The sequence below is a fragment of the Calonectris borealis genome, chromosome 10 (genome assembly GCF_964195595.1).
Source record: "Calonectris borealis chromosome 10, bCalBor7.hap1.2, whole genome shotgun sequence".
Taxonomy (NCBI): domain Eukaryota; kingdom Metazoa; phylum Chordata; class Aves; order Procellariiformes; family Procellariidae; genus Calonectris; species Calonectris borealis.
In genome coordinates, this window is record NC_134321.1 from 23,757,573 (window position 1) to 23,823,140 (window position 65,568).

The 65,568-nt window shown below is 44.3% G+C and overlaps 1 protein-coding gene across 1 annotated transcript; it reads right to left on the reverse strand.

Moving 5' to 3' along the window:
- Positions 1-12,623: 12,623 nt before the first annotated feature.
- WNT7A (Wnt family member 7A) lies at positions 12,624-52,135 on the reverse strand. The gene is made up of 4 exons (XM_075159434.1): positions 51,921-52,135; positions 50,724-50,950; positions 38,654-38,925; positions 12,624-17,070 (listed from the first exon to the last, which is right to left on the reverse strand). The coding sequence occupies exons 1-4, from the start codon at positions 51,989-51,991 to the stop codon at positions 16,591-16,593; spliced, it is 1,050 nt and encodes a 349-aa protein (XP_075015535.1). The 5' UTR covers positions 51,992-52,135; the 3' UTR covers positions 12,624-16,590.
- Positions 52,136-65,568: the final 13,433 nt, after the last annotated feature.

The following is a 65,568-nucleotide window of genomic DNA, read 5'->3' on the forward strand; positions in this document are numbered from 1 at the left end:
GATGAAGAAATTATGATTTGTTTTTCTTGTGAAAACAATGTATTGTTGATTAAGGTAGATCTGCTTGGGATAATAGGAGATAGTTTTCTGGGACTAGTACTGAGGAACGGTGTGTCCTAGGCTTTTACAGTGGAAAGTATTGCAAGTTTTGGTTTGGTCATCCATGTGTCCAGTATCCAGAAAAAAGTGTGGTATATTTGGTTCTGCGGTCTATTAAAATACACTAATGGGACATGGCTTTCTTTCCAGTAACCCAAACTCTGCACCCTCATTGCTTTCTTATTATTTGATTAGATTAATATAAAAAGATCAGGTTTTATTCAATAAGACAGGAAATTATATTCCTCGATAGAGGGAAGTGTGTTGGCTTTAAGAGTGGAAGAGCTACCAAAGAACCCTGTCCAAGTCTTTCCAGAAAGGTTAGGAGTTTGTTGGCTCTGTTGCTGCTTCTAGACTCTCAGGCAGTTTGGTCTGCAGCTTTCCCCAGGAGCTGAAATGCTGACTGTCACCACCTTGTGACAGGCCTCAGGGAGGCTTCGTCACCGCTAGGCATTCATTGTCCCCTCGAACCAACACAGAAGTAATGCATATAAATGCGCTTCCTGACACACGGTCGCTGGTTACTGCTCCATGAGGTGGGTTCCCAAGGGTGTTATTGCGGAGAGCTCCTGCGAGCTCCACTCACGGCTAGGAGCAGCTAGCGCGTTCATGCTAATGATTGATAGCAACGAGTTTTCAAGGGTTGTGGCAAAGGTTTCTTGGCGTCAGGCACTGAATGTGTGTACGTGCGTGTGAGAAAATTGGATTCTGACTACAAAACGCAACACTACTCACTCCCCCAAAATACAAGAGGGGCTGCGTTTCACAGATTTTCTCAGTGAGGTAGCTGTGTCTCATGTTCTTGAAGACAAAACTCATGCCCCCAGTCCCATTCTCTTGTTAGTGGTCTTTATTTATCCAATAGTCCCACTGGATGTGGTGAGCCAGACCAGATTTTATGTGGTGATTCTGTCCACAAATCCTTTCAGAGGATTTGAAAGTGATAGCAGCAATAACAGTTACTACAGAGTGCACCTAATTTTGAAGCATTTTGCCAGAATACCTGTCCTAATGTAGTGTTAATGTCTTCATTGCTGCTGGTGTTTCAGAGCATTTGTAATGCACGGCCTGGCTAAAACAGAAGCTCAGTGCAGAAAACTGCTCACAAGAAAGAGCTTGTTGGCGAGATTTCCCTGCAAGAAACTCCAAGGTGCCCTTGTAACGTAACCTTTATTAATGATAGAAATTGAGTCAAAGGAAAGTATTGCAAGCCACTGAGGTTAACCAATGTGCCACTTAAATATAACTGTAGTTTGTGTTATCTGTAACTGAAGAAGGTCATGGGATCTATCGTTTGCAGTGGGAGTCTGCAGTGCCAACAAATTAGCATCAAAAGCTCCGGCTTGGCATACAGAACAGGGCGATAACTACAGCCTCCGAAAACTTCTCAAGAGAGCTGCGAACGGAGAGGAACGAGCTCCCTCGAGCTTGTGATCTTACTGTCATTTATTACAACTGCCCCACTCTTGTCGCCAGCCTCGATGTGCTTGAGAAACCGTCAGCTGAGCCGCAGAAAGCGAACGGCAGGGCTGGCAATGCCAAGGCGGCCAGCGGGAACCCGACCCCAGGTGAAGCGCGCATCTCGGTGGAGCCGCTGGCGGGGCGGCTGCGGCTCTGGGGGCGAGCAGACATCTCGCCTCTTTTTGCTTTAAGGATGAAGAAGGCAACAATGGGATAAGCCCGGAAGCAAAAGGACTTCTGAGAGGGTAGAAAAGAAAACCAATTTACTTTGAGAGCAATGAATTTAAGTGCTTTTGCCCTTTCTTAACAAGACTGGCTAAGAAGGAGAAAAAAGGGAGAAAGCAAAGTCTCCTTCTTCCTCCCCTCCTCCTTGCAAAATCCTACATGCCCTTTTGGCAGAGATCCATCATTCACTTAATGTGTCCTGCTGAAATCAATTCAAGTGTCAGGATTTGGAGGGCTAGACCAAAATTTGTTTGCTGATCCCATCCACAGATCACTCAAGAGGATTCATAAAGGTTAGCAAAAAGAAAAAAAAAAAAACAACCCACATTCAATTTACTATGTAATGTAATGCATTAGAAAATGACAGATTCCAATAGGGAGAAAGTCTGATTGTACAAACCGGCTGGCTCAAAGTCCACGAGCACCTTCAAGCACATGCAATTACACGAAAGGGGATTTGCCTCCTTTGGCAATTGAAAAAGCTGCCCTCTTTATAGTGAAACACTGTGCACTGCCGAGCAAGAAGGTCGGGGCTGGAGGAGACCCCCCCCCGCGGGCAGCTCGGCGGGTGCTCGGGGCCCGCAGAGGAGCTGCCCGGCACCGGGGCTGGACGGAGAGCGTGAGATGGAGCACACATCAGCAGGACAGGAGCGGTTCCCTCGGCCACCGGGCCGGGCTGTGCTCTGAGCCAAAGCCAGCTCCATCTCCCTGTTGTCTGCGGGGTTTGGAGCGCTCCTATCTCCAGATTTCTTCTGGGGCGTGTGTGGAGGAAGTGCCCCATTGCAAACCCCCACCAGGGCAGGTGGGGAATTTTGTCCTCCAGCTGCCTGTCTTCACAGACCTTAGGCAACCTACGAAATTACTCCGGTTTTAGGATTCCCTGGTGTCTGTCTGCACTGAGACCTTCAACTAATGCAAAACATACCAGGATAAAACTAACCTTCTGTGTTGTAAAACTTGAAGGGGGATGTGTGGTAAAGAGAGAAACGAAGCTTCAGTCCAAGTGTCCGTAACTATCTGCTAATGAGAAGTTCTCAGGATACAGGCATGAGCTGACTTGGCCACAGCATGCTATTTTGTCTGCTGATGTGCTGAGAGGGTTCACTTTGTGCTGTTGCAACAGATACAAGTAGGACCTTGCTTTTTTAAATTATTCTTAATTAAAATACAATTAAATGCATTAAATAGAAAGCGGCTTTCTCTAATCCCACATTTGAATAAAAGGGATTGCTGTAAATGTTAGTCAGCGAGTGCTCAGGAATGTGTAAGCTCGACCAACACCACCCTTCTTGCTTTCCTAGGTTCACACAGTTGCAGCTTCGTACAGAATATTGGATTGGGAGAGTAGAATTATACTCATTCTAGCTGAAGATCACACCAACTACATTCACCTACTCATGGACCGATGAGCTATTTTATAGCCTCACTGTATGTAGTTGCTGTGGTAAATAGTGTGGGGCATGATGTCACACTTGCTTAAAGCAATTTGTTGAGTTGTAAATATCACTAATCAATTCCTGTGACTGAATCCTGTGACCTTGGGTGTAATCCACGACAGCGCTGACTTTAATGTATTTTCTAGCCTTAGCAGAAGTACTTTTAGCTGCCCTTTCCCATTAACTTCCCATCTCACTAATAAAATACTAAGAGAATTATATTCACCACTTCTGCCAATTTTAACCGGAAACGATTCTGACTAAGGAATATTAAATGTTGCACATTGACAAATTTGATCTCCTGCTAGCCCTTGCTAGGATTGGCAGCCACCTCCTCGGCCTTTTCTTAAAGCCAGACATACTTTGCAGCCCAGGGTCATTTGACCACAGTTTCAAACTTAAATTTAAGGGGCTTTTTATTTATGCCCAAAGCAGCACAGGGTACATGATCGCTGTCTGTGTGAAAGGTTTTACTGTGAGGCTCCTCCAACTTGAAAACTTCCTTCTTTGAGCCCGGAGTCTCCTTCCTGCCTCTCCTCCCCTCCACCAAACTTTCATGCAGGCACTTTTGAAAATTATTAATATTTGTTTCCACTTGATTGTCTCCTAAAGCAGGAAAAATATTTTACAGAGTGATTTTTTTTTATATAGGTTTTTGAAGGGTAGTTTTGGGGAGGATGATTGAGGACAGGACACAACTATCTGACAGGAAGGATATGTGCACTCAGAAAATTTTTTCCTAGCATCTGAGACGATTCCAGTGATACAGGCCCACATCCTATTAACTGAATTGTCTTCACGATAGATCATGGGTCAAAAATCTGTGCAGAGCAGCTGACCTGGCCAGGCTTCTCTGACTCAGGACTGCTGAGCTCTGACGCTATTGCAATGCTACGTACGTGCGCCCTGTGTTTGAAGTAAGGGCGAGAGCTCAGGAGCAGAATGTGATCTGCCAAAATCTGTCTTGCTGTCTTTCTGTAATGACAGGAGAAATCTCTGCATATTTGGTTTTTCTTCTAGACCTGTGATAGGAGCATAGGCGTAGTCAGTACCAGGTACAGCCTTGTGGGACTCTAGATCTCTGTAGTCCCCAGGGAGATTTTACACTGGTAATTCTCAGTTCTGGGCTTTAACGGTCTTGCTGGCTACAGCAAAACTCCTCATTGCTTCACAACATCTTGGTGAGAACTCGATGTTGCAAACTTGTCTTTCATCTTTCCCTGTACTGCTGGAGTGCCTTCAGCATCTCCAGGCCTCCCAGCAGTTTAATTTCACGTGTCTTGGCACTGCAGGTTTCAGCAGATGCATCAGGCTCGTTTTTGTGTTGTGAACGTGGTGGGCAAATCTGCAGCTCCGAGGCTCGCTGTGCTGAGTGAGGTGGGCGTGTGGGTGGCAAGGAACTGCGAGCAACGGCTGACAAAGTTGTTGGAAAGTTTGTTCCTTAGAATCTGAACTTCAGATAAATAGTACATGCTGGCTGTAATTTAAATTCAATCAATATTCAGTTAAAAAATAAATAGAAAGCTTTTTAGATCGGTAATGTAAGGGAATGTTCGTTCAAGGAAGTAATTACATATTATGTAGAAAAAGTCAATTTAAGTTCTCAATAATTTACTTAAGTGATTTACTTGACTGATGTGTTGTCTTGACCCAGTAGGGCAGAGTAACAGACACTAAGTTATGGCATAGTTCCAGCAAAAACAGCCGTTGTTACTGTCCGACATAAATCATTAGCTACTGTCTTGTTCCAGGTGTACACAGGTGCTATTTAAAAAAAAAAAAAAGTGATAAATTTTATGTTTGTAAACATAACTCTGTCAAAACTAATCCTGTTTCTGGCAGATGAAGATGTTATCCATACCTCTTGGTAAGGCAATATACATTTTCAGGAAATAAAGTTCCTAGTATATAATTAGCTTAAAGCGGCGGTCCATAGGGCAGTAGGGATATGTGCTGGTTTTGAGCTGGAGAGCTGTGAAAGAAACTGCCCTCTTTGCCAATACTGCAGATAAACACGGGGGACAGCGGAAAGAATGGCTGTTGGGGTGGGCCGGCGGCGGCCGCGTGAGAGGGGCACCCGCCAGCGCTGCTTCGCCGAGCAGATCGGCTCCGGGGCTGAGCCGGCGCGACCGCCTCCGCTTCGCACTCCAGGCTCTGGGCTGCGATCAGATGTTAGTGGCTTTTTAAGGATGCTCTTTGGACTTTTCCCAGATTACATACTGTACATGTGGAAGAGAGAGATTTCAATTTGTAGTCATGACAACGATGCTGGCGAATACTGCCTTTCTCTTTGCTTGCCGTACCTGTGATACACAGAGTCCTTTTAAAAATTACCTTTTGTCCTGTGCTCTTTCTTTAAAGTTGAGAGTGAACTTTAGCCTCTGAAAGGATGAAACCCCAAGCGAATCAATGGTGCGTTGGGTAGATGTGCTGAGCTGCTGAAATTAGTCTTGACCTGCATTAAGTCTAAAAGAACAGCACCGGGTCCCATATGCTCATTCCAGGCACATGTGAGACCAACCAAGGTCTGAATTTAATCTACGGCTCAGTTACACTAGAATATCTGCTGGTATTCCTGGGTAGAGTTGGGAAGGTATGATCCAACATGTTAAAAAGCTTCAAGCAACCCATGAGTGACCTGTTTTATACTTACTCTCTTGAGTGCTTCTCGCAGCAGTGCTAGGGCTATGTCTCCTCTCACGCTTCGGAATGCCTTCCCTGGGCGACGGGGACAGGCAGCCCCCAGAGAAGCAGGCTCAGATGTGTGCATCAGGTATGGCTTCCTGCAGCCACCAGTTTCTGAACACGGTTTTCCACTGGCACTTCTGAAGCTCTGACTATACTATGAACCAAAACAAAAAAAAAACCCAAATGCCAAAAAAACCCAACCAAAAAAAGAAAAACCAAAACCCACTTCCCAGTTGTACTCCTTTGAAAATTAACATTGCATTGGAATATAATTCAACTAGTGCGAATTCTGCATTAGCGCTAGTATTCGTGGTCTCCCTTGAATTTCCACGGACTGAAGATCAGCAGCTGTAGAAAGAATCTCTGGAAGAAGCAGAAAGCTCAGGACCGAGGAGGAAAAACAGATATACGGTAGTTGGACAGGATGGCGGTGAGCAGCAAAATATAAGCGCGTTCTTCATTTAAAAATATGGGTTTGCAATCATAATGTGAAAATGCCTATTAAAAGTAATCAGACTGGGGGCACACATGACCCAGTAAGCCAGTTTGGGGAGGGAATTATAACCAGTGTTTAGAATGTAGCAAAAATGGCTACTGATGATTTTCCACACTGATTCTCGTAATCAGTAGCTTAAAACTTCTTGAGCTTGGTTATGTAACTAGATCATTAGATTAATATTTGGGATCTATTTACTGTGGCACAAAACCAATACACCTATGACCTATCACGGCCTGGTTTTAGATTTCAAACTCCAACGGTAAATGTGGTTGGTAAACTTGCAGTTAAATTAACATGATAGCCCTGAAATAGTAGTAGTATTTTGTGTTTTACAGATAAGAATAGGTGTTGAAATTAGTTCTCAAGGAATTAACCTGAACTTCAGTCCTTTCAGGTCTTCAGTCTCTTCACAAAGCTATAAATACCACAGACAGGGCTTATGTCATTAGTCTCTTAATGTTATAAACATTTAATGAAGTTAAATTTGAAGTACAACACATTGTAAAATCGATCTGATCTTGCTGAGGAGACAAAGGGAAGAAAATTGTTTGAGTCATTTGGAAAACAAATTAAGAATTATATTCACTTAACTTTGAGGTGGATGAAAAATTGTGATCAAGACAGATAGACCCATTCTATTTCAAAAGAAAGCAGGGATCGGGAGCAGGGGAAACCTCTCTCTGTTAGATGCCGGCCGCCATATATTAACACCACCATCAGTGGCAGGCAGCCCAACATGAATCACCTGGGAGACGACAAGCAGCGCTTTCCTAGAAATCGGAGGAATTTCACTCCAAACATTGCAGCTCGGACGCATCTTCCCCAAAGTAGCTACTTCAGCAGCTGGAGATTTCAGCGCTGTTGACCATGTGTCTTCACTATGCCATCCACAGTGAACTTCCCGGGGGGACCTTCACCTGCTCCCAGCCTTGCTCCCGCTTCCTCAGGCACGGCATGCCCTGTTTGGCTCTCAAAGACGACGCTGCGTCCCTTGGCTGCAGGACAAAGCTATTCCTCCTACGAATGCCTGCGAACGCTTTCCTGTAATTGGCTTTCTAAGGAAGATGTTGGAGTGTGAGGTTCTCTCACCTTCTACTGAAGTGGGAGCAAGGGACTTTACTGGCAGCCAGATCGGTTTCCTAGCAGGGTTTAACAGCACCTAGTGTCTCCTTAAAGTGCTAAATGGGAAGAAAAGAAATAAATAAAAATAAATAAAACCCTATTAGCAAAGGATTACTGTGTAAAAATCTAAGACAATGAACAGGAAAAGTGAAGGGGCAACGGACATATTAAAATGCTGCAGACAACAAGCTGCTCAGAGGAAAGTGTATTTGTTCTTTCTTTTTAAAACTCGTTATTTATTTTCTCTATTCTTCAGGCCTAATGTCTCACTAATGAATTCCAGGGGGATTTTTTGAATCATGGTGATATCATGGGTTAAACCCCTTCTCTACTTTTTGAATGTAAATTCTTTTTGACATTCTTACTTATTGCGGAGCATTGACTTCTTTCCTACAACAAAACCAAACGCTATTTGGTTTTGCATAGTTAACATTTTGCTAATGGGTAGCCAAGATTCTCTCAGCAGCTCAACAACATTTTCTAAAGCACAGTGGCGTTGTTGTAGCAACTGGTGGCTGATCTGTGAATAAAGCAGATGTCATTGTGGCAGGATAAAGGGAGAATAATCTATCACCCAGCCACTACCACTCCTGCCCAAACAAGTCATCAAAATGACAACTTTGGTGTGTAGTCATTAATTAAGGTCTGTGTATCACCTCACCTCATCTTGTTGTTATATAAACCTGTGTTATGTTATAAATGCTAAGAATTTCTCAGCCCCTCACCGTGGCCTTTCTCATGGAGGAAGCGCAGCTAGGATGTGCTGAGGCACTGACAGTTTGCCAGCTTCCTTTTAGGCTTTGATTGATTTTGCACTTTCGTCCAAGATGGTTTGGCCTAAATAAACACAATATATATTCTGGGAAGTTTTTTTTCTTTACTGTTTAATCTGAATTCAGCTCATGTGGCTTGCAACTAAAGATGGGCAAGCATCAAAATATTCTGACTGGTACCCAAGCTCAGTACAAAAGGAGAGACAGAAGCAGATAAATTGCCTTTCTAACTTCTCAGAAAGGCTTTAATCCATTTATTATTTTTTTAGCTTCTTTTCTAACTCTCACAATTTGTACTTGGTCGGTGCAACTCATTGACCCGAGTGAGTCACCTCACATCCCCCTCTTTTGGTGGCAGAAAATACGGTGCGGTTTAGCATTGTCCTGTTAAACGCTTTCCATTAGAATATTTGTTAACTTTTTTATATGCTTGCAGTGATGAAGCATCACAGCAACTTGTCCCTGCTTTATGGAGCCCCTCAGACTTTGCATTGAGTTTCGGCTTCCCAGAGGCTATTTGCTCTCCCTGCGGAACTGCTGTCCACATCTTCTGACTTAAAAAGCCTACGCTCTGCTACCTCTTTTACCTCACATCTTTGTTAATCATTTGACTTAAGGAGACAAAACATGAGAGCAGGTTTCTATGATTTCCCTAATGCATGACTCATACTTAATGTGGAGGCTATATTAATTACTGCGTGCTTAGCATTTAATGAGGTTGAGAAGAAGGAGTCTCCTGACGTCAGCTATACACAACACGCAGTGAACCTACTACATGCAGTGAATACATTTCCGAAACACTAAAATCCAGATATGTATTTTATAAATGGAAGCAAATCAGTCATTGCCCGAATTCCTGAAAACAGGATGGCAAAAGCTGAGAAATCTGGGCCGTAGTCCTAACTCCTTCACAGACTTCCTTTGTGCCCACTGGTCAACCCTCGTGTGCTTTCTGTGTCCTGGTTTCCCGGCTGTTTGTGGGGATAATAGTGGCTGATTGAGGCCAGGCTCAGTGCAGAACATTTCTACAACTTGACACCACAGCATTATAGAAGGCCAAAAGGAATTCTCCTGATCTTTTTTTTTTAAATATATGAAAAAACTTTTTTTTTTTGGTCATAAATTATATATCTTCCAGTCCTGTGTGATGGCATTATGGTCTAACACTACTACCTGTACTGTATCTTCCCTGTCCTTCTTCATTAACTTCTTTCTCGAGGTGCCAGATATTTAATATCCTCTGTAGTTTAAAACAGTTCAGATCAAATTTAAATCATTTCAAAAATAAGCTATATGTGGACAGATGTGATGCCTGTAGTGCATATTTCTGTGGGCCCACGTGCAAAAGAAAAGTTGCTAGGAAAGAAATTAAGCGCGAGAAACAACTCACAAAACAGGTTTCTTGCTGATTCAATGGAATAGATGTTTGGATTTGGCTTGAGCCAAATGAAATTGCACTATGAGCTGCGTACCAATGAGGCAGCCTTAGCTTGGGCTAAAATCTGTCCACTTAGCCAAGTCCTTTCTGTGTTCCCTGGTAGACGCAGTAGTGTGCCTTCCATGCATTGAATGCTTCAGGGATTTTCCTCCTTATGTGTTTTTTCCTCTGTTTTCCAAAGCATTTCGGGGCTGCACCCTATCTGTGATAGGCCATTACTTTCTTTATCTTTCAAGTTTCTTTATCTGTCTCCTAGCTAGACTAGTTCTTGTCTGATGAACTGCTTTTCTCTGACCACACTAAAAAGCAGTCTGATGGAGTTTGGTAGAAATTACTTTTCTTCAAGATACTGTTGCCATCACTGGGAGAATCTCTGTGCTCCACTGCTGAGAATGAGTCAAAGTATGTGATAGTAAAATGTAACCCGTGGGACAATACCAGAAAACTTTCTAATGGATTTTGATTTAATTTATTCTGTAAGTTCTACAGGGCCAAAAATAAATTTTGGGGGTTTTTGTCATTGAAGTGCTAAGAGTGTTATGGCATTTATGGCCTCTTATTGTGGGAATAATAAAAGGATTTCGGAATAAAAGGAGAAATGGCATAAAGGATCCAGGAGGAATCTGCAAAACTAATTTGTAAAATCTTAATAGTTACAGCAGTGTTTGCTGACATCGTGTGAGTGAAGCAAGCTCAATAACATTGAGAGAATAAGAAAAAATAGTGACTGGAAAAGTGTTGTGAACAATGGGTAAATATGATTAACCAATAATATTAAGCACTATCTATGGTACAGTTCATGTGAAGCCCCATTTAGATTGATGAGTCTGCCTGATAAAGAACAAAGCTCAGCACTGTCTCTTTACACTTTTTGCTGCAATTTCTTATACAAGTTTAGCTGATTAGAAAACACTTCTTCTGGTCCACTCTCTTTAACTTTGTTTTAAATAACCATGAGTGCAGCTTTCTCAATACTATTGAAAAGGTGAGTTAGGAGGATGTGGTGTATTACATGGCTGGAGTAATTCCATGTTTCTTGTAGTGGTCTGAAAAATTAAAGGTACGCTGTGAGAGGATGAATGTTTTTTCGTGTTGAGTGTCCTCCTCCTTTACTGTATCGTAGCCCCACGCACAGATCGAAAATCAAGACACACAAGCCGTCAGTGACTGGGAACGGATCGGAGAGCTTATAAACACTCTACAGAGAGCTAAAGCTCCAAGTGCTGGGAGGGAATAAAATAACAAGCACGTACATGCTGCAGGCAGGTGTGCTGGTGAAAATGGGAAAGCGAAGCACTGCAGTAACAGAAAGTTGTGCATAATGTGTTGTTCCCAAGAAAAACTTCTGTGCATTCTTATAAATTAGAGGTGCACAGGGCTTTCTATGCTGGTAGTATCGGGCTTGTGATGTACTGCTAGTGAACTGTTTGTATCAGCACCACAACATCAGCTGCGCATCTGGTATGATACATACAACGTGTATTTTGGGGGTATAGGGAAAGGATGCAAGCTAGCATAGGAAACACAAAAACTAGGGTTTTCTGTGCTAAGAGAGTTTGGCTATGTGTTAATAATCATAGATAAGTGGTGCAATTTTGATATCTTTTGATCCTCTTTACCTCATTTCTGTTTTTTTTGTGTGCACACAATCCTGGAAACATTCCTCTAAGGTAGATATAATCTCATCTTCTCCCAGAGATATCTGGAATCTTCTCCTGCTCTTTAAAAAGCAGGCATCTTTCCTAACAAGAGTCTGATGCAGTGACTTTGCTAACAAAAATACAAGATCAAGGTAAGGAATTATATGAGCCTTAGTAGTAAATGATTATATGAACTACTAGTAAATATATTGTGCTACACTTAGAAGTGAGATTTCTCTGGGACTTGTTTCTGACCCCCCAGTTGCAAATTACATGATACGTGCTATTGATGAATCTATGAATATATAATAACAACAAAATGGAAAAATCAGTAATTTCATAAAACTCCAAAGCCTTTAGGGTTTTAGAGCTTCACCTCTGGACAAGAGAATCACAAAGTTCTGGTATCCTTCTTCAAACACCTGGAGTCCTTTAGATCCAGGTACATCTCTTCGTCATTTTGATTTAATCATATGTTATTAATTATTTGTTTCCAGAGGAAGGATTCCCTTAATTTTTGTTCAAGATTAAAATGCCCGCCTTTGAGGAATTATTGGTATGCTTTTGGCCAGAAGAACATGAATTGGGTTAGCAAATTAGGTCACTTGCCAGGGTGGCAACTATCTGAGATAACCATGAATTAAGGGAGAATGTTTTGGAATCTAGATGAGCTTTCTCATCTGAAGTTCTGCTGTGTGATAAAATTCCTGTACTTGGTTCAATTTTGGACAGTTTTGGAACATTCAAGCCTGACTCGGACTGTACGCCTGTCGGTTGACAGCAGCAGTATCAGTCAGATTGGACCAGCCCTGTCCAGGCATGTCAGTCACCGCGTCTGCAGTTCAGTCCTTCCACCAAGAGCGGAGTTGGAGAGCTTCTTGTTCAGCTGACTTCTTGGGGTTACAAGTTGGGGGCAGGGGACTGTATTAGTTAATACACTCATTTTGGACATTCACAGTGCATATTTCCTGATACCTGTTATAACGATAAATGTAAAACTGTTGTCGGAAATACTTATGCTGAATCTTCATTTGAATGTGTGCACCCTGACTGCAGTCCGTGATGTTTCTGTATTCAACAAATTGATTTTTAAGTGTGGTCAGTTAAAAACAGTTTTGTAATCCACAAGATAATTCATTAAGAGCCTTGTGTAATACGGTACGTGTCCATTATTTTCCTTTTCTAAGTAACCGCGTACCCTTACAATAACTTTACCAAATGAGCCACTTAAGAGTACGTTTTAAGGATGTTTTCAGTTTAATTATCACTGTTGAAAGACATATCTCCATTAGGTTTGTGCATACATGGCAAAGAAAACTTAATCATTGACTGATTTAGGTTTTATGTAGGTACTTCGAGTATTCAAGCTATTTGTATTCAGGTTAGTTGTCCTTTTGAAAAGCCCGAGAAGTAAAATCCTTAAAACTTGCTTAGGAATCCCAAGGCAGAACTGCTTCATTTCCATGAATCAGGGTTCTGCTATCAAGTGAGGAAGAGAGATTTCATAAATAATAGCTTTCCAACTTGCAGTTAGGCTTGTTCTCTTACGCTTCCTACTCCTCTTACTCTTCCTGCTTCTTGAATATATGTTTTCTTTAAAAGCCTCAGCTAGGTTATTAATGTGGACAGCAATCCAGCGCTTCCCTTGGTTAGTAGACATGAAAAGATGTATTTTCTTTTGAGAGCTGTATTGTTCTGCAGTTGTGTGCATTTCAGTCCCATTGTGTGGTTCTTCACCAAATAAAAACAGAGCTCTTCTATCCCTGAGGACAAAGAACAAACTGTTGTCGAGGGGAGGAATATCTACAAAATCGTAAATCTTTCTCCTCCGCCTGTTTATTCTTCATGCCATTCAAGCCCATTTAGAGAATGACCAATTAACTCCAGACTCATGGCAGATTCTGATGGGCCAGATTTCTCCTATCTAAGATGACACAGCCAAATTTCCAAATACTTTCTAGTTGAATGCAGCGTTTGGTTTTCCTTGCTCTTTAATTCATAGTTCCCAAACTGATATTCCAGTTACCAAACAAATCAACATTTTCTCTAATTAATGCACTGATCACCAGCAATATTGTAAAATATAGGGAAAATGTGTACCAGATTCATTTCGTTGCGCATCCAGTTCTTTATTATTGTGAGTAAAACTGTTTAAAGATATTTGTCCTTCAATAATTAAACTGCTAGCTGTACATTGCACATCACTGCATACTGAAATATACAGGAAGCAGGAGTTTTACAGATTACTTTTCTATGGTAAAAACATGCTGCAAAAGTAATAATTTGTAAAATAACTCTAATCAGTGAAGAAAACACACTTTTGACTATGATATGGTATCCTCTAAGTAAAAAAACAATACAAACTGGGGGGGAGGGGGGAGCGGAGATTCCAAAATTAAATGTTAGATCTGAATTATTTAACCATAGTAAAGTGTTGTAATTAACATCCGTACTGTAGGTACTTCATTGCATTTTATGTCTTATCAATTCTTGATGTGTGGAATATAGAAGAACTAAAAGCAGTGACTCAATTACCCCCAAAAATTGCTTTTATATTGCTTTATATTGACAAGTCATAAGTTTGAAAGAAAATTATGTTAATCATTTTACTTTGATATCCCATGCTGGTGTCTGAATTGCATAAAAATTCTATTTTGTGTTAAGTGGCAGGTCTGCAAAGAAACTGTATATTTAATCCTAATTATACACTGCTAGGATCAGGCAGTGCATGGGCTTGTGTTCTTACATAAATAACCCATATACAAGAAGTGAGTTGAAAAAAAACCACCATGCCACATTCAGACAAGTTCTAAAAAGGTTAGGTTGTTATAGCGAAACTTTGCAATATCTTTTGTGATATTTCTGTTTACTTTCTCAGAAAACTTTCTCTGTTTTCGCAGTCTTAGGTGGGAGTTTTGCCTCAGAGAGATCAAGGGACACAAGACGTATCTGTATCTACTCCTTGTAGCACTTGCTGTTACCAACAGGAACCAGTGAAATGCACTGCGTGCTGGATGGTGGTTTGTTTCCTTTACTGGTGCCCCTCTTAGCCTCATGAAAGGCGTGAGATCCTGTAGTCTGGAAGTAGGGAAGAATCCGGTCTGTCCCAGACAGAACATGCAATATCATCGGTAGCACTGAGCCATGTTTCTTACCCAATGAAAAACAACGTTAAAATTAGATTATTTTTTTATCGGTCACAAATGAGTCAAGCAGGAGGAACAGAACGATTCTAAAAACAGAGAAGTATTTACCACTCAAATATCTGAAGAAATTAGCAGTGATGGAAAGGAAATACCGTAAAGAGAATGCAAAATGGCTTAGCTGGGCTCTGAAAAACAAGTGAGTAGTCTTTAAATTTGCCTAGATGTTTTTCTGGATTTTTGAGCTCTGGCCTTTTGGAGGGAAAGAATAATGTAAATGCCAAAAAGAGTTGGACAAAAAGTAAGCTTTGTATCCTATCTATGAGAATCAGACGATGTGTGTCATGCTAGTTTTTACAGTCATAGTCTACAGTCTTCCACTGATTAAAATCAAATTTGACAGTAACACAATATAGAGGTTTAACCGACAGCACACACAGCACATTTGCTAGTCATAATGCCACAGTTTAATGACTGACGCATGTGGGAAGCTAATTCGGATTTTTTTTCTTGAATGGGATAAATGAGCATCCAGTTAATACCAATCATGAATTCAAGCCATGTGACAAAATTGATGCTACATACCCTGTTCTTGTTTTGCATATTCTGCAAATTGAGCTGCAGGAAAAGAGCCAGTTTGTACACACATCCGGAGAGAAAGTTCATCCTGCTTTCTGACACATCCACCAATTGCAGCTGAATGTATCCAGCTTGCTGCTGTTGTGTCCACAAACTAATTACCCTTTCTCTGTTAAATAGCCTAAGAATTACAAATTGTATGCCTGTTTTGAGAAAAAGTACAGGTTGAACAAGCAGACGTAGTATAAATAAAATATTTATATAAAAATAGTCTCTTACAAAATATACTCTCTTATCCTATGGTTGATTTTTCCAAAAGATGGAAATTTGTCTGGATTTTCTTATTTTTAGGCATATTCCAAACAGGATTTTATTAATGCTTCTTTCTTTAATTGAAGAAAAAAAAAATGGTAAAGATTTGTAACCCCTACCGCTTGACTTTTGTTCCAGACAACTAGCAGCAAACAGGAAAAAAAACAAAACAAAACAAAACAAAAAACAAAAACAAAAACCAAAAAACCCCCAAAACAACAGTGTGTGTTTGTGTATGTACATATATATAAAGATGCCAGCTTTTGCACTTAAACATCTAGTACTGTAGAACATATCCTGCAAGTCCAACTAATAGAAATATCCTAGTTAAGAATAATATATACAGCTCCAGTTTTTCCTTGCTGTTTCTACAAAATTATTCCACAAAGAAAGCCAGCTATCTACTTTAATTGCAGAATAGTTCCAAAAATGTTGGTAGAGTTCTTTTTAATTAAATAAATTAATATTAGTTTTATCTGAATAAATTGTTAAATATTGCTATTATTATGCCCAAGTGTCCCAAATCCCTGTGCTAAAATCTGCAGCACACACACACAAAATAGGCAGATAAAGCAGTGTCTACAGAAAACTTCAACAGTTCTACTCGCTGTAGCAAATGGTATGAAGTGGAAAGATGGGCAAGACCAGCGGAAGCTTTTCACAAGTGTAGAAGCCTAAATCCGTGTCATCCGCACACTCACATGGGCAATTCACGGCGGGGCACTGTCCGTCCCATCCTGTGCAAAGCCCTTTCTGAGGATTGCTCCCCTACCCCTCCCTGCTCCTTATACACTGAAGTTTTTGACCGTCTTTTTTCCAAACCAAGAGTTAGTCGCCACGCTCAGAGATTTTTCTCTGACTGGTGTCTCTTCACAAGACAGTCAATGCTTCTTGCTTTAGAGGTGCAGATTAACTGAGATGACCTTTTTCTCTCTGTTTTGTGTGTCAGGTGGCTTGGGGTGGGGTTGGTTTGTTTCTGTTTCTTGGCTGACTTTCGCAAGAGTCTGAGATGTGTATCCACATAAGCAATGAAACATGAGAAGAAAAGAGAGGGCTCCATTCATCAGCATTTCTTCTGGGAGAGCAGGTCTTCCCTACAGTCTTGTGTAGGTACGTTGAGTGCATGTGCAAATGTATTCATGGCCAGGGACACGTCAGCCTGCCCAGCCACGTTCTCACTTACAGGTATATACTTCTGTTCTTTCACTGCATGTGTTGCATTTAACATAGCAGCACCAATGAAATTTGCAGTTGCACTGCCACACTCTTGAGTACTGGTGTGTATTGTAACCTCGACCGCAGCACATCAGATCGCAGCCATTGGACTGCTGGGCTGTCTTGTTGCACATCCTTCCCTGCGTTCCCACGCTGCCGGTGACAGGGTCTTCTTCACAATAATTGGGAGATTTTTCTATGTACACCAAATCTGTATCCATGGGTTTGCGATAGGAAAGTGGCTTCTTTATTTTGAGGAAGGTTGGACGCTTGTTACGACTTGCCCTCACTGGTTCGACTTGAACGGCTTCGTTGTATTTGTCCTTAAGGATGTAGCCCAGCTCCCGGAATTTAGGCAGAGTTGTCCAGCATGTTTTAGTGGTACAGGATCCCGAGACCCCATGGCACTTGCACTCTAACTTCATGTTTTCTTCCAGAATCTGTATTTGGAGGAACAAAGAATGATGCATTAATACAAGCTAGAGTCTCTTCAAAATAGCAGGGTTATTTGATTGAATGACAGTCACGGATGCTCTCCAGCTTAAGTTGCCACCAGCCACAGGCCAGGCTCCCACCAGAGCTGTGGGTTCTGCTTGCCTGTGACTCTGTTGTCCCAGGTGGCAAATGCTCACCAGTGTCAACTGAGTCCTGCCTGCAAAGCTGATTCCCCATTTGCATTTCAAGTTAAGCGGGGAAGATAACTTTGCCTAATTTCATAGCCCGTGGACCAAAGGTAAAATGGGACCCTCCTTAACCACAACTTTTCTTCACTTTCATTTGCAGTACGATCATACATTGCTTCAGATTTGTCTGTTGTTGCAATTTTTGGCATACGGCAGTGAAATTAGGAACTGGCAGAAAATCACACCTTTACATGAAATGCCACATGCACAATGCTTTGAAAGTTCAACGATAGGTACTAGAACTTGATTTTTGTAAACAGAGGTTCAAAAATAAACTGCGTTTCAGTTCTTGCACCTGAGAATGACATAAGCTGGTGCAAGATGTGAACAAGCCGATAAACTCTATCAGTGCTTATCCTCCTGTTGGTCTCATATTAATCAACAGTGCAGGGCAGATGATCATTTATTCATACAGGCATCATCTGTTCTAAATGTTGCAAGTTAATGCTCCAATTTGGAAATCTAAGTATTATTCTGATATACCATAGTCTTAAGTTCTTTGCACTTCCTGGAGGGTTTGAAGTGTTTCGTCTCCTCTCACGTGGATAATGGAGCATACAAAATGCCCCAGCTACTTTGCAGGAAAACTAGGTCTGTCTTAGAGCATAAAGGGTAAGAGTAAAGATGAGGAATTCGTTTCATGTTTTGTCATCAATACTTGTGAAAAATTTTCTACCTCCTCAACACTGTAAAAGCGTCTCAACCACTTAAACAACAACAGGCTCCACCCTGTCTCATGTTCTCTTCTTTGTAGGGGTCTCTCATGCTTATGTCTGGGTTGTCACTACTTTCCTTTTGAAGATAACAAGCTTCATCTTCCCTTCAACCTTCGCATCCCTTGAAACTTTATCCTTGTATCTTCTCCCCCTTGCTGTTTGTTTACCAACCCAGTCTTTGCCAAATAAAACTGGAGACCAGCTTAGTCCCCGCTGTCTGTCCTGAGCCCTGTAACTGACCTCACCTAGCAGCTACACTGGGCTAATGCTAGAAGACATACCTAATTCCAGCAATTAATTTCCCACTGGTCTTTGCTTGAAGAGAACATAATAATTTTGATGATTAAATTCTGCCTAACCTGGCAGATAGCAGCAGTGGAAAGCCCAGCCAGAGGCATTATCGGGGTCCAGGGAGTGGCCACATGATTTTTCCCCTGAGAATCCCCAGCTGATCTGTGCATCCCCAAACCTAGGCAGCCTAGAGGGCTGGAGGGAGGTCAGTGATATGCAAATTTGAATTAACCCCCCCACTTCAGTTTTGGGCATTTGGAAAACTTACCAAGCAGACACTGTCTGCCTTTCTGCCGGCTGCTGCTGAAAATGGCAGCCTGCACCGAAGGAGCCAAGTCCGGCTTGAAGGCTAGACACGTGTGCTGGGACTTCAAGTCTAAAATCTCAGCATAAACTGGGGGTGGCAAGGAGAAAGAGCACGTCTTAAGTTGTGCAGCCAGCAGATCATAAGCAGTGCACGAACACTGGCGAACGTAGCTCCGTCCTGTTCTTGGCAGCCTTGAAACAAGTAATTTAAAGACTGCACGTAGTAGCTTATTATTCTCATACCTTTTGGTCTTGAGGCTGTTCCCGTGTCACCTAGGCACAGTAATTGCTACTGCCTAACCTTAGGGTAGTTTGTAGCTGCTGCTTTACTCATTATTCTTCCTCTGCCCCTTTTCAATGAAGATTGGGATTTCAAAGGCATTAAAATAGCTTTATTTTTATTTTAGTCTACGAGTGAAGTGTCAGCACGTGTGGTCTGAAGACTGGATTAAAACCCCTAGAAAGTATAGATCCGAGATTTTGACAGATGTGAGCTTTGCATATATTAGGTCACATTTTGTGCTACTGTTTTTAAATCAGTTTTTCATGCAAACTATCTAATGACTGCCCTAAAACTCAGCTGTGAGAAACTTTTATATTCAGATCTACATCTTAACTTGCAGTTCTGCTCAAGCTTTGGCTTACATTTTGCATTATCTTGTTATCTTGAGTTTCTCTCTCAGCCACTGCATACTTCTTTTATTGCTCACTCATTCATAAGGTAGTACCCTTAGAAGATAGATGAGGAGACAGAAAAGGAGTTATAGCACAGAAACCGGAAAAATAACATAAATTCTTTTAGCCTCATTTGTACCTTTTAAAAAGCTCTCTTTTTTTAATTTGAAACTAGCCAGGGATACATTTCTCAGCCCTAATTCAATCACTGCTCGTGTTCAAGTGGCTGGCCTTATATCCTGGTACGATGTTCAAACTTGCAACAAAATATTTCTAACTCGCCCTCCATCAGGATCCGCCAAATTGACTTGAAACATTAATACAAAATACATCATGGCTTAGTGTCATCTATCCAGGTAGGGCTTTTTTCCTGAAGTGTAGTTAAATAGCTTAAATTGCCTTTCGGTTTATTTCATTAACATCCCATTTACAGCCAGCAATCTCTGAGAGAATGAGTAGTTCCACTGCAAAGAGCTGAGCAAGCGGCTGGAGCAGTTCAGCAACCGGGAGGCCTCGTGTCACGTGTTGGTCTCCTGCTCCGGGTGACACGATGCCAGCCAGAACGAGCTTCTGCTTTTCTGGTCTCGGCTAAGGCTGGGCACGAGCGGTTAGGATAAAAAGGTCTGGGTTTGTCTGAACATGAGAAGTTTGAGCAATACGGGTTGAGCCCAAGTACTAGGGGTCCTTCTTAGGTGACTTGGAGGGGGCAGAGGGATGAGAGTTTTGTCTTTTAAAACTGTGCCACGTTTATTGTTCTCTTTTCTTCTGTAGAGAGCACTTCCTAAGATTTACTGGCTAACCCTCCCTTTTCTCTTCACACTTGTTGGGGTGCATTTCCAATACACTGTGTGAAAATTGCTCAAAAACCCCTGCCTAATTTGGATCCACTGAACTCTGCAATTGAACTTTCCCTTCCAGTTCTGCCTTTTCTAACCCAGCTGCTCTACCTTTTGCTCACAAACCCTTTTGTTGGTTCTGTTCTTGTATATATATCCTCCTCGCTGCTGCTGTCTTTCAATGTGGTGTTTTGCAAATTCAGCCAGAGATGAATTGTCTCTATAGCCTTTAGAAAATAGGCTACATGTAATTTGAACTGTCTATCCTCAGCAAAAGCAAAAGCAAAAGCTTGCAATGGTGATTTGATAGTTTTATTGTACTGTGATATCAGGTGCTTGGACTATTTGTTTTGCATTAAAATATGTGGACGGTGATATTACATTATTCTAGCAGCCTCTGATAAATCAGTGCCTTTATAAATTCAAGACGAGAGTTGAAAAGAGAAGGAAGAAAATAAAATAGGGGATTCTTTGGGTAGGGACAGGAGTCCTCGGTCTTTCCCTTGGATTCTGTGAGCCAAAAGAAGCACTCTACCCCTTAAAAACTTGGTCTGTGTTAAAAACAGAAAGCGTTCTTCACCTTTCTTTGAAGGTATTAGTCAGCAGCTCACACTTTTTACATTAGATCAAAACTTTATATATGTTATAGACTGACTTTTCCTAAAATGTAAGAGCCTGAAGGGCACAAAATTTAAATCCTAGATCCTCTGTTTCTTACCAAATGACCATATCCAGCTCCGTCAGCCATGGAAAGTAAATCTGTATGCACCAGTGAATGCTCTGAACTGGATTAAATGCGAACAAAGAGCTGGAGTTCTTTTAGCTTTGTCCACTTTTTCTTTGAGCTCCTACAGTAAACTGTCAGTACTTGTTTTTCTCTCTCTCTCTCCCCCTTGCCATTAGCCTCTGGGAAATAGTTTGTGTGAAGAGAACTTGCGCTGGCTCTCTCTGTTGATGTTATCTTCAGATATAGTACCTTTGGGCACTGCCATTAGGAACTTAACATGTTTTTTCTTTGCCTTTAGTTTTGCAGAGAATGCGTAGGGTGCGTCATGTGAGGGTGGCAAGCCGTAGCTCTGGAGAACCCTGCAGCCCAGGAGCTGCATGGGCTGGCACCGGCACTGTGGTCCTGCAGTGGGCAGCGACGAGCAGGGCTGTCTGGTAGCGGTACCCTGGCTGGGCGCTGGCTGAGCCAACGGTCCTGGTTTCCAGTGACACCAGCAGAAAGCTGCTGCGACTTGGTGCTGGAGTGGCATTTGCTTACGAGTGTTGCTGCCGCCGCCCTGCAGCCCCGTCGGAGGTGTGCCCTCCGGGCGGCGGGACGGGTGCTGCGGGTGCTCGGGTTGGGGCAAGCGGGGAGGTTGTTATGTGGCTGGTGTGCTCAGAAACTGGTCACCCTCGTGCAGCGGGTGTTCTCAGCTCCGTGCCTCTGTTACCCGAGTTAGTCAGTGGTCTGTACCTCCCCGGGTTTCCAGCATCTAAAGCCAGCTGACTTTCCACACGCATCTGCCAGGGCACTCTGTGACCCCACATGCCCACTCGCGTGGGGTCAGGCACTGCACAGCCCTGGGTTTGGTCACCAGAATGCTAAAGCACTCGATGCCAAAGCTGTCCTGAAGGACTTACAGCGTGCAACCCAGTGACCATCACACCTCCAGTGCATTCTCCTTCACCAACAGGCTTTCCCACATGAACTAAATCCTGCCTCGCAGTCAGTACCCTGCCAGTACCAGAGTGCCTGAGGCCAGGGACCCTTCACTGCTTCGTCAGAAATAACCCAGACTCCAGTCTACATGTGAGGCTGATGTAATTAGTGAGATAACAGACACTGATTCCTGTCCCACCAAGGCCATAATCTTTCCTAATTTTGTCTGACATCAGATCATCTGGGTCAGGAAATACCCGTCGCCTACAAGTGCCTGCACACATACCTTTACTATAGGTCAAAGAAAACACAACTATTGGCAAAACAAGAGTGAATTTTTCACTCTGGAGAAGAACATGGCAGGGCTTGGAGAGCGGTCACGACATTTCTGTGGGCTGGAGAGGCCAACGGACAGATGCAAACCCACCCCTTTCAGCTTGTGCCAGATGAGGACTTACGATTTACGTTACTTTCAGGGGCAATTGTAGCTATAAGACAAAGCTCCTCAAACTTCAGGAATGAGGTTAGAGATATGGTTTTTGCTTTTGAAAAAGGATTCGTTGAGTAAAAATATTGTTTTAAGCTAATACAATAAAGCCATGTCATGTTTAGTCTTTCCACAAATTAACTTATTTGAGAACCAAATCATATCTAGAGCAACTGGCAGTGAGGTCTAGAGTGAGACTAGGCATTGAAAAGGGCAGCGGATGTATACGTAAGATTGATTTGACAAGCAGTAAAAGGACTATGTCTAATTAAAATGACTAGGAAATTACTCTGCCACCTGTTTTATTCAAGTGTGACAGTAATCTCAGAAGGATGCTACTGTTTAAGTAACTTGTAGGACTGTGTTAACACCAGAGTTCTGAAACTTGAGGAAAGTAGAAATAATACTTTGTGCTTTTTTATTGGAAAACAAAAATGAACATGAGAGAGCATAAAAGAAGAAACACTGCCGTTAAAGACAAACCCTATGAAATCTTTAAGAAATGTGAGAAACAGCGTAATAAAAAAGTACCCAAATGTAAGTTAGCAAAGGCATATCAAAACAGAAAAGATTATTTCCCTTCAGTGGATGTTGTAAAATGCGTTCTGTAGAAACAGAACAGATTTTGCATTGACATGCTATGGCAAACCAACTGTGGATGAGTTTGGAATTGATTGTGTCCCATATTAAGAGTGATTCATTCCAGACAGTCTTTCGTATTTCAGTTGAACATATTATGAAGACCTTATTAAGCACAGCCAAAAGATTTTTTTTCTCATGTTTTTGATTGGTAAAACTGTGCAAAAGAATAATATCTGAAGTCAGTATCAAACAAATTCGATACACTGAACACTGTGAACCGTGACTATCCCAGAAATACTACTGCCCCTGGCAGGTTGAACCATTTTTCTCATTACAAGAAATTTTTTGTTTCAAATAAAAAACGGCTGGGAAATCACCACAGAATGTGACCTACATCAATCAAATCACCATTGCACTTTCCTCGGAATAGATGTCTGAAGACCAGGCGACATGCTGGTCTAAGGACTAATTATGAAGACAGCCAAGAGAATGCTGATAAATGACACAATGCTAGAAACATCACAGATGGGTGGTATTTCCCAATACCACCATCTACCTTCAATAATGGATATCCTCTTTTACAGAGCAGAAACACTTTTTCCAGATTCTAACTCATGATATCCTTAAAAATGAAGACTTCAGAAATTCGGCGCTCTCATAAGTTTAACCTTTTGTGTACTATTTCTGACTTTTCTCTATGCCACCACAAAGCAGGAGGTTCCTTACATTTCTTATATGCACTTTATAGAGTTTCATAATTACTTTTATACTTTCTGCCCTGGAATATTAGTTGCCCTTCCCTTCAGCTTTATAAAAAAAGTTGCAGCATGTGCAGCAATTATTTTCTAAATGCAGCTTCTATTTCCACCATATATCAAATGAGTAAAGAAAAAAATATTAGTTAGTCTTTCGGTATGGTCACAGTGCTCATGCACTGTTGTCAGCACATGCAAACTGAATGAGATGTTCTTCTCTTTCCCTGGGTAAGTTGAATTGTTTAAATTAGAGGACAGAAGACCTAGTACCCTTCATTCAATGACTAGCGCTGTGCAGAATAGCAAATGAACGCAGAAGTCTGAGAGCAAGGCCAGTAAAAGCTGAACGGAATGCAGCAAAAAATATTTTCTCCTACATATTTTTCTTATACTTCTGATAACCTTCATGACTTGCCATGTACTAAATCAATTTATCACCACTTCTGGGACTAAAAAACAAAAGAGCAGTAGAAAATAAATGTCATGGGATGCTTTCATAATTGTTATTTTTGAAAAATAGTTGGACTTAGGATAAAAAGGACCTCGCTGTTTTTAAAAAAAGAGATTTAATGAGTCAGATTCTCACTCAACCTAATAATGCTCTTCTCAAATTAAACCATAAGGCATGGCCCTTGTCTTTCTTCAAACTGTAGGAACTGCTATGTGGAATAAAACAAGGTGTCATAATACTTCAGCTTTCTGTCACTGAGGGGTCCATCTAGGAGAACAGCTTATATCCCCCCGTAGCTGCTCCTAGGATAAAGTTCTGCCAAAACCCTCTCAGTTTTGCAAAAGTGGATTCCATGTAAGTGGCTCAGAGTCTGTATCTAGCTTGCTCATTCCTCAATATTTTTCTCTGACAGCTCTGCAAATCTAATCATGGCCCGTGAAAGTCAAATAAGGTTCTTAAGTTTTTATTTATCTTCATCAAGATACTGCTTGCAGAGATAGTGGGCATGATGTGGCAACACCTGATGTTAATAGCTCAGCAAAATCTGATACGGATTTGAGAGGAATGATACACGCAGAAATCCACACTGCCACGTCAGACGGTCCCTCCTCGGAGCAGGTCTCATGCCAGGTATTCTCTTCTCCCTCGCCCCCTCCCTCTTCCATCATATCTGATAACAGCTGCAAGCTAGTCTGTGGGATTCCTTGCCTTTTTACGTCTCTCATGAACACATTCCAGTTTTCCCCAGAGAGAAAGTACCTGCACCCTCGTCTCTCTCTGGTCATCAAAATGTAAATCGAAACCATTAATTCATGAGCTGGAGCTGTGAGCTTCAGGTTGAGTTTCGCATACTCTCAAGGGACAAAGTTTTCTGTGTAATATCAAATACAAAACCTTCTTACCCACCCTTCCTCCTGTTGGCAGGAAGTCCTGTTTGAAAAGTTTTTCTCAACTACGAATTACCAAACTAATGCTTAGGTAAGTTTTATATCAGGAAATAGCCTGAAAGTAGTACGTTCCTACTGTCTGTTGGCAAATAGGCTGTGAGGTGGGGGTTCCTGGTGTGGGACTTCTTGTTTTCTGAATTGCTAATGACAAAAGCTCAGTAGTTGAAAGTTGGCTTGACAGTTTATTGAGGGGTTTCTGCTGCGATGGCTTCTTGGTACATCTGTCTGCAAGACTGGTCTGACTTGCATTTTGGTTTTGTGGATTTTTCTATTCAAGAGCAAGGCAAATATTTTAACAGAAAAAATGGAAATAATTTGAAAACATAACTGTCAATGTGTTTGATAAACTACTTGTTTTTAAAAAATAACTCTTGGGAGACCCATTATCACCTAGATTAGACTGGATCGATGCAGTGCCAAGTAAGTGTCATCATGTAGGAAGTTTAAAGATCAGTCATAAAAAAGAGATTGGAAAAAATAGTTCTGAAAAAAATCTGGTTTGTTTTAATGTGCTTTCACCCACTATTACTGGAATACAGCTGAATTGTCTTAAAGCCATTCAACATGTTATTTTATATTCTATATTTGTTCAAGTGAAAGTGTGATTTCCTAGCCCCTTACTGAAATGGGAGTGTGAGATTAAGGGAAAATTTATCTAGGATCGTTATTTGCTGCTGTCCTAGCAAAACTGACACTGTGGATATGATGGATTTTAGCTTGTGAAATACTGAATAGTCTTGCTGTCTGGCCTACCTGGGCACTTTGTACAATGAAGCTGAAACAGACTGGAAAGGGGGATGGTGTTATGGAATTACAGATAGAGTTGTTGGTTATATTATCTAGTTTACCTTCCTATCACTACATAAGTTTTCTACAGTACATATCACTCTCTCCAAAAAGATACGGGATAGCATGTTTATGCCAGAAGTGAGTAAGATGATGATCAAAGAGTTTTGAAAATGAAGAAACAACATGGTGTTCACTGACACTAAGACAATTTACAAATAAAATGAGACAGCAATTTTTCTGGATTTGGAGATGTTACTAACAAAACATTTCTTCTTAGATCGTATCTACCTTCCTTACATTCTGGTCACAAATTAAAAAACACTCCAAAATACTGATACTTCTAAAACGGGCCTCTCTAAAACAGTGATCTGTGCGATATTTTGCCATGTATTAAAAAGATGACAAATGTCCATTGTTAAAAACCTCATTTTCCCTAATCCCTACTTTAGTCTAGGAGCTCAGTCCTGCAGTCAATGTATGGATCAGAGTAACAAAGTCAATGAAACCTTAACTGAGTGATGTGTGCCGACCTGGACCTTTTTGAAGTCAATATAATTCTTCTAGCGTCTATGTCCAGTGTGTCTGTTTTGAGTTTTGATCTTGGGACAGTGATCTTCATCCATACTCTGGGCTTCTAAATGTCAATGCATCAAGCGGCCATTAAAATGTAGGATGGAGTAGGGGTTTTTTTAAAAAGAGAGAAAGAAAGTAATTTTGCTTATGGTTTATATTTTAGCATGCTATTTCTGAAGAAATTGGAGTTACTCCCAGGTAAGATGAACTAAAACTTATTTACACTCCTCAGTTTGGGAACACAATGAGTTAAAGACTCGGGGGTTATTCAGGCAGGGATGTCATTGCTTCCCGTCACTTTGGGCTATGTCATGCAGCCGAAGTCATTCTTCACGTAAAAAAAAGTAGGGAAAACAGGAAATGACACAACTGGAATTCATCCTCGTCACAGCTAATGTACACAGAGAGAGGAATGGTACACGGTTGACTCATTCCCACTAAACTTCATCTTCCGTGTAACTCTCCCCACTGGTAGTGAAGCACTCAAATGAAGTGGTGCTGGCATTGCACAGTAAAGAATTGGGAGCAACCAGGTAGAGCATTTTGACAAATGCTTAAGCTGTCGAGAGAAAAGTTTCCAAAGAGTGATAGAAACCAAAAGAACGGTCTTACTTGTTCCAGACAACTCATCAGAAAACACCTCTTGTGCTAAACTAATAAAGCCAGGTACTGGCAGGAGTACTAGTTGCAAAATAATATCACTTCATATTGCTTCCAAACATTTTTAACCAATAGCCACACACAGTTAATTATAGGTTCATTTAGTTGCATACCAAACTATGGGAGTTAACCCTTAGGTACTCGGCAAATAATACTATGCAAGGCATATTTCTTGTGCTGAAAAACTTACACAAATTTTAGCTCTCCAAGCCAGCAGTTTTAGTAAACAAAGGAGGTTTTTCCTTTCTATCAAGCTTTTCAGTGATTTCAAACTCCTTCTACATTAATTTTCCAGTACCACCTTTATAAAACGCAGTATTTCTTCGCTTAACTTCTTCATTAACTCCTTTGGTCTAGAAAGAAGCACCAGGTATCTTCATGTTTGATTCACAGAGAGACATCTTTAAGCTTCAATCCTAATACCTAACATACTTTTCACAACTTGGTAAATGACACTGGAGGTGTACCCATTGCCGGCTTTGCCTACCTACTGCTTATTCAGCAGGAAAGAGCACCTGAGCTATCTCAAACTCACCTCCATTCCCTTCAGTCACGCTATTTGGCAGAGATAACACGACCCAGGCTGTAGCAGAGGCTTCAAGCCCATTGCCAAGGATGGTTGTACCCTGGGTGGGATATCACCATGCTGGCACATCAAGCAACAGCTGCGCGGGAAAGTGATAGCTGTTCCTGTCGTTTTAAGAGAAATTTCCCATTACTCCTCCAGCTAATCAGCATGCAATTATTTTAGTTATCATAAGGCAGAAACCTGATCACAATAACACATTGTGTTTTGTGAACATATTTCCACACACTTTGTGTTTACAATTCCAAATATTCACTTTATCATAAAGTGACATGATTTTGGTGTTAATTGTAATATCCTTGTGAGAATAATTATTCCACAAAGATGACTTTCAAATTAAGTTTTATATATAAGAGTTTTCCCCCTCCAGTTGCAGTTGGAACAATAGATCCACACTTCCATGTTTTCAAATAGCTTCCACTTATCAGAGATAAGATCCTACCAGCAGAGCCTATCTCTGTAGCCTAGCAGCTGCCAAGATCAGCATGCCCGTATCCAGGCCAAGAATTTTAACAAGGATCTTCTGGCCTGTTGTCAATGAAAATTTCCTCCTATACAGAAGAAAGTGGAATCTCCTAATTTTATGCATAATGCCTAGTGCAGTCTAAGCAAACCTCTTTGGCTTTCTGTCTTGCTTACCTGGCTTATTAGATTTTCTCCTTTTCATTCTAACAGGTATTTTAAGCAATAGTTGAAGCTTTTGTCTTACAGGTGAGCAATCACGTACTAACAGAAATTCGCCTTTAAGGTGCACCGTATTGATGCATGTAATTCCTCTCGGTCAGCTCACCCGCCAGACCAGACATGGCTGTTGCTCTTTGTTAATAGATCTACCTGTTCACTACTTACAGATGAGTTAAGTAGCACCATCCAACAATACCATTAATAGTAACTCTTTATAAGCCATATATAAATGAGTCTTCATATCAAGATTGATGTTTTTAACAAAGGGCTAACAAATTGCTCTAGGTCTTTAGTTCAGAAGGTCATAGGATGCCTGTAACAATAGCTTCTAAGCACCAGTTTCACCAGTACATAAACCCATCAATAAAAGAAACCATACATGTCTACAGCATATGTTTAGTGTATTAAACAGATATTAATTTTATAAATCTCTCTTTAAGAGGAACCTTAATATAAAGTATAATTCTGTAAAATAGAATTACAAATTACAAAAGAATCTTAATGCTAAGGTATTCCTTAGCATAGTTATTTAAATCTATAACGTTCTGGAAAATATTTTAAGACTTTGATTACACCTTTTAGCCTGAATTTGCTCCAACTACAGCAAGGCAGACTCCTCAGGTTGATTTCCTGAGAAAACAAAGCCTAAGTGCTCACTTGGTGCCTGTCTCCCTTCTGCCTTCCTATCTTCTCATGTCCCATTGGTAATGGCTGCACCTTTTTAGTAATTTCAACCAGATATAACAAAGGGTAGACATTTTGAAGAAACTTCTGTGAAATAAAAGACCACAGGGAGGATATAGATCCTATAAATACTCCAGGTGGCAGTGTGAACACTAGTGTTCTTAGATCCTGGGCAATTCACAAACAAAGAGTTTGCCATCGCCTGTAAGATGTGCTTTTGCAGGAGAGCATCTCCACTGTTTACGTTTCCTGGAGCTTTTCTTTTTTAACCAAGGTCTTAATCCAAGCCTTTTGGACACGTATTCTTGACTCCTTATTGAACTTCTATATTTACACGCTACCTATTGTGCCATCTCAATAATTAATTGTTTTATGACTGCAGGATTTAGGTACCCAAAGATAACAGTATGTGCTATGACTCAATTAAAATCTCATGTGGGATTAGCCCTATAAGAGAATACCTGGTTGTACTCATAGTTGTGTGTGGTCTTATAGTTCGTATAAGATCTAGTATGCTTAAGGCAAGGCTAGTTTCCTTAGCGTGGGCCACCAGCTGACACTACCAAGAGAACCCATTGCTAGAGCACTAGCAATAGATGTTGGCTTAGATCTGATTTAGAGTCTGTGAATACCGACACTTTCCTTCTGTTTGTCCCAGGGGACAGTAGGACATGTAGTCCATTAGGTGCAGCTCACTTTTAAGTACCAGAAGGCTCAGGGTCATTTCAATAACCAGTTCTAATGCAAATTAATACTAGTGCCTTTTGGCACTAATTGGGCATGCAAAGCCAAGCATCCTCTCTGCAATTACCTGAAACCCTTATCCTTTAATAGATCCATTCTACATTCTTCCAGAACCAAAACAGGCCTTGTTTGTGTCCTTGGACTAAAAGGTTGTTCTTCATTTAATCGATTTTTTAATTGTTTACTTCAAAATACCTGGAAATTCTTTCCATTAAAGCAAAAGTCTCTTCTATTTGTACAGCAAATGCTAGCAATTATTGCTTTTGGTGAGTGTTCAGGGCTTCATGACTTCAGAGTTTTCTGCCACCAAGTGTCTAATAAAGCATTTGAACCAAACCTTGGTTTAACTTTCATGTTTACCAAAACCCCTGTTATGTATTGTTCCAAGCATCTCTGCTTAGCCCAAGTAACTGAGTTCATGCTACTGACTCATCGTCGCAAGGCTCTTGGAAGTGTTCCTGGAGATACTTTCAGTTCAGACTCTAGAGGTTTGGGTTGTAACTGTAGAAGATTCCCGTTTCTGTCCCTGTTGACACAGCATGGTAGCAAGATTCAACCACGCAAACCTAGAGCTACGTGATGAATGGGTGTACTTGGTCAGAGATGTAATGAATGAGTCTGCACAGTGCGAGATTTCCAGCATAATTCAGTGTAAACTTTATGTGTAGTATAAACGCTGCCTGTTTGTGTATTAAAAAATGTTCTCAATGAATAGCCTGGCCTAACCATTAGTTTCCTGCTAACTTGACCAATACCTGTCTCCTGTTGTTTTTTGCTAAAATTCCTAAAATATAGAGACGGAAATGTCTAGTTTTATGCAAGTAAACCAGTCTTAGGTTTGGAAACCTAAATTTTAAGTTGGATGAATGTCATCTAGGGAATACAAGAGAAGCAGAACTGTGCTTCATCAGCTATTTCTGAAAATTTTGCAACAACTTAGGCATGAAGCTCAAAAAATTTTGGATTCTGATTTGATTTCTCAATAAAACATCAAAAAGCACAGGTTAATAGAAATAATACAAGGCAAAACAGCCATGTTCATAGGTCAGAGTTAAGGTTAATAGGTGCTGTGTTTTCTTTCTTACGACTTTTATTACATGATCAGTGTAAATTTTACGATACCCAAACATAGCACGTATTTGTTTTGAAGTGCTTATGCTTTTGACAGCTGCATTTGTTTCAAATCAGTAATGTTTGTTTAGAAATGAGGGGTTTTGCTCTGCAACATGAGAGACTCTACCAAGGGTCCCATCCAAACGTGCTGAAAACAGTGGGAGAACCGAATAGTCTATACAGCAACTATTTTCATCCAGATGATGTTTCCCCCTGAGTACTGAATGACAAGTGTATGCCCTGTGGGAAATGTTGCTAACTGTCCAAAGAGGAAGACTGAATTAGATTAGAAAATGTCCAAAAACATGTGACCCAGCCAGTGGCTTTGCTGAGCAAATTAATCATTATAGCAAGCATCTGATTATTTCAGTTATAAAAGGTGCATGATATTAAATTTGGAATTTGAGATCTTTGTTATTTATTAACAGACCCTGGCCCTCAGTCTCAGCTATCTTTGTCAGCAGCATGACAGACTGTCAGCTCTAGTAATCATATACATGAAATGCATGTTTTGCTCATAAGGCCAGAATCCTCTAAAATTGCGACTGCAGGTAAGTGATAGCATTTATCATTCCCTAATCTTCAGCGTAAATCAGGAATTCAGTTTTCAACCACATAAGATATAGGAGGGAGTTGAAAGCCAAAATACAAGTAGGACCATGTATCACCATTTCTGATTAGCTGAAAGTGGAGGACAAGTGGAATGAAAATTCATTCTTGTGGATTACAGTTCTTGTGCAGTCCAATTCCCTCTCATAATTTAGACCAACATTAATGTTCCCTTTATCTTTACTCTGGGCTGTTGAGAAGATGCAGAGCTTGTCTGTCAAGTTTGGACTTGTTTTAAGACTATTATCTAAAAAAAAGTAGGAAAGCCGTAAAATAGACCTTTGATCCTTTCAAATACAAAGAAAATACAGTAAGAGTGCACAGGTGTATATTTTTTTACACACCGAGGAAATTGCGCAGCAGAGTCTTGTTGTGCCCTGCAAACACTCAGTAGGGATGGGGTTTTTGGAAGCACTCAGCTGTGTCCGGTGGTCCCACCAACCTCACATTCAGTGAACTGGACTTCCTCCAAATTCAGTGGTCGGCCTTTCTGGAAATCCTGCTGCCCCCCCCACAAACCTGTGGTGACGAAGTTGCCAGGAAAGACTTTGTTGCATCTAACGCTCCTTTTCTAATTGCACTGAACTACAGCTGTGGTGCCAGGCCGTGAGGCTGGAGTGCTCGGAGCGAAGGGAGGTGCTCTGAGCGGGAGGGCTGTGAAGCACAGGAAGGGTAGGCTGGGACAGGACTGGGTTTACCTCGGATAACGTGCTAAAACTGGACCTAGGTCTGTGGGTGGACACTCCTTCTCTTTGCCTGCACCTTACAGCCATGTCAATGAGATTTGTCAGAAGCGTTTTTCATATGTTCCACCTGGTCACAGTGAGGCTCAAGCCACGTGTATAAACCTTCTCCTAACCCTTCTCTGTCTGCCCAGTTTAATCTAGGCAAAATATTGTACAGCTTAATTAAGCAAGCCAGCTACCAGGACATTCGACACAGGCATATTTGGTATACCTCACACCAGATTTTCTACCTGTTACGTGGCATTTTAACAGTGGCGCCGCATTTTTGATTTGTTAAGACTACTATTGCTTTGTGAGTGGAAGTGCTGTGTGTTGTTTTGGCTGAAGATTGTTTGTGCGGTGTTTTAGGCATGGTTATCTCCATTACAGTTGTACCACTGCTCTGCCCCATTGTCCACTGCCAGGCTCCGTGTTAACGTGTCTACCAAGCTCGTCTGTCAGGGGTCTAAACAGCTACCGCCGAAGTCTGTCAGAATTGCCACTGCCACTACCAACAAGGGGCACCCACTTGCCAACAGACTGAGCTCCCCAGCTTCCTACGGGAATAGACGCGTAGGAGGCCTTTTCCTGGTCCCTTATCAGTGAGGCAAGAAACCTCGGAAAGGGCTCAGCCGGTTGCGTGCTGCCGGTGCAGCGCAGGGCTAAGCGTTGTGCTTGTTGCTCTTACGCACTCAACACATCTGTTGACGATGGAGGTCCAAGTGAGGGAGCAGTAAGGGGAGCTGGATGTAAGCGAGCAAGCTCTTGAGCCAGCGGGCATCACAACTAGTCCTGGGTATGCCTCTCTCTTCAGGGTCCCTCACAGGAACTTGTAACTAGAAGTGGAAAGTTACTCCTGAAAAATGCTTTCCAACTTCAAGCCACTCTAAATCAGCGATGCGCCACAGCTGTGATCGTTTCACAAGTAGTTAGTATCTACTAGTAAAGAGGAAAATCATTCATCAGCTTTGTATTTAAGGAGCATCCCTAACATTAAGAACTAGAAGCTTCTGAATACAAAAATCAGGAACATTTCTGTGCCCATGCCAAAAAAAAAAAAGAGTGAAAAACCGTTGGAAAATGTTAAGTGCAATTGCAAGGGCACTGTTAAGTTCTGAACTCCAAGAAACATGTGGCTGTGCTGCTGATACTATAATATCACTTGATTGCTGGTGCCAGGAGTATCGGGGCAGCCTCACCCAGTTCTGTTCTGCTCGAAGCTGGTCTCCTAGACTCTCTGGAGTCTATGGTAATTTTCAGCAGCTCCAGACACAGGCAAGCTTTATTCTGGTGTGCGTGTGCCATTAGAGACATTCTTTCTGATGGAGCTGAGAGGCAGCTGAATACAGAAGTATACGGTTTTGGTTACTATTAGCCAGTTGCGCTGTGTGCAGAGATTGCTTAGGGCCAATTTACAGCTGGTACATATACGTGGGAAGGAATCTTTTGGCTCCACTACGGGGCCCGTGTCCTCCTGGCACACCAACTGTACCCTGCTAGCACTGCGCTTGCCAGGCAGTATGCATCCCTGATCATCTCCTGGAAACTGAGCTCCTACCGGGAGCCACTGGTCTGCTGGGGTCCCCCTGGAAGGTTGTGGTCTTCCGCGGGCAGGGCACCCCAGAGGGGCTGCAAGCCCACCCCACCGTAGGCAGCTGAACAGAGGCGCGGGTGCAAGCAGGAATAGTGCCATGTTTTCACGTGCTTTGAGACTTAGTTCAGGCAGAACTATTAAATCTCCAGAATTTCATGCCTATATTCAGAAAAATTATGTATGTTAAATTGTTTGGCAGCCTCTTTTATTAGTCTTGTCTCTTTTCTAACAACGTGCTTTCAAGTGGTTCGTCTGCAAGAGCTTTGTGTTCTTGCTGCTTCTTGTAGTCAGGCTAATAGGCTAGTTAAAGTAAAAGGTATCTTGAATGAAGTAGAAATAGCTGTCTCCTCTAGAGGATAGTTAAATACTTGCAATGGTGTGGTGATTGCACACTATGCAAGAACTGGAAGAAGTTCAGGAAAGTTATATGGCAGCAATCTCCTCGTGAGGTCAGAGATGCTAGCAAGTAAAGGGGGTGAGTGTCATACGTATAGGCTTTACAGTACAGCTTGGGAGAACTCCTGAACTCCATGCTTTCCAAATGCTGGTGTTTCACTTCAATGTTATTACAGTTTTCCCTAAAGGATAAAATACTTAACACTTCAGTCTATTATGATCATTGCATGATCCACTTCAGAAACACCTTCTGGTTTCTCATAGCTTTGCTTGATATTTGCAGCAAATCTGTTAGGCACGTACTGCACTACTTCTTTGAGCCTTAGAGCTGAAAGGGAAAACTCAAACGCTACTGATTCAGAGGATGAAGATGCATTGCAAAGTTAGTGCACCTAGGTATGCCTCCAAAGAGAAACGCTGAATAAAAATCCACCTTGATGTGCTCTTGAATTGCAAAAGCCTTCTAATGCAGCCTGTGCCCATGATTTATAACAATGACTCATAATATTGCATTATACTTAATATGATGTAACGCTGATGCAAGATGCCATTCGTGGAATTTCAATGTCACAGAGAAAAAGAGAGGAGAGAGCAATCTGGTCATGTACCTTGCCGTGCTGTCAAAATGAAGTTTACAGCCAAAATATGTAGAACCTTTCAGTACCTACTTTGCTATTTTTTAGCAGGATAACTTGGAGAATAACATTTTTATTTCCTGGAGCATAAGTATCTCTCAGACATACATTATTGTGTTACTTACAGTAATTAAATTAACTTTGTACTTGAGAAGACAAATTTGCTAACAGACAATTCAGTCTTGCAATTATAACCCCTCACATGGAAGTTTGCAGGGCAAATCAGGATTATGCCTTTAAATTAATTCAAGCTTTATCTCTCTTTTCTGACCCAGCTGTTCTGAATTCTCCTCCTGTTCTCCCTGTACTGCTTGCTTCTTCCTGCAGTGAATCAGCATTTCAGGAAATACTAATTCAAAGAGGAAAGACACCCTAAACTCTGTTTCTGGAGGTCAGAAATAGCTGCTCTCCAATAGGTTTGACAAATGATGTGAGGCTTCTCGGGCTGCTTGGGGCCAGTTTTGTAGGGTGTATGCGACCCCTGTTTTGAACTCTGCCCCTTCCCCGCCAAGTAGCCTGGGAACTTTGAAGCTGTGCCCATGTGCTACAGAACTGAGTCCTGGTGCTTGGCCGCCAAGACAGAGAGAGAAGCGGAGAGTTAGAGCCCTGTCCTTTAACAGTAAGGAAAACTGTTCCTCGCTCCGCCCCGGCAGCGGAGGCTCATTCTGCAGGAACCGTTGGCATCGCCGGCAGCGGTTTGCAGTGTGGGAGCAGCTGGAAGTGGAGACATTTCACACACGCTGATCTCAGGTGGGATGTGCTGCATCATGGTTGAGCACAGGAGTATTTTTCAAGCATTGCACTAGCAAGGCTGTTGAGGAAAGGCAATAGCAGCATGGATGTTTTCCACCTATGACCTCTAAAATCCTCCACATTTGACACAGTCCATTTTTATTTGCTTCTAGAAAGAGCTGACAGATTCTCATGCTATTGCTCTGACAGAGTCATGCATTCAGTAGGTTCAGAGAGAACCTACTGTTGTTGGCACTGCAGGCAGCAGAGAGATCTGCCTAAGTAAAACAAGACTATGAGAAGGCGGAAAGTCTTGAAATGAGATCTCCAAAAAGTCTGGATCAGGCTTTCCCTGGTGGTCCTCTGTTGGTTTATACCATGCAGTCCTACTTATGCTCAGTTTCCCTGGTGAGCCCAGCAGTGTAAAGTCTGTCATCTCTTGCTCGCTAAGATGGAACAGATTAATTTACTAGTGATTCTCAAGAAGACAACTGTATACTAATATATGTTTGATTTACTAGAGTGCATCCTGAATCACCTGCCGCTGGTGTCGTCCTAAAGAAGGACCTTTTCACAGGTCATTTGTGAGCGCCGGGGCAGTGGGGCACTTTCGCATTGCAAGACCAGAGGAGTAGAGGGGACTGACTTTTGAACAGCGTAGCGATGCCTACAGGTGAAGATAACAAATCAATAAGAATTGAACATCTTTGTTTATTTTTGGAAGCCCAGTAGGTGCCAGTCTGTCTCCTAGGTGCATAAATATCATCAAAAACCTAGCCATGGGTGAGTAAAACTAGACAAGAATTTGTAGCCCAGAGGAAAGCCACCGAGAATAGATTGTGTGGAGCCTGATAAGATCCATGTTGCTCCAAAAGGGAGAGTACCAGCTCAAAACAAGACAGTTTTTGTTGTGAAAGGGTTAGGTTGTGAGAGACCTAGCTTGCCAAATACCCGTAATGGCCTCCCTCTGCCAATTGTCTTTAAATACTGTGATTTTTCACATAACAGCAAAGCCTGAAAGGAATCTCTCTAGCAAAAACATCATTTATTCATTCTCTACAGGATGGTGGAGTAACATGCCTCTTCTCAGTCGTGTTACTCTTTCTTTCCCCTGAAGATTTCAAACAGAGATTTGTTCGAACAAAGATCAGTAATTTTGTAAGGGATGCAGGAAGAAGCGTAGAAATATCTCTAGATCAGAACAGTTCCTGAGCCTGCTGGAGAAATGGCAGATGGCCAGAGATAGGGCACACCACTGTTCTCCCAGATAACAATGCGTAGAGCTGAATCTTCCAGGCATAATCTTTTAGGACAGCAAATTGTGCACATATAGGTGAGAAACACAAGGAGCCCATGTGGTCGAGGGGAGGCTGCTGAATGCTCTGCCTTCCCACAGGCAGCTCCAGGACTAGTATCCCTCCTCCTCTACCCTAGGTCCATACCTGGGTGATAACAGACCCAAGAAATGCAACTTCTTTTTTTGTTTATATCTTTGAGCTTTGTAACTGAAACAATTTTCTAAGAGAGTAGCCAGTTCCATCTATGTTTGCAGTCCTCTATAGGCTGGTGTGTTGTTTCTTGGGAATCTTTTACTGCCAGCACCTATCGAATAAAAGCTGACCTTTCAGGGAAGTAGCTTTCCCACAAAGGCGAAACTCCTCTGCTATGTTTTATTCAGTGGATTTGTGCTTGGATAGCAAAAATGTGGGCCTTGGTGTTTTACCAGGCTCTTCAGTATGTGCCTTCGTGCTGCCAGAAGCCAAGTACTAAAGATACTGAATCTCAGATCATTTAATTAGCAAATATTAATGGTTAGTCCTTGAGTTATTCTCAGAATTCAGTGTTAATTTTGCTAGTGTTTTGAAGTACCATGTTTGCACTAGAGAACCAGACACGGGCATTTGGGATACTAGGCAGAGTAAAAACCATAATCTGACCTGAAAAACTACTACAGTAGCATTAAATAAAAGAAAAGTTAGGCTTTTGTTTGGGGTGGAAATGGCCTTTCTTCAATGCCATCTCCTTGGCTCCAGCATAAGTGAAGATATCTCAGAGCCTACAGGTAATTACCACAACAAAAATAGTATCCACAAATTAACTGCTGTTCCTAACTTCCTTCTCCCATTTGCTTCCAAGTCTCACTAACATAATGCTAAAATCAGTACTAATGCACAGGACCGCAACAGTGAAGAAGGTAAAATCGAGAGCTAAGCAAGCAAGAGGATTTACATGCATTCTGTAAGATGTGCTCAGCAAAACGGTAACTCCCGTATGGAAAGCAGCACGGGGCTGTACCGGCGCACAGCCGTGTGAGGAGCGTGCGGACATCCCCTGGGTATTCCTAGCTGGTGTAAAGCAGAGCCCCTCCGCCACGGAGGCTGCTCGGAGGCACGCTGGGGAGCGCCTGACCAAGGATCTGAGGAGCAGAGATCAGCTTGGGTCTTGCACCTGCAACGGCTGCCACTGACGACCAGAAAACCGGCCGAGTGCAGCAAATGGCCAAGGCAGCAAATCCGGGGCAGTCGGTGCCCCGGATCCCCAGGAAACGTGCGTGTCGGAAGCTGCTGAATTCCTGACTTCCCGAGCGCCGGTTCTGCGGTAGCTGCTTTCAGCTACCCGGTCCCAAAGAATGGGGAGGGGGCGGGAATGTGCAAAATGATAAACCAAGTCCATGTAATGGTGTAACAGTGAGCCAGTCTGTGTTCTTTTTGCTCAAGTATTTTTCTCCTTGTAGAGGTAGTCCTCAACAAAGAGCAAGGTTTAAACAGTTGGGTTGAAAATGATCCCTTTTCAAACGAGTGAGAAGATCATGTCTGAACCTGACGAGAATCCCATTCACCCACACAGTAGCAGGCAAGCTTTTTATCATAAGTACCATTTGACTTTCCAGATAAAATGTTTGTTTGCTTTTCTCTTTTTACCACGGCAAAGAGTAACATTTAGACAAATATTTGACAGACAGATGGTCCAACAAGCTTGTATAACTTGCAAAGGTGCCTCCTTGTCTACTGTAAAATGAGGTTAGCGTCAAAGCGGACTGCAGTCCTCGTGCACTGTACATGATCTAACCCCACCTCCAACCGAGGCCGGAGGTGGCCGCGTCGGGGGAGAGCAGAAGTTCTTACCTTCCGCCCGGCCTCGTTGTTGTGCAGGTTCATGAGCGTCCTTGCATTCTGCTTAATCTCCCGGGCGTCCACAAACACTTTGGCGAATCCTATTCCGTATCTGATGTCAGCAGAGCAGCCTCCCCATTTCCATCCTTCCTCTTTATGGTACTGTCCTTGTTTTTCTTTGTCACAACCACAGTCACTCAGGTTGCCCTGCGTACAGGCAGCCGTGATGGCGTGCGCTACTCCAGCAGCAATGATGGCATATGTGAATGCTGCCTCTCTGCTACCTGGAATTAAAACAGTGCCGTAAATACATGATACAACATGGTGCCATGAGTTAGAAAACGATAGGCAAGTTCCTGCGGTGCAAACATCAGAAGGCTATTATTAGAAGTGCTGTGAATCTGCAGGCATAAGCAACTCTCTACTCTTCTAAGTATTGATTTTTGTGGATGTTCACTCTTTGAAATGATAGCTCTCCATGAGGTAGTAGGAGATAAAGTATTATTTAGGCAACTTCATATATATTTTTCCAGATAGTATTAGAAGTAGTCAAACTAAACTTTTTATAGCAGAAGGGTGGGGTGGCAAATGCTCTAGCTCAAAAAGAAAGAAAGAAAAAGAAAATAGGCGGAATTGGGGGTGAAACTGCTAAAACAACCATACTCAACTTTTTAAAAAACCAGCTCAGAAATGGGATTTTATTTAGAAATGTAATTCTACACTAAAAGGTATTTTTACAGGAAAACAACCTCTGCTAGAAATCTTGTTCTGCAAATATCTTAACTGAATTGGAACATTTTTTTCACATTGTAGGTGTCACAAAGTTTTCAACACTGGCATTTGTGCAGACTCAATGAAATAAGTTTGGGGTTTAATTTCAAAATTTCTCACAGGATGGAAAAAAAATCCTGACCTGTTGTAGGTACCATGATAAAAGCAAGGCAAAGTAACAGCCTCACCAGAGGGCTGTAAGGAAGAGGTTAAGCCAATATTATTTTGTGCAATATGGCTACAATGACAGGCTTCTGTTTGCTTGGGGTGGGGCTCACTTTAAATCTATGATTTAATTTATCTTTTTGAAGCTTTCTTGCATTCTGGTGTATGGATTTCCCATGTGTGGATCCTATGGGATCTGCGAGACTTTTGGAACCAGTTCTGCTTCTCCTTCCAAACGTAAGGAGGTTTGCAGAGGTTGCTCACGTATATCAAACAGCCCTTTAAAAATTCTTGGATCTCCCAAACTAAGAACTTACTCCTACTCTTATTTCTCCAATGACAAAATGTACCCTTGCATCAATAGGCTCAGAATCAGGCTCTTAATTAGGAGGGGGCAGATGGGAAGATCAGCTTCCCTTCTCCAAACACCCGCCAGTTAAGTTCTGGCAGACCTCAACTGCTGGCAATAGTTTATTATACATGAAACAAGCACATTTCTGCTGTTTATTGGATTTCACAAAAAAATAATCACTTGGGAAAGAAATCTTACAAGCACTTCGTTCTCGGCTACATCCCTTTCACATATATGATCTAGATTTCTGTACTTGTCACTAAATGGTTCTTTTAACGAAAAATATTCACTTCCTTATGGCAAGGAAGTAAAAGGGAAACCAAGATGACATAATCAAGATCTGTTAATAGGCAACTTTGTGCCCTTTTATTAGCATAGGCCATATTCCCACTGATACCTCTATGCACTGTGTTTATTGAGGAACTTGTAGTCAAGTATCAGACTCCCTCAAAGGATTTCTTGTTTTCCCTTATTTAAAAAAAACAAAAATCATAAAATGTTGAATTGTTACGACTGTGGAGTTTGCAGATGAGGCTTTCTAGAACTAGTGGCTTTCTATGAAAATCTGAACATGGGATAGAAATCATAGGATTTAGGTGTATTTGGAGTTGTGCTCCACGTGGGGAGACCAGAGGGGGCAGGTGGAAGTGGGGTCCCATTCCCATGTGAATCCACCAGGACCAGCCAGGGCACCTTTCCAGTTCCTCCTCCAGTTTATACTCAACAATATCCTCACTATTTTAAGAACAACACTACAAAAAATGCACTGATAAACAGGGGAAGGTACAATTAGACCCAGTTTCTCCACTCAGAGGGGAGCAATGCATTACACCAGATTTCTGTTTCATGAAGCAGCAAATGGGACAGCATCAGAAAAATATTTTGAGTTGAAATTTGCATCTAGTTCTGTTTTTCCTTTGGTTGGGTGATTTCTGATCTAGCGTAAGTTGTTTTCAAGATCTAGAATAAAAAACACTGGGAGATCATTTTAGTCTGACACACTCAACACTGTAAAGCTCTTTTGCTTCTTAGAGGGGAGAAAAATGCAACGCAGAGAGTATAAAAACTAGCACAAGCAGAATCAGAATCCAATATCAAGCTTGATCATAAAATATATTACACACATTAAGCTGCTTTATAAGTTTGTCTTTTTGGGGGCAAAAGTTTAGCAGCTTTTTAAAACTAAAAGTTAGCAGATTACAAGGTAAACAAAGCAAGTGTCTGGAGGAATTGATCCAGGTAGGAAGTACCTTGGCACTTGTGCAGTATTGATAAAGTGGCACAGGCTTGTCACGTCTGCATCAAACTATCCCTGTTTTCCATAAATGATTCACTTTTTTAAGCTTCATTACCCTTGTCTGGCTCACAGAAATGTCAGCAGACAGGGTAGGGGTAGGCTGAGTTCATTTTGAGCCTCTTCTGTGACAGTGCTTTGGAGACCACAACAGTGTAATAGGGTTTTTGTAACCAAACGGGATAACATGAGAACATGTGCTTTCCTGCCACTTTTAAATAAGAAATGCTACTGCTTACTTCTGATTTCAGCAGCCAGTTGAAATGCCTGGAGGATCTCAGAGGGAAACACAGCTTTAACAAGGTACGCTCAGACAGCTGCTCTTGCAGGCAGCGGTTTCCTCTGGGCTGCCCCTGATGCTCTCGAGCAGGCTGACCAGGGAGGTACCGCTCCACGTTCAGTCTAATCTCAAATATGGGTAGGTTGAAAGGCACAGCCTCATCACTTCTGGATTCCCAAAGACGAACAATTTGGGAAATGACCTGATACGATCTGCCTTTATCTTCTCTCTTGTTTACTTTTCAGCCTACACTTTTTACATTCATCTGACAGCCAACTTAGACCTATGCCTTACTTTCCCTCTGAAAATTTAGTAGTAAAAAAATTCAGGATCTTAGCGTTAGAAAAAGGTCAGGCTTTGATATCAACGCAATACTGAGACTCTCTCATATTTACTTTAAGGTGACAGTGACTGTAGCATCACAAAATACTTCATAGGTGGGAACAGCACTTCTGGATCAGGAGGACAAAGAAAGTTAGCAAAGCAGGAGATATGGTACCAAATATAGGGTAAGGAAAGAACAGAACTGGCAGCAATGCATCACACCATGTGAGACACAGAGCCCACTTTGGCTAAGGACCAGAATAAGCAAAACCCTTCTTTCCTAGCAAAAATAGATAGTTAGTCAGTAGGCTGATGGCAACTTCAAGGGCTTTGCTCTTCTGTATAACTGAAAGGGTGTGGAAAACCCTAGAGAAAGTCATTACTTTGTCTAGATGGCTAGGAAGATCAGACAGTGTCTGGAAGAGTGAACTGGTATGTTTTCAGCAGTGAGATCAGAAAAGACCTTTCGAAGAAAGTTTAAATAAAAGGTACTCATTGGCATGAGCTACTCAGACTGTCTCTTGAAGAATCTTCTGAACCATTCGCTAGATGCGTTGGGTGGAGACCCAGGAATTAACTTTTCTTGCAGTCAGTTCCCACTGAATCCATCCTTAAACTGCAGTTGGGTTAAAATCTATTATTTTTTTTCAAAGATTTGGAAAAAAAGTAAAAATTTAATTTAAAAATGCATATAATGAACAGATCAGTTGATCTTTGTGGAGGATTGGTGCAAATTGTGATCCCAGATGCTGGGTCAACTTAAGGGGTTTTTGTGGAGGCTTTTCCAACCAGTGACATGCAAGGGTGCACACAAAACCACTTGTGGTGAGTAAACTGGCAAAAGAAAGCATGACGGCTGCCTGAGACCTACGGGAGCTGTGGAGAAAGGTGGAGAGTTGGCTATATGCGCACAAGAATTGTAAGCCGTCCTTTCAGCTCCCGAATGACACATTCTTGTTGTCTAGAATAAGCAGAGGCTAAACACGCACCGGAGCTGAACTCCAAGCATTAGAAAGTTCAGAAAAGGATCTAGTGGTCTTTCAGAGGTTGCTCTGGTCATTTACAAGGCCGGTGATCTAATAGGGATTTCTGACCACGGCAGCATTTCCAGGTATAACCGCTGTGTTCCCGTAAGCGATGTTCAAGCTCCGTGTGGATGTGCTGGGGCTGGTGGGGAGCGGGGAGGCACCCCCTGTGCCTGACCCTCAGCGCTCGACCTGGAAGTGGGGTGTGGGCATCCACGTATGGCTCTGCTCCCCCCATCCAGACCTGGGGCTGTCCTCAGCCTACACAATTCTTCAAGTGCTGTATGAACACAGAGGCTTTTCTTCATGTGTCAGACATAAATGTCCCCCTGCTCTTCCTGTTTTTTTCTGGACTTAAATAAGGTATGCGGTGTGTTGCAGCTCCATTTGCTTTGGTGGCAGATAGCTTAGCATCCATGGCTTCCAATAGTTCTGCAGCTCCACTCTTCCGATGCAAATCGTCCTCCAAAGCACTGGAGTCCTCTTTTTAGACCCTTCACCGGGCAGCACGTGACAATCCCAAGCTGTCTTTAACTGTCTCTGAGCTCTGCACAGTCAACCACCACCACTGTTGTGTGTCAGATGTCATAAGGGGAAGCACTAAGATTACCACAAGTAAGTGAAAACATAAATATTACCAGCACGGGTGGCTCTCCTAACGCTGAGTATACTTATATACAACTCATGCATACCTTGGAGCACTAATCCTGCTAACACTCACATGCATATCTTTGCTCGTGTGTATAAATGTTTGTGGGACTGGGCTTTGGCAGATCAGCAAGTGGTCTGCCTGCGTAGCAGCTGCGAAGAGTGGTCTGCATTCTGGTTTTAATTTAGCTAACTTTTTTTTTTTAAGTTTAATCTTAAAATTTGAACAGTTTGTAAAAAAGCTTCATTCATACTGACTAGAAATGAGAACTTAGTTTTAAAAAGAAGCACAATAACTTGGTGTTGCATGGGAAACAGGACCTAAGCCCCCAAGATGCAGAGTGGATTTACTCGCAGGTAGGTGCTCAGCAGTTCACCTCTCAGGATCGAAGTATGTTCCTAAATAGCTTGGCCCGCCCTATCAGTCCCCCTCATAAATTGACTAAGCTGTGAAATAAAAAAGACAAATTTCTATTTATCTCACTGGAAAACATGGGTTGTATTTTCTGCTATTTAAAGCCAAAGGGTCAGAGAGGGAGTTATCTGCAGTGACACGAGCTGAAATATGACTGTGAAAATATAAAGATGGAAAATACAACGTACCTTGCCAATTATGTGCCATAGCTAACATTAATTCACATCTCTCTATAGAGGTCATAACTCATAGCTAGGAAAACGAAGAACAGAACTCATCCTCTGCCTACTTTGGGGTGTGCCTCCTCCTTTCTTGGTAGACTATGTATGGTCTTGCAGGGTTTTTTATTTTTATCTTTCTTTAACCTAGCATGTGTGATTAATAAAAATGGTAGCTTAAAAAAATCATTGAAGTATCCCCCTCCTATTTTTCTTCCCCCCTTCTGTAATGGTTCAAAGTTTTGAGGGGTTTGGTGCCTTAAAATATTGTACTGACCTGAAATGAAAATGACAGTTCCCTATAAATCGGCAGCATGTTCTTTGCAAAGATTAGTACCAATAAATAAAATAAGTAGAGTTGCTCTAAGAGGCATCTGAGACTTTGGGGGATTTAGTCACTGCCCACTTTCACAAGCTAAAGTTTGTTTCATCAACACATGAAATTCTTGGAGAGGAAACACTCCAGGTACAGTGACTATTTTTGAAAATACCCTCTTTAAACTTATAAAGTTATTACTCAAGCCACGCACATTACAAAAATCACAGCCCGTATTTTGGAGTTCAAGCAACAGTTTCCCCTCTTCAGACGGCTCTGATCCCTCCACACCGCTGCCTGACTTTAGAAAACCCCAGGTACTGACCCTGCGACAGGAATAGCTCTTCTACCTTTCTGATGAAATGTAATCTTTTTGTTTCTCTGAAACATGTACTCACAAGACACATCTGAAGGCAGGTATGAAAACCTTCTGATGGGAATTCCAACTGCAGTGACCTTGGGGCAATGTTTTATCTTACTGTGACAGTCCCTGTGAGAAAGATTGACTTTTTGGCATAAAGCAGCATGCTAGGGTTTGGATGTTCAGGCCATATTTCAGCCTGGCCTCTCTTTTGCCTGCAAATAACTGTTCTCATGCAAGATACTGACATTAAAAACTGGTTGTAAGGACTGGAAACTTAGCACAGATGCACATCCTGACCCTGCTTGAGTAGATAGCAAGACTCCTGTTAATTACAACAATATATCTTTTCTGTATATCTCAGGGGTTTCATAACACCCCTGGTTCAGAAAACAGTATTTATCAACCTTTCTTCTAAATATTGACCACACTGAATAGTGCAGCAGCACTTAGAACCTAGTTTCCCACAGGCTTGTGCAGGTAATCTTCCACGCAATATAAAAACAGCCAGCATTTCCATTATGATCTACCAGTGATTGTTTACTTGGTCTCTTATTTTGTAATTTGAAGAATCAGACTTTAAAACCTGACACAAGAGACTACACCAGTATTTAAAATCAAAAAGCTCTAGAAAATGATTGAAGATGAAATCCTTTCTTGAACACACCTGTACCGGGATGTTTTCAGAAAGTGTTTGTCTTTAACACAGTGACAAAATGACGTTTTACTCCATTACTTTTCTTTTAACTCTACCAGACCAGATAGGACAATGAGCGAGATCTTGTTCTCTTTTGCATGCTAGCGGAAGAGTGAGTTCCCGATAGTCACTGAACAAGCCAGTTAAGAGTTTGGCTTGTAGGATAGCTGTCATTTGTTTCAATAGGGAAGAGTGGGAATGTCCCCTCTTCCTTTACGTTGTTGAAGCTAAAGAAGAAAAGTTTATTTTAAAATATGGAAAATAAATCACTGCTAAATTCAGTCCAGTGAGCAGCGTAGAGCTAACAGTGTACTGTATAAAGGAAAGCTAACAGCCTCTGCTGTTTTAACAGGTACATTTGGGTACATCTGTAATGATCCCTGAGCCAAGGGCATTGTGCACAACGTACATACGTGCTGACTTGTCCTGCTACGCTCAAAAGTTTTAAGACCAGTTTGTCCATGTGGATTCTTGTTTTGATTTCAGCTTTCCTTATTCACATGAGTAATGTCAGGTGGGTGAAGGTATCAGCGTGATTACTGAAACATTTTTCAGTATAAAAAAACCCAAGGAATTGGTGGATTTTAGTAAGACCAGGATGAAAACTTGGTTGAAACCAGTTTTGCTGTAATGTTCTTCAGGGACCACCGCGTGTCTTTACAGCCCTCGGCTGATTCCCTCCATCCTCTCCCATGCAGGGTCCGTGACAGCTTCCCCAAGGCTGTAGTGCCTTTCTTTTCATAGATCTGCACTGAAACGAGTTTCCACTTTGCTGTGTCACTTTGTAGAGATGCAGTCAAACAGTTTGTATTATTTTTACTTGGGAAGTCTCATTTAATAGTGGCAGTGCTGCTCAGTTATGACAAAAGGACAGAGTTTTGTGGTTTTGCCCTATGATGCCGATACGGTGCTGTCCTCTAGATACCATCAAAGGTATGCACATCCTAAGGCAATTATCTGAGATAGTTACTCCTTGGCCTGTGATTATCACAAACAGCGAAGTTACCGTTGACAAGGTTACCTCTTCACAAGGTCGCACACTGCAAAATGGGACCCGGACACCTGACGAAAGGCCCTGGCCATAGCACCTGCTCTTGCTGTGATCCACCAGAGCCCAAATCCGACTTTCAGATTCTATCAACGGCATCCCTGGTTGCTCAGATGTTTAGGCTTGAACCACGTTTCACTCAAAGAGAGGTGGGCAGGAGTTTTTTGGCCTATCCTGCTTTAAAACCTTGTTTTTGATTGGGAACAGAACTGCTGACCAGTGTAACAAGTATGTTTGTTTTTAAAAGTGTCCATAATTGCAGCGCTGCGTCATCTCCATGGTTATTTTAAAAATTCTCTTTGTGACTTTACATTATTAATAAGGTGTCTACAGAATTGTCCAGAAAAAAATCCTTGTGTTGATCTTGATTGCGACTTTTATCATTTCCTGTCGTAATTGGACCAAGTCCTCAGCTGGAGTAAACTGATGTCACTTCTGCTCTGTTATTTCTTTTCATGTTATTGGCACTATTGTCACCAGCTGTCTCGATAAGATATCCACAGTATGTCAGTAGGGAAGAATCTCTGTTTTGAAGGACAGACTAGATAAAACGACACACGAAACGGAGCGTATATGCTGTGTGCTGGTTGGAAGCATGCTATAACGAGCTGGAAACTCAAGTCTGATCACAAATACGCCATATGAAGCATGGGTGAATTTAAGTGGTTGCTAACTATAACTCTACAACTAAATTAGCACTGGAAGACGGATTATATGTGAATTTGTTAAAATGCAGATACCACAGATTGGAACAGGAAAATTTTGTTTGATGCTTTCCTTCTACAGATTTCGAAGTGCGTCGCCAAGGCTAGTATCCCTGTTGTCATTTTAAAAATAGGAAAAGAGAAACACAGAGGAGGAGAGTGCCAGCGTCCCACAGCCACACAACGGTAGAGCCACGAGGAGGACTTAGGCCTCCTGAATCACCCTGCAGTGTCAACAAGAGAATTTAAATAAATTGGGTACATTTGCATAGCATTCATAAAACAGATTACCCAGTAAAGGTGAATGTAATGAAAGCTGGTTTTGAAGAGATTTAGCTTGGGGTGCCATCAAAATCATGGGTTGGGAAATAGTTCACAAGAATCTGTGGTATCCAAGGGAACTTATTTGTATGGACTAACACAGGCAAATCCTATTAACATAAGAGTTACTTAAGCACATCCTCCCAAATTGATATTAGACTTTGCTCGTTGCAGGCGTTCGGCAGTGCAGTGGCAAGGCGAGCCACATTATTGTCATTCTGAAGTCATATCCTAATCATAGAGCAAGCACATCAGTGCCACTCCAGAGGCAGCGCAAAGCCCGCTAATAGAGAACGCAGAATGAGGTCATGCGTGGCCCACTGACTTGATTGCAAGTGGCAAGACAAAGGTGCCCCGTGTACTTCCGAGGTAATAACTTTAAGGATGCAATTGGCCGAGAAATATAATCAGTCTTTGAATGCTATAAAAGGCACTAATGTATTAGTTGCTGTTTGAATAGTATTTTGTAATACACACCGTGTCAAAGGACTGAGAATCTAGAGCTGCTGCTGCTAATTACAAAAGCTACAAGGGTACAACACCTTTGCCCTAACGTTAACCTGGATTGTTCTTGTGCACAGTAACCTTAAAATACATCCTATAGGGTATACGGTCCTTCAAGTCGCACGTCTCTCTCTCTCTTTGCTGTTTAGGGTAGAGCACACAGGCCTGATCTCCTCCTGTTTGTGGGCACTGAATTTGACTTACGGCTTTATGGCACATAGGTTTTACCCTTTTTAACCAGAGCGAAATATCAGCCTTTACTTCTTTGAATAGTAACCTAGAGCACACCCCAACACACAGATCTTAGGGAAAGAGAGAGAAATGTAGGAAGGAGATGCTTTTTCCTTATAGCCATAGAAAGATGAGCTGTGTCAGATATTCTAGGTTTCTGTACGTGCTGATAGGCAAGAAGCAGAAGAACAAGGAGACAACCTGAGCAGGAGTGGTTACGTTATAATATTTCATGGTGTTTGAGGGTCTGAGTATTTTTATCCTTGAGACACCATGCATGTCTTGTGTGCAAGTAAAATTCACCATTGCAGTTTTCAAACCTGTGTGATTTTTATCAAAGTTTATTTTCAAATGTAAATATATAATCTGGTTAAATTTGAAGTTTTGGGTTGTTCTTTAAATGAGTTTTATACTTTGGATGCCATTCAACACTTGACTGTGTTCCGAAACCAACGATGGATTTGCCCTATCCATCTTAGCCTCGTAATGGATAGATAGAACATATTAAGAGTTATCACCTCAAAGACAGATCAAAGTCTACTTCCTTTAATATTGACTTTCTTTAAAAGGACCTAAATATAACCCGCTAGCTAAATAATTCAATTTGGGGGGGGGGAAGGAACTGAGTGCATGTTTATACAATAGACCACAATAACTCGGCAGTTTTATGATTTGTTGGAGAAGAAGAAATCCTTCTCACATTTTCTGTTTAAGGAGATGTTACTCTTAGACTAAATGAGCCCAAACCTGTCAGCCATCCAAATGGACTCTTCACTGACATAAGTGGCAAACACTTGCATGGATCACTGACAGGAACAGCTCAGCTCAAGGAATAGAAACAATGAGCTAATCTGAATAAATGGTCCATTTTCAGATGTTTCACAATGTCGTGCAGGGTGGTTTTTACATTCCCTACTTGACTCACTCTGTTTGGTTATCAAAGGTGTTGAAAGATCGGTAACTCACACAGGGCTTTCAAATTTAGTCGTCTTGTTCTCTTTCTGTTCTTTCCTTAAATATCTCTAAGTTTTGGAAAATACACATATCAGCGTGCACACATGTGATAAAATACGTGTTTAGTTAACGCCAGGCGATTCCAGGGAGTTCCAGAGCAGAGTGGCAATGCTGTATCTCTGCATTTCATGGGAATGCAAGGAACGAGGTCCTAGGGCCATATCCTGCCATTTGGCCATATGGACTAAACAGTGCCTGGAGCCAGTCCAGTCCCGAGGGTTTCCCAGTAAGCTAGAAGCCAGGCACAGCTGCTGTAGGACTGCTCGGGCTCTTCTAGCTTCTGTCCTCAGTCACTTCTTCTATTCTCATGAAACATCCGTGGTTTATATCACGCTAAGTGTTGTTTGACTGATTATCTGTTTTTTTGCACCTACATTTTAGATGGGGAGGAGGAAGAAAGACCTCGAGGCTGGAAACCACAGATCCCATCTTCCAACTTCTGGATGTGGAATGCCGTACTGTGAGTGACTAGCTCTCACTGATGGCTCTAAAAATGGCTATACCTGTATTTGGAAAAGACTTTTCCTTGCTCTTTGTATTTTAGGTGCTTGGAATCAACAAACATTGAGTAAGCTCCACTGCTATGTGTTTTGCAGTACAAAGGTAAGAGAGTTTTAACCTCAGCTCTGTTTCCTCAGGTGTTTGTCATTATTACTGCTGTTTTAGTTAAGAATTTCAAAGTATTTTGTACTGTTGCAAAAAAAAAAACCAAAAAAAAGGAAACTGGAAATGGGATCTTCTGCCTGTTGATTGGAACAGTTTTTGTAAATGCCCTGACACCTCAAACCAGAACACACCTGTTCTTTCTGGTGGGAGAGAGGGCATTAGGTATAGTTGCTATAGAACAACTATTTTATGTGGTGGAAATCTCTTCTAATATAAGAGACTGATTGCTGGACCTTAGTCCCAACAGTTAGAAACATCAAGCCAGTATCACTGGTGAGATGCCTGCACCCCAGAAGTGTAATTCTAACCCCGCTCAGCATTCGGTCTCTAACAACTGCCTTTAACCAAAACCAAACACCTTTTTCTCATCCTTAAGTACATGAATAAGGCTGCTGTCCCGTGCACACAACTGGAAAATCTTTCAGAAAGGATTTGTGAGAGCAGGACAGTGAAATAGTGTGGTGGAAGTGCTTTCCTGAACCGCAGCATTGGCCACGGCAGGTACCCTGCTAGGAGGAAGCACAGATGCCCGTCACGTTGGTAAGGACAGCCACAGCGTCCCTGTGAACACGCTCAAGGCGACGGTCCTGCCCTGGCTGGCACAAGCTGTGTGACCTAGCCGGTCTTCCCCAACGCCAACAGCCGTGCCCCATGACACTCCCCGTGTGCCCCCCTTTTGGTGCCGTGCGGGTGGGAGCCGGCCAGTAGCGAGCAGAGAGGCAACGTACCCACTTTCAGCTCCTTCCCGAAGACGGTCCTCTCTCCCAGGGCAGAGCAGTTCCAGCGCCCGTTGCGAAACTGGAACTGGCACTCGTTGATGCCCATCTGGGACCCTTCCCCGATGACGATAATAGCGTCGGGCCTGCTCTGGCAGATCGCCCGCTGCCGGGGGGCGAGACCCGGGATCTTGTTACAGATGATGCTGGCTCCCAGGGCCACCACAGAGGAAAAACCCCTGCAACGACAAGACACCAGGGGCGGCTGAGGGGAGGCTCACCCAGAGGCGGACGCAGCACCCCGCCGCCTTCCCGCGCTGCAGGACCCAGCTTTGGCAGGTGCCCCTGGAAAGCACCCGCCTTTTCCCCCTGTCGCTTCCCTCTCCCTCTCCCTCTCTCCACAGCCAAAGCAGAGATAAGCAGCACGTGGGCTCCTGCCAAAACGGGACCCAACTTCCTCATTCGTAAATTAAAGCGCATGCAGCGGCGTTGCGTGCCCGGGCCACGCACAGGCAACGGGCTGGGAGGGTTTTCCCTCTCCTGTTGAACAGTTAGAGGGAGGGAGGGAGGGAGAGAGGGAAGAAGGGAGGGAGGAAAGGGGGATAACCCACGCTCTCTAGCCCCGGGCCTCCCCCCGCAGCCGGGCGCACCTGGACAGGCAGCGCCCGCCGCGGCGGCTCGGGCCGGGCCGGGGATGCTGCGGGAGCGGAGAGCCGTCCCCCTCCCTCTTCCCCTCTCGGTGTGGGCGGCGGCGGGCGGCTTTCCGTGCGGGGACGCGGAGGCCCGCCCCGAGCTGCGGGCGGCGGCAGGTAGCTGCGGGAGCCAGCAGGTAGCTGCGGGAGCCGGGCGGGGGCGAGAGCGACCGCGGCACCCCGCGCCGGGGACTGCAGGCCGGGGCGGAGAAGGGCCGGTTGCCCCGGGGGCTTCCCCCGGGACCCCCCCGCGGCAGGGGCCGCCCCCCGGCCCCTCGCGGCTCCGCACACGCCGGGGCCGCCACCTCGCCCCGCTGTAGGCTGCGCCCCCGAGGGTCGCTCAGAGGCGTGGGGGCTCTACCTGTCTTTTAGGAAATAATCGTGATCACCACCGTCATCTTTTTTTGTGTGTGTGTGAGACTTCCCGAGTTAAATAGTAACAGGTCCGGGCAGGTTAGGCTGGGAGCGAGAGAGAGCGCAATTGTTATAAAAGAAAGGAAAAAAAAAAGTTACTTACCCGATCTTGATGTACACGATCCCCAGGCTCAGGAAGATGTGGAAGATCCAGCGCCTTGTTTTCCTGTTCATATTCCTTGCTTGCCGTGTCTCAGACCAACATGCGAAACGATGCCTGCCGCGCTCCCGGCCCGGGGCCGTTCCTGGCGGTGCGGTGCGGGTCAGGGCAGCGCGGCCGAGAGCGGCAGCCCCCGCACCGCCCCGCACCGCCCGCCGCTGCGCGCTGGCGAGCCCCCGCGGGCGCTCACCATGGCCCTCTCCCGGGGCTCTCCGCTCCGGCCGTCCGCCTGCCGCTGCCCCTCTCGCTCTCTTTTCCCTCTATCCCGGATTTGTATGCCTGTCACACGTAGCGCTTTATTGCTGGCAACGTATGGGCTGCGGGATCCTCCTGAGCGCCGGCGGCTCCGGGCGCTCCCCCCAGGTTCAATGTTAACTGTCTCCCTCGCTCCCCCCCCCCCTTTTTTTTTTTTCTTTTTCCTCCCTTTCTCTCTTCTTCAGCTACTTGGGCGTGTTCTCCAAAGGAGGGAGTTGTCCAGCCGGGGGGGAAGAAAGGCGGGGGAGGTGGGAAGAAGGGTAACGAGAAATGGCAGACAGATCACCTGCCTGCAAGGAGGCTCGCAGCGATCCTCCTCGGGCGGAGAGCGCGGCTCCTCCTGCGGGCACGGCCCGGGGGAAAGCGGCAGGGGCTCCGGGGGGTGTCACCGGGGGGTGCCCCCGGGGCTGGCCCCGGCCCGCCGGGCGGCATGGGGCCGCCGCGCTCGGCCCGCTCCCCGCGCTGCTCCGCGCCGGCCGGCACCGGGCAGGGGGGCTGAAGTTTTTACTCCGCGATAGCCGCCCGTTCGCCGGGGCTGCCGAGCACCTGGGGCTGGTTTTATGCGTTTGCCCCGGCCCCGACGCTCCTCCCCTCGCTCTGCCTCCCCGCGTGTAACGTGCTGCTACTCTCCCTCCCGGTTTCCCAGCCGAGATGAACCGGCGCGGCGGGGCGAGCCCCGGGCAGCCCGCAGCATCCCCGGCGGGGCGGCCGGCAGCGGGCGGGTGGTACCGGCAGGTGCGGAGGGGCGGCCGCCCCCAGACGCCAGCCCCCCGCCCTGCCTTGCCCAGACACCGCGCCTGTACCTGCAGTGCCCTCGCCACTTATTTTTCCATTGATCCTTCCAGTGACAAAGGCAGGGACGCTCAGCCGCTGGCAGCCGGGTGTCCCGCCGGGCCCTGCGTGGCAGTGGGCTCACATCAGGTGTCTGTGGGACTCGGCCGCGCCGGGTCCGACCCCCCGGGGGAGGCAGGCGGCTGCGGCTGCCGGGGCGCTCCGCAGAGCCACCTCCCTACCGCGGGGGGGCCGGCCCGGCCGAGAGGAGTATCCCGGCTCCTCGTTGCGGGAATTTACACGGATATGGTGACTATTTTATTATCCACTTAAAATATTTCAAACAGGGAGGTTACCTAAATGATAACAGGGGTGTGGTGCGGGAATTGTTCTGCTGATGGTGTTTTTCTGAAAACAAAACAGCGGTGAGAGGCCCTCGGGACCCGTCCCAGGACGCCGGTCTGAAGCCCCTCTCGCGGGGCAGCGAGCGGCGCGGAGCGGAGCGGAGCGGCGGCCCGACCCCGCCGGTGCGCCCGCACGGCCCCGCCGCTCCTCCGGCCCGCTCCAGAAGCGGGGTCCGAGCGGGGCGGAGGGCGGTCCTGCAGGTCCGTCCCTGCCCGGGGCAGGGGGGGGCTCCCCCCGCCCCCCTCCACCGCTCCCCGGTGCGGCAGAGGCTTTCACATCACCTTTACGCCCGGCAGCCTCTGCCCGCGGGCCGGGCCGTCCTCCCCGCGGGCAGCCGGAGCCAGCGGCCGGCCCTGGCGCCGAGCGGATCGCGGGGCGGAACCGGGGCCCGGCGGGGCCCAGCGGCGCCCCCAGCCCGCGCGCCGGCCGCCCCGCCGCCGGCCGCACGCTCTTTGTCACGGCGCCACCTGGCGGGCGCGGCGGGGGCCGCAGCGCGGCAGCCCCGGCACCCGCAGGGCGCTCGGGGCGGCGGGAGCGGCGGCCCCGGGTCTGCTGCTGCCTCCGGCGGGGTGAAGCAGCCCTGGAGCGCCCAGCGCCGGGCACAAGCCGGTGGCGCCGGGCACAAGCCGGTGGGCCACAGCGCACAACCTACACGCGTGAATACGCGGCAGCGTATGTTCACGAGCAGTAAATCCAAGGCTTAGGGCATATCCTCTTCGGGGGAGAGGGAAACCCCCAGAAAAGGAAAGTGCCGTTAAGAGATAGACATAAAGGCGTTATTCCAATTTGCATTTGTCTATCACCTCCTTAGATCAGCAAGGAACGTATCGTGTTGATGCTAGCGAGCCCAGGCACTGTGCGGGGACAGGCGCCCCGCGCCGTGCACCGGCACCGCTGCCGGCTGCCTGTGTGGGGAAGCAAGGGGGGCAGAGGATTTTGGCGTACCCTGCACACAACGCACTCCTGCAGCAAAAACATACAGAGGTGTTTGCCTAGCTCTTGTGAGGTACATAGGCCAGTGGTTTAGGCAAGGTGGGATGGTCCTGCATGAAGCAGCAGTATAACATAAGTTTTATCGGTTCTGTAAGGAAAAGTGGATGTGCTCAGTGCACTGTCCCCTTTGCACATCAGGCAGAAGATTCCCAAGTGTCAGAACATTCCCATCATTGCAGCCAGCCACCAAAGCGTGTATTTTGTCTGTGCGGATTTGTGAATGAAGGTTTTTATTTTTTGCTCCCTATATACCTCCGTACAACGACGTCCTGATCCACCACTTGGGCTCCTAAGGGCTAGGGCAATCCAAAACAACCACCAAAATACTGCAGGTGAGCACTAGAGCTGCTGCTGAAGAGGACTCAGGGACATGCGGTGGAAGTGGCGTTTGTTGCTTTTTTTGTTGCTCTTAGTACAATTGGTCACGTTGGTTCAAATTCTCCTTGAGCAGAAATGGGCACAAACAGTCTCCGGAGTCTCATCCTGAAACTAAACCCGCTTTCCAAAGAACAAATCTACCCCCAAAGCAAACCTCTAAACACTAAAACAGCTGGGAGGTCATTTTAAATTTGCTTCAGAGTTTCAGTCCATATTCCCCGCTATGATCTGGCATGTAAAACACAGTCCAGGAGCTCTTTAGGCTTTATTTTTTGCTTTTTTTTGTATTTCTGATGCTGAAGCTAGATATGTTTTGTCTAATTCAACCTCAGTAATTCTGCTGTTTAACACAGCACAGGGGTATGGGATAGGTCATGGCTGAGCAAATTGTTGTCTTAAGGTTCAGTAAGAGCGGAAAACGGCAAAGCCTCCTCAGAAAATGAAGATAAATAATTTACTGGACTAATCAATGACTTTCTCTTACTCTGTTCCTAAAAAAATTGTGACCTAGATATATGTGTGCATGTGTGCGTGCGCACATGAAGCATACATAAAATAACATTCCTGTGCAGATTACAGAAGGGTAGTTTGTCTTGTTTGGCAAAGTTTCTCAAACATTTTAATCACTGTTTAAAATGTTGCACACCTTAAATGGTCCTTCCAACCATGTGGTCTTTCCAGTGGTCTATAGTAACTAATCTTTACCTCCCACCTGTTTTACAGTGCAGGTATATCCAGTTTCCTTTTTTACACTATATCTTTATTATTTTCTAATCTCTCCATAATAAAATCAATACGAGGCATTATGATAAATTATCCTATTTCTCTTAACAGAGTACAGCAACAAGTTATAGGCAAATTGGTAAATTAACACAAAACTTGGAACAGTGATTAGAAATTAATGACAGAAAAGTAGGAATCAGGAAATTGCCTGTGGCAATAGAAATGAACTTGAAACCGTGTTGTCAAAAGGGTTAAAAAGAAATCCCAGCGCGCCTGGTTCATAAGAAGATGTCTGCAGGTGAAAATCCAGCTCTCTGGATTCTTCACTTGGAAGAACCTTGCGGTCTCTTTGCAGGAGCTTACGAGGCAGCTTTTGCCACTCCACGGAGCGCAGTTGTCTGCATCCCGGGGAAGCGGCAGGCCTGTTCCAAACACCTTCGTTTGACTCTACGGGAGAGAGCCCGAGGCAGCTGGGAGAGCCGGGCTCACCCTGCTTCTGGGGAACGCACCCCAGTGGGTGATCGGCAGCCCCTTCCAGCCCTTCCAGCAGACCTGGGGCAGCCTGGCCGGACCGGGATGCGGCGCTTGCCGGGGGCTGGCAGACAGACCGGGATGCCCAGCCGGGCATTCACGACGCAGCTCCGAGGAACGAGGGAGGGCACAGTGAGGCGGAGGGTCTCTGCAGACCCGCGATTACAGGTCCTGTGCACACGTCTTGAATGTATATCCTGGGACAGAGCAGTCACCCCACCTCACCGCCCAGCCCGCAGGCAAGCAGACACTGTATTTCACCCACGGTGGAAGAGGAGAAACCTCGAGAGACTGTTTCATCCCAGGCGGTGGCAGAAGAGGGTTGGTGCGTGGCCGTTTCTGACTGCCCTGAGCCATGGGGCTCGCCTGTCTCTCCTGAGATGCTCGCTGCTATGAGGAAACATACCCTCAAGCAGAGCGAGTAGTTTTATTCCAGATATGATCTGTTCGCTCTCACCTTTTACTACCCATTTCTTTATTTAGCAGCAGCAACTTTCTTCTGAACAAAGACTAGGCCCAAGCTACACCCTTGAGCCATCCATCACTTGTTGCCACAATGGTGTTTCTATTGTTAATTGTTTGTCAGGGTTGCTTTTTGGGGTTAGGCAGTGCAATGATTTAGTACACTGGCTAATCAGCTCTGAAAATGTATTCTCAAAATAAATTAGATCAAAAAAAGAAGCTTGAAAAGTCCGTTGGTCTCGATACAATCCTTCTGGACTCCCTCACAAAACCACAACTGGATCCAGTAGTTCCCTCTAGTTAAAAAGATTCGCTGCTGCTCCTGGTCTCCGCACTGACATGGGTTAGTGAAGCTAAGAAAGGAAGTTTGCACAACGCCTGTCTGCTCAGTGTGTGGTTCTGGTCAAGGTTATTAATGTCTCATTTTTCATAAACATGAAGAAATACAAGAAACATACCCGTAAAATGAAAAAGAAAGTTTGGCTGTCTTTTTTTTTTTTTTTTTTAAGATGGCCTCTGATAACATGAATTCACAAGGGAGAATGTGGTTAAAAGCCCATTTTGTAACTAGATCCTGGATGCACATACCATCAATACTCCAACTCTGGCTCCCTTTTATCAGGCTAATCATAGCTGCACTGTTTTGTTGTCAAAACATCTCCTGTAGAAGTCAAACTAGAGTCCTTTCAGTGGCAAAAATGTGAGGTTAATATACCAACACTCCTGTATTAAGACTCTCCTACCTCCTAAAAGGGTTTTTAAAAAATACAATAAATAAATAAATAACATTCGCAAAGCCAGTTCATTTCCTGGGCTCTTCTTGGCCCACTCCCGCAATATATCCTATCATCAGCAACCACAGTAACTTCTCAGTTTACAGATGTATTCATGGGACTGCAAAACGAGCAATAAATAGCCTGCCGCAGAGTTTCTCTCTGCGAGGAGTAGATGACGTAAGGAGCTGCGGCAGGTCGGAGCTCAGGAAGGGCGAGAGCCGCCTTCCCTGCCTGGCCGGGCTGGCCGCGCCGCCGGACCGGGGCGGGTTTCCCGAGTAAGTCCTGTCTGGTTTTGAACACTTGTGGCCATATAAAGGTGACACGTGCCTTGCTGTGATCGATCGCCTTGTGATCCGTCGACTTGGTGATGTAAACAGGTGTCCGGCAAGCTCAGGACAGCGGCCTGAGAAACCCGGAGGAGGTTCGCACCCTTTCAGAGGGAAGCTGAGATCCCCAGGTCCCACCGAGGTGTGCTCCAGGTGGGGCCCATCCAAGCCAGGCAGACGGTGGCCTCAGCAGTTAATGCAAACCGGTGGGCAAAAGTAGTTTAGGCAAGCACAGGTACCTGGGACCTAATTACCTGCAGCTTCATCTAGTTAGTAACTGCGGGGCTCAGAGTGTTGTAGGAGCTCGGTGAGGAGATGGATGACCAGAAGCCAGTAGAAGATCTGGGGTAAGGAAAGAGTTGCTCTGTGATTTAAGAGTCTACTGGCTGTTCAGTGACTTGGGAGATGCAGCTATTTTATGCCAACCTGGTGCAGAGCTGTGCCTGTGTGCGATACCCAGGCAGGCATTCCTCCGCTGTAGCCTCTAACGCATCCCTTGGCTTTTGGAGCTGGACACAGCCTGAGGAGCTCCTGAAAACAGGTCTGTGAGTCCAGGGTTTCTCTGGGTTTGGGTTTCCTCAGACTTTTTAATCTAAGTACAGATGAAGGAATACTTTACGTTAAAACTAAAGCAATGGGTTGATGAAGCTGCTCTAAGCCTGAACTGGTGAACTCCATCCAGCCCTGTTTGTGGGGCAAACTTGTAGGTTTTGGGTCTCAGAGTTGAGAAAGTCTCCCTATGTGAATGATCATCAATTTTATTGAGCGTTAAAGAACCCCGGGCAGGAGAACTTGGAGGCTGTTCATGTGCTGTTTTGAAAATGCCTTGATCTGTTTTCTGTGCCATCTCGAGGAGTAGGTAACTCGCTGTCGCTGCACTCCGAGTGGTTTCCCACGCTGCTGTAGGCACGTACGTGCACACCCCGGTGTTGGGGCTGCATTCCAAAACGTGATGGGCTTAACCCTGCCTACGGCTGCAGCTTGTGCCCCGCTGGGTACCATCTCGCCTGCCTGGAGTTTGGACCCTGCATTTGCTGCACATACCAGGGAAGGAGCTAATGATTAATATACATGAAGTAAATTGCGCGCTCAGTAATCCTTAACATCAATAGCAGAATGAGAGAAACAGGCCTCTCTTTGTCAGTCATCTTGAGCCAAGGACGTGAATCCCACTGGTCTGCATCTCCTATTGCCGCAAGCGATGTGCAAGTGTCATCAGGTGCTCGTTGCACATCACACAGAGCCCTCCAGTTCTACAATGGCTCATTTTTTTTTCTCTTTTTACCTCTTGTCCCCTGACAGGTATAAACACAGCTATTTGTTCACAGGGATGCTGCTCATCCAGGCTTTTTTTTCTTTTTTTTTTCCTGCACAGTTTCTTCAGGAGACTTTTCTGATTCCACCTCATAAGAAGTTACTCTACAAACACACTTGGAAATATCTTGCATTTGCAAAAAATAATATTCCTCAGTTATCACAACATGCACTTAAGCAAATACTGGGTTTGCCTTTTTTTTTTAAAAAAAAAAAAAAAAAGATCTGACATTTCCTTTATGCATTTATTAATGGACACAGAGGTGAAAACATGAACTGTCAAAGCAGATTATTTGTTGCCAAAGATAGGTCTTAAACACCATGGATCTGATCCAGCAAATATGACACCGTCTTCCAGGCAGTGTAAGAACCAGAGAGCTACAGATGCTGTTAAAAGCAGGTATTTCCAAAGCTACCAGATTCTCCCCCAGTCTACAGAGAGATGGAGTAGCAATAGCGTGCATGGCGGGGAGAGAGCTGGGTTGCAAAACCGGGTGTCAAACATGCGTCTTTGTTAGCCGTGGCCAGCTGGTGTTGAATGTAGGAGTCCTGCTGGTGTATCTTTTGGTGACAAAACCAGTGATTTGCCTCGGAATATGCTGCACTCTGGCAGTGGCTCACAGCACCGGGGCAGTGAGTGAGGAGGAGGATGAAGCGGAGCTGTGCTTGACACCGGCCACTGCAAAGTAAGGTGAGCTCTCTGTGGGACAGACTGACGGTGAGCGGGGCGATGTGCAAAGCAGATAGCATGTGGGGCTGGGTGGGGAGCGGCAGCGTGGACAACAAGGGTGTTGTCTATTCCCTGAATGCCTGCAGGGCGGAGTCACAAAATCGTGTATGGGAAGGGGTAACAAATAGCATGAGGAAATCATGTGGAGATCAGGGGAAGCAAGCTCGTGTTCATGGCAGGAAGGAGAGAGAGGGTGGAGAAAGTGGAATGATGGGGAGGAAGGCACAGAAAGACACAGGTCTACTTTTTGTTCTGATGAAGATTGACCTTGGACTAACACATATTTACAAACCTGACAATCAGCAGAAGACATTTTGACACTATTACTACCATTGATGAGATTAATATCACTATAATTATAGCTGTAGTTAAAACAATAGAACTCAAAACCTGTCTTTTTCCAAAAGGAAGCTTCCCGTTTCTTCCCTCTATTCAAAGATTCGAGATGCATTTTCACAAGGCTGATGTCAAGGTGTCACTAGAAATGCACGAGGCTGTGGTGATATCATGGTGTGAGAGAGAGTTATGAGAAAGGCACATAAACTTTATGAAATATTGTAACTTTTTTCCCTTCCGTTTTAGCCATTGCCATAAAATTGGTCTTAAAATAGCACTGCAGGTAAAAAAAAAAAAAGTACCAAACTAGATTTTGTTTTCCAGCCAAGTTTGTTCAAACAGCCTTTGCTAATAGGAGAGCTTTGGGGGAATTCTGTGAACCCCAGGAAAGGGTATTGTATTGCAGATATCAGGGCTCTTATCAATAATTTCCTACCTCCTTGCAAAGCCAGGAACTTTTCCCTACCTACCTATGCAGAGATATATTTTATTCAAGATGTAAGGCAAAATAGGCTTCCATTCAATATTTAGTTTAAAATTATGTAAACAATATTAACTGATCTGTCAAGAGTGTGTGCATGGAAAACGCTTGACTAAGCTAAGTCATGTTCTGGGGAAGGTTGCTTGTACAGACACTTGAAGCACATCTGTGTACCACCGTCCTGGTAACGTCTTCAGAGTGATCCACACAGCCCTCCAGTTATACATTTCCAAACAGTAATTGTGGAGTAAATAAATTAAAGGTATCAAAACATATAACTGTAAACTGTTGGGGGGTCTAATGGTATAGAAGACAGCGTGATCGAGTCCTAGCGAATACTTTGAACAGTTGAGAAGATGCAACATGGACACAAATCAGTACCAGACCCCAAGGGCTAGGGGTGGTTTGGGGGGGTCCGGGCCAGGGTTTTGGTGGTCGTGGGTTGTTCTGGCCTCGCTGTCTTCAGCAGAGCTTGCCGGCTTAAGCCAGATGAACGGACTCGGCATCAGGAAACTGAAGTTTCTTTGTGCGGCGTTAGCAACGTTGCCCTGCCCTCCTGCCGCAGCTCCTGTGCAGCCACTCGATGTCACTGAGACCAGAGCTAGCGGTGGGGTCACCTCTCTGATGGCCTGCTGAGGACACTCAGCAGCTTAATTATTGGTTCTAGTGTCCATCTGCCAAAGCTGCTAATTTTTCTAATAAACTTCATGTGTTGGTCCAAGACTCTCCAAGTCACAGCGGATAAGCAAAATACTTGGTGTGCCCTCTGAGCTAGGAGTGACTTCCAGACACAACCTTTAACTTGCGGTCCAGGCTGGGATGGCTTTCCAGCCGTGTGCTCGCCGCTCTGGCTCGAGTGAGCGCTCTCGTCAGTGAGGGTGCTTGCTGCGCTGCCCCTCAGAAGGGGAAGCCCAAAAAGACACCAACGAACTCAGCCTCTGCTGGAGTATTCCTGGGAAGGATCTGGGAGCCATGGCCAGCGGGTGCGTAAGCATACGCAAACTCTTCAGACATCTCAGAAGTATATGCTCTTGTGAAATTATTTTCTTGTGGACGGGAGAGTCAGGGCCATTTGAAAGGTGTCAGCATTGTGCTTGAACCAAGCAGAGGTCACAGACTGAAAGGATCCCTGGGAGGATTTGTATGTTTGATAGGAGAAGACTGATAATTCCATCTGCCACAGATCGCTGCGCTTTGCAAGCCAGGGCTTCTTGACAGTGATATAGGCCTACTCATTCGGAGGTTGCCTTTCTGCAGTATCATCTGCAAATGCAGAAGAAAAAGGTCCCGTCCTCAAAAAGCACTATTATGTAGGTAGAAGATGAGGGTGGAAGACGAGAGTAAAAAGGAAACCATGCTCGTCGGTATGGCTGTAGGTGAAGCGCGAAGTGCTTTTGCCAGTATTCGTAGGGAGCTCTAAGTGGGAGTTCAGCACCCAGAAAGAAGAAAGACCATATATTTCCATGGAGATATGGTAGTGAGGGATAAAGACCATTGTAGTGGACCAGCCACAGAGCAGCTTCTTATTAGTGAACGATAGTACGTCATGAAGGGCCTTGAAAGCAAAGTCGAGTGACTTACGCTTGATGCCACAGAGGAGGTGTCGGAAGGGGGATGCAGAAGGAGGAGTGTATGTCAAAATGCCGGTGAGGAAACGAACTCTGCTGCAGAGCGTTGGATTGCGGTGAGCAAAGCAAGAGCAGACTGGCAGTCTAATCAAGATGTCAGGCGGTGGGAGTTCAACCGAGGGGATCATTGGGAAAAGCTGTCAGTCCTCAGGACCCCATGCAGAAAAACTTCAAGAGAATTAAACCTCATTTGGAGGAGAGGATTCATAAACTGGGCATTAGGAGAGAGATCGGAGGCCATGATGGGTGGCGGATGACTGACACACGTAGTCATGCTGTCAGTCGTGAAGGAAAGGGGGGTTATACGGAGGCATGGGCAGGAGCTTTGCTTTAGCCAGGAAGAACCTCAGTCAAAAGTAGATCTAAGTAAGAGGTGACCTTACGGAAAGGTACTAATACTTATTATTTGGGTAGAAGGGACAAGTCTGGAGCTGAAAACAGGAGGTATCTCTGCAGGGGTGGTCATTGAGTTTGTACATGGAGATGAGTTTGGGGGTTTTCTATTGTTTGGTGGGTGGGTTTTTTCCTAGAAATGAAATGGTAGGGGAAAAGAGACCAAGACCTGCTTAAGGCTGGTGAAGAAGGCTCTTTAGCAAACATGCTGAATGAGTGATGGGAGGCAGAGGATGAGGGGTGCAGAATCCAGAGAACAAGATCTCAAGAAGAGTGTGGTCAACATGCTAAAAGTAAATGAAGAAGGATAGTGGAAAGAGTGTCTGACTGAAATCTTGGTAAGAAGATATGAGAGACCTTGACCAGAGATGTTTCAGTACGATGTGAGGGACACAAACTGTTGGAGGAACATCAGGAGCTATAGGATGGAGCGGTGTCTGGAAGGGGAAGAGGGGAATCAAGGACTTTTTGGTACATTTAAAAGAAAGGAGATGCTAAAGGATGTTAGCAAAGGGGAAATCGAAGAATTGAAGGTTAAATGAGAAGGGTTGAGGATAATTAGAATTAGAAGGGATGAAGGAAACTTGAGATGGCATGGAGATGCTGTTGGGAGGGAGAATAGACCAGTGCCCTAGCACAGAGACAAGGAAAACCAGCCAGCTCATATTTCTTGGGAGAACAGGAGAAGAAAGTGGTTGAGGAGTGAGAAGTTGCATCAGCCAGAGTTGCAGATACTTCTTCAGATTCAGCTGGATCTTACAGCTGCTTAGTTGTGAAGGTGACAGTACGGAGAGGTAGAGAGAATGAATTTGCTGCTGTGTTAATAGATTCAGGGGAAAAAAAGTGAAATGAAGTCAGTAGGCCAGACTCTGGGATGGTAGTCTAGACTGGACTGAAATGAAGCTTGAAAGCAAATGAGCAATTTTCAAATTCAGAAAAGGACAGGGAGGAGAGATCTGCAAACAGGGGAGGAAAGAAAAACTAATTGAATTATCTGGATGAGCAGTCACCAGAGGGGGAATTTGCACAGTGGAGAGGTGTGGAAGAGCAGTGCTAGGTGAAAAACATAGCAGATGAACCATTGCCGGGTCCTGCACTTCGGCCACAACAACCCCAGGCAACGCTACAAGCTTGGGGAAGAGTGGCTGGAAAGCTGCCCAGAGGAAAAGGACCTGGGGGTGCTGGTCGACAGCGGCTGAACATGAGCCAGCAGTGTGCTCAGGTGGCCAAGAAGGCCAACGGCATCCTGGCCTGTATCAGAACTAGTGTGGCCAGCAGGAGCAGGGAGGTGATCGTGCCCCTGTACTCGGCACTGGTGAGGCCGCACCTCGAATACTGTGTTCAGTTTTGGGCCCCTCACTACAAGAAGGACATGGAGGTGCTGGAGCGTGTCCAGAGGAGGGCAACGAAGCTGGTGAAGGGCCTGGAGCACAAGTCTGATGGGGAGCGGCTGAGGGAACTGGGGGTGTTTAGCCTGGAAAAGAGGAGGCTGAGGGGAGACCTCATCGTGCTCTACAACGACCTGAAAGGAGGTTGTAGTGAGGTGGGGGTTGGTCTCTTCTCCCAAGTAACAAGCGATAGGACAAGAGGAAATGGCCTCAAGTTGCGCCAAGGGAGGTTTAGATTGGACATTAGGAGAAATTTCTTTACTGAAAGAGTGGTCAGGCCTTGGAACAGGCTGCCCAGGGAAGTGGTTGAGTCACCATCCCTGGAACTATTTAAAAGACTTGTAGATGTGGCGCTTAGGGACGTGGTTTAGTGGGCATGGTGGTGTTGGGTTGACGGTTGGACTCGATGATCTTTTCCAACCTTAATGATTCTATGATTCTATTTCAGAGTGACTGAAAGAGTCAAACGAGCTGCAGATCAATTGAAGGCTCAAGGATATGGAGATGCCAACGTAAGAAACTGGTTGGGTTGTCATGTCAGAACCTGAGACCACCAAGAGTGGACGTGGGAATCTGGGAGGAGGAGAAAGAGCTTTGGATCAAGCATGGAGGAGGAGGAGGATGGGGAGAAGCTGGGCAAGAGAAAGGGCTTGGAAGCAGCAGGAACAGGAGGGACCCCCAACCACTTGCACCATGTCTACTCCTGATCCAGAAAGCTCAGAAAAGGAAGATGCCCAGAAGAGGAAGAGAGCACAGGTGAGGTCCTGAGAGCTGGAGGAGCTGTGGGTGCCTGGGGTGAGCGTGCAGAGCTCAGAAACAGCCAGGAGGGGAACGAAACGCAGTGGTGGCACTGAAAAGCAGGTGGAGGTGAGGGGTCGGTGTAGCTGGGTGGAGAGGGTGGTACGCCAGGAGGACAGGGACTCGATCCAGAGTTGTCAAAGGAAGGGATGAGGAGCATGGTGGGAAGAGGATAGGCTTGGCATGGAAAATGGGCAGGCATAAGGAAGATAACAAGGCCAGACGCCGCAATGAACAAAGGGTGAGGTCAGAGCAATGGCCGGGTGGCAGATGGACACTCGTACAAAAACAGAAAACAAGAGGCAGCTCCTGCCTGTGGTTTCTAGGTGCCGTGTTTGGCTGCCTGCGATCGAAAGTGATTGATTACAGAATTAGACTTGTGCTATTTTGGCCCTGTGACTTCAGATGCTGTAATCTAAGCCCACTGTGTGCTTATCCTTGCGGCGAGGATAACTCTTTAGGCATAGGGATGATTTTGGGGGGACATGTCAGAAAGCTGTTCCCCAAACTGCGTTTGTAATCCTGCCCCTCCTCTCATCAATCATCAAGCTAATATAAAACTGGCAGTGTGCTTCCTGTTAGAGTGTTGTGAATTTTCAAAGGCAAAGTGCACTATTGTTTAATAGCCAATTATTCACTGGCATTGATAAACAGGCTCTGCTTGCGATTACTGCAGCAATTACTCACTCTCCTAATTTAGACATGAGGAAAAATTAATTCAAGCTTCCAGTTGATCATTTATATCTTTGGCTTTTGTAATACACATCACAGCACACTGAAAACAACTCCACCATAAAGGAAACTGATCTGTTCAAGTTGATAACGGGTTTTACTCTCGTTCCGTCACTGAGAGAGGCGTGACTGAGCCCAAGCTGCAGGGCTGTGCCTGAAGATGGGGTTTTT

What these genes read in the sequence shown, in the direction of transcription:
- WNT7A (XM_075159434.1), bottom strand. Translation starts at nt 51,991, where the DNA reads ATGAACAGGAAAACAAGGCGCTGGATCTTCCACATCTTCCTGAGCCTG. An exon ending in ATCGTGTACATCAAGATCGG is followed by an intron (nt 50,951 to 51,920) that starts GTAAGTAACTTT and finishes TTGTCGTTGCAG; the next exon opens with GGGTTTTTCCTCTGTGGTGG. An exon ending in ACAACGAGGCCGGGCGGAAG is followed by an intron (nt 17,071 to 38,653) that starts GTAAGAACTTCT and finishes CTCCAAATACAG; the next exon opens with ATTCTGGAAGAAAACATGAA.